We start from the raw sequence: 68,792 nt of genomic DNA, 5'->3' as shown, positions 1-68,792 counted from the left end.
ATTTCAGGGGGTTTCTTGACGCCCTGCCCCTCCAGGGCTCTGTGCTTTCTGCCTCGCTGCTCTGAACGAACTCCCCGAAAACATCCATTGAGCTGCCTCATCATCCCTTCCCTCCGTAGCACTCCCCGTCTCCATGACGCCTGCAAAGCCAGGAGAACCCTGGGGCTGATGGTGTGATGAGACCACTGCCTCTCCTGGAGACGATGACTCCTTGTGCTGCCCTCCCAGGCAGTCTGGGCGCTGAACTTCTCTTCACTGATCAGGTGCCCAGCACAGGGCGTTTCTCCTCAAGGCGCAGCAAACGGCTTGGCTGGGGCTGTGACAGACCGGACTGTGTCTTGGCACAGCTGAGGGCTTCCGCTCAGGGCGAATTGCTCAACTTCAGGGCTCCTTACAGTCCCCAGACTGGTTACCTCTCCAAACAGGCCACAAACCAGTCTCACAGAGTGCTTCAGCTGCCTGCCTGAAGCCTCACGAGCAAAACCCCTCCGAAACCCCAGCAATATCCATGCCCCAGATGGCCCCGGGCCTCATACACCGGTGGGGGGGTCTTAGCACCCAATCCCACCTACCCCGAACAAGTTCTGTCCGGTTCCAAGAAACCAGCCACAGATCCTTGGTCAATTTACCCTCTGGACCTTACCCACAAATCATGCTGAGCCAATCCTTTAGCATCTAACATCTAAAGGTTTATTATTACAATAAAGAAAAGCATGAGAGTAAGGTTGTTAAAGGAATAGTATGTTACATGCATCAAATTTCCCGGTTCTCGATGCAGCCTCTAGCAGAGATGTTACAGCTGCTGGCTTACAAGTCCTTGTTGCGCATCCTAGGGTCAGGATGGGCACACAGTTCTTCCTGGCTCTTCGATCCCTGCACTGCTGCCTCTGGGATGAAGTGCTGAGCTGAGTACCAAGATGGAGTCGACCACATGGCCTATTTATCCCTCCTTCCTGGTCTCTTCTTGGCTACAGCAGGTCACCTGGCCTATGGCTTATCCCTGTGTTCCTTGCTGGTAGCCACTAGGTATGAGTCACCACTCTTGAGGTGTGTCCTTGGCCTAAAGAGGGCTATTGTTCCAGAGCTTTACTCGTTAGCATATCCATAGGCTGAGCTGCTTTGCCCATAGTTCAACCACATACAGAGAAACATTTGGTATCCACACAAAATACATGCTTATAACTTCACATACCAACATTATACAATCACATGAATAGCATATATGGAATCAGAAGAAAGTAGGCTTCTACTGGACACCTCACGTGGCCCCCCTTTGTGCCACTTTTGGGGCCAACACCCCCACATGGAACTGATTGTTCCTTCCTAAGTGGAGCACTTTGCATTTCTCTTTATTAAACCTCATCCTGTTTACCTCTGACCATTTCTCTAACTTGCTAAGGTCATTTTGAATTATGTCCCTCTCCTCCAAAGAAGTTGCAACCCCACCCAGTTTGGTATCATCTGCAAACTTAATAAGCGTACTCTCTATCCCAATATCTACATCATTGATGAAGATATTGAACAGTACGGGTCCCAAAACAGACCCTTGAAGAACTCCACTTGTTATCCCTTTCCAGCAGGATTTAGGACCGTTAACAACAACTCTCTGACTACGGTTATCCAACCAATTATGCACCCACCTTATCGTGGCCCTATCTAAGTTATAGTTGCCTAGTTTATCAATAAGAATATCATGCGAGACCGTATCAAATGCCTTACTAAAGTCTAGGTATATGACATCCACCGCTTCTCCCTTATCCACAAGGCTCGTTATCCTATCAAAGAAAGCTATCAGATTAGTTTGGCATGACTTGTTCTTCACAAACCCATGCTGGCTATTCCCTATCACTTTATTACCTTCCAAGTGTTTGCATATGATTTCCTTAATTACCTGCTCCATTATCTTCCCTGGGACAGACGTTAAACTGACCGGTCTGTAGTTTCCTGGGTTGTTCTTATTCCCCTTTTTATAGATGGGCACAATATTTGCCCTTTTCCAGTCTTCTGGAATCTCCCCTGTCTGCCATGATTTTTCAAAAATCATAGCTAAAGGCTCAGATAGCTCCTCTATCAGCTCCTTGAGTATCCTGGGATGCATTTCATCAGGAGCTGGTGACTTGCTGACATCTAACTTTCCTAAGTGATTTTTAACTTGTTCTTTGTGTATCCTATCTTCTAAACTTACCCTCTCTCTGCTTGTATTCACTACGTTAGGCACACCTCCAGACTTCTCGGTGAAGACCGAAACAAAGAAGTCATTGAGCATCTCCGCCATTTCCAAGTTTCCTGTTACTGCTTCTCCCTCCTCACTAAGCAGTGGGCCTACCCTGTCCTTGGTCTTCCTCTTGCTTTTAATGTATTTATAAAAGGTCTTCTTGTTTCCCTTTATGCCTGTAGCTAGTTTGATCTCATTTTGTGCCTTTGCCTTTCTAATCTTGCCCCTGCATTCCCGTGTTGCTTGCCTATATTCATCCTTTGTTAGTTGTCCTAGTTTCCATTTTTTATACGACTCCTTTTTTATTTTGAGATCATGCAAGATCTCCTTGTTAAGCCAAGCTGGTCTTTTGCCATATTTTCTATCTTTCCTACACAGCGGAATTGTTTGCTTTTGGGCCCTTAACAACGTCCCTTTGAAATACTTCCAACTCTCCTCAGTTGTTTTTCCCTTCAGTCTTGCTTCCCATGGGACCTTACCTACAAGTTCTCTGAACTTATCAAAATCTGCCTTCCTGAAATCCATTAGCTCAATTGTGCTGGTCTCCCTTCTACCTTTCCTTAAGATCATGAACTCTATTATTTCATGATCACTGTCCCCTATACTGTCTTCCACTTTCAAGTTCTCCACTAGTTCCTCCCTATTTCTTAAAACCAAATCCAGAACAGCTTCTCCTCTGGTAGCTTTTTCAACCTTCTGAAACAGAAAGTTGTCTCCAATGCAGTCCAGAAACTTCTTGGATAGCCTGCGCCCCGCTGTGTTAGTTTCCCAACATATGTCTGGATAGTTGAAGTCCCCCATCACCACCAAATCTTGGGCTTTGGCTAGTTTTGTTAATTGTTTAAAAAAGGCCTCATCCACCTCTTCCACCTGGCTAGGTGGCCTGTAGTAGACTCCTAGCATGATATCACCCTCGTTTTTTACCCCTTTTAGCTTAACCCAGAGACTGTCTACACCGCTATCTCCTACGTTCATCTCCACTTCAGTCCAAGTGTGTACATTTTTAATATACAAGGCAACCCCTCCTCCCTTTTTTCCCTGTCTGTCCTTCCTGAGCAAGCCGTACCCTTCCATACCAACATTCCAATCGTGCGTCCCATCCCACCAGGTTTCTGTAATACCAATGATATCAAAGTTGTATTTATTGGTTAGCAATTCCAGTTCTTCCTGCTTATTACCCATACTTCTTGGATTTGTATATAGGCATCTAAGATAGTGATTTGATCTTGCCTCCCTGTTGTGCCCTGACCCTCCTTGCTCCTTCCCATTATAGGCCGTAATCCCCCCCATTTCCAACCCATCTCTCAGTCCCGCACATTCAGCACTTACCTGTGGGCTTTGCTCACCTGTCCCCGTCGAACCTAGTTTAAAGCCCTCCTCACAAGGTTAGCCGGCCTGTGTCCAAACTGAATGACAGGAAATTACCTGTGAGAAATTTGAATGTGTGGAATCCAGGGAGCTCAGGGCTGGGGTGTGTGGGTGTGGGGAGCTCAGGTTAGGGGGATGGAGTGTGAGGATGTGGGGGAGCTCAGGGCAGGGGGGTGGGAAGTTTGTAGATGTGGGGGAGCTCAGAGCAGTGGGATGGGGAATGTGGGAGTATGGGGAGCTCAGGGCGGGGGATGAGGAGTGTGAGGATGTGGGGGAGCTCAGGGCAGGGGGTGGGGAGTGTGGGAGGATGGGGAGCTCAGGGCAGGGGTATGGTGGAGCTCAGGACAGGGGGCTGGGGAGTGTATGGGTGTGGGGAGCTCAGGGCAGGGAGTCCAGGAGTGAGGGGGGGCGCAGTGCAGGGATTGTGGTGCAGGAGTCAGGGGTAGGTGGGGGGGGGGGTGTTTGGAGGCTCAGGGCAGGGGACTGGGAGTGCAGCCACTACACTACTTGGCCACCAGATCCCTGGAGTACACTGTGGCTGTGCAGCCCAGCGTGCTGACAGCACCCAAAGCCCCGCCCCCAGCCCGCCAGGCTTAGTGGGGCACCCCAGAGCGGCTTCCTATCGCCCTTGTCTAGCACAACATGGACAGTTGGTTCCCACTACCGTGATCTCCTGGGAGACTGAGACACCATTCTGCCAGGACGGCCCAAGCTGCTGAGGGAAATTGCCCCTCACCATCCCGTCTATCCAGGTCCCTCTGCCTCTGGGTTTGTTCTTCAAGGGCCAGACGCGTGGGGCTGGGACTGTCCTTGTTCTGTGTTTGCAGAGTGCCCAGCAGAATGGCTCCTGCTTCACCCCTGGCCTAGAAATAACCAGAACAGGCAGTTTGGGGAGGGAAGAACCAGGGAAGGGAAGGTTTGGGGCCGGGGGCTAAGAGGCGGGGCTGGGAGGCAGGGCTGGGGTGGAGATGCAGATGTAGGGAGTTGGGGTGGAGGCTGGAAGAAATGGAAGTCAAGGAGCTGGAAGGGTTGGTGAAGGATGGAGTAAAGGGAGGGGGGCCAGGCTACAGGACATGGAGGTGCCAGCCACAGGAGGGAGGAAGAGGAGGGAGGCGTTGTCCCGGGATGACTGCAGTGCTTTGTCCACACCAGAGTAGTGAGAGGCAGCCGCAGCCAGGGTTGCCAGATGGTCAATAAAAATACCAGTCATACTTGCCATTGCATCACAACCTAGAGTACATCTTATTTAGAAAACTGAGATATTTTCTCAATTTATCTCCTGGACAGAAAGCTCAAATACTGGACTGTCCGGTTCAAACGGGACACCTGGCAACCCTAGCCGCAGCCCCTGCCCGGAAAAGCTCCCAAGCTAAGCACCTGGGGGATTTAGGAGCACCAAGGAGTGGGCACAAAGCACAGTCACACACTTGTGCTCCCAACTCCCTTAGGGCTTTGAAAATTCTCCCCTTAGACGAGTTAGAATCAGTGTCCCCGTTTCACAGACGGGAGCTGCGGCCCACTCAGGGGAGTGGCAGGGCCAAGGGCTCTGCAGCAGACCTGGGACTTGAACCTCAGTCTCCCAGAAGTTCCACAACCAGCCCGCTCTGCTTTGCTAAAGGAGCAGGCGGGACTGTTTGTGCAGGAGGAGGAGCTGGGCTGGCTGGCTGGCTGGGGCAGGCCACAGCAGGGCTCAGCCCTTGGCCTGGCTGAGAGCGAAGAGAGGCCTGCAGGCTGAGGGGCAGTGTGACGGACCGGGCCGTGTCTGGGCACAGCTGAGGGCGTCTGCTCAGGGCGAATTGCTCAAATCCGGGGCTCCTTACAGCCCCCAGACTGGTGACCTCTCCACACAGGCCACAAACCAGTCCCACAGAGCGCTTCAGCTGCCTGCCTGAAGCCTCACGAGCAAAACCCCTCCGGCACCCCAGCAATATCCATGCCCCCGATGGCCCCGGGCCTCATACACCGGTGGGGGTCCTAGCACCCAATCCCACCTACCCCGAACAAGTTCTGTCTGGTCCCAAGAAACCAGCCACAGATCCCTGGTCAATTTACCCTCTGGATCTTACCCACAAATCATGCTGAGCCAATCCTTTAGCATCTAACACCTAAAGGTTTATTATTACAATAAAGAAAAGCATGAGAGTAAGGTTGTTAAAGGAATAGTATGTTACATGCACCGAATCTCCCAGTTCTCGATGCAGCCTCTAGCAGAGATGTTACAGCTGCTGGTTTAAGAGTTCTTGTTGCACATCCTAGGGTCAGGATGGGTTCACAGGTCTCTCGGGCTCTTCGATCCCTGCAATGCTGCCTCTGGGATGAAGTGCTGAGCTGAGAACCAAGATGGCATCGACCACATGGCCTATTTATCCCTCCTTCCTGGCCTCTTCTTGGCTGCAGGAGATCACCTGGTCCTCAGCCTCTCTCTGCTGGCCGCTCTTAGGTGTCCGCCCTCATGCTTTAGGTGTGTCCTTGGCCCATTCAGTGCCATTGTCCCACAGGGCCTCGCTAATTAGCATGTCCACAGGCCGGGCTCTGCCCAATGCTCAACCACATGCAGAGAAATATTCAGGATCCACACAGACTACAGATTCCTAACTACACACACAGACGTTATACAACCACATAAATAGCTTACATAGGACTATCAGATAATAAGCTTCTATTCAGCACCCCACATGGCCCCCTTTTCTACCATTTTCTGGGGCCAACACCCCCACCTATGGGTGCAGCAGTGATCTGGCTGCTCCCCTCAAGATCCAGTAATGTGACAGGCAGTGACTGGAGGAGCTGCCTGGGCATAGACTGTAACCCAGGGGCCCACAGTGCAGCAATCATCAGCAGTGTCTGTGTCTCCCCAGCCCCCATTCAGAGCTGAGTACAGGTACCTCCCCAGCCCCCTCCCCACCCCCGTCTCCTGCTCACAGCAGGTCAATAGGGTTCTCCCATTCTTGGGCCTCTGCTTCCCATGCAGCTGCTCCCAACAGGAGTCCCTTGCAGCCCGGCAGGCTGGGGCAGGCCCCATCTCTCCAGCACCAAGGTGATGACGGATACAGACACCAGGAGGAGCGAGACGAGGGTGCAGCCAATGGCCTAGCGGGCAGGAGATGTGGCCGGCCCTGCAAATGGAAAGGACCTGGTGACAGTCGGGTGCAAAGTGGCAAATGGCTCTGCAGTGCCAGCACTAGGCACAGAGCAGCTGCCGTGTAGAGACCTTGGGTGAGTGCCCAGAGGGCTAGATCTACAGGGGATCATGCTGCAGGGGGCATGTTCCCCCGACAGGAGGCCGAAGTGACAGAGGCTGTTGGGGACTCTCCTCCCTTTGCCCAGGTGGTGTTGGAGGAGCAGGGAAGGACCCAGGTTTGCTCAGGCTGCACCAGGACTTGGTGCAAAGGCCTGACAGGAGCCAGCAACGGACACAGCAGCCCAGACCCTCTCGCCTCTCCCCAGTATGGCTGGCAGCTCACAGGGGCGACCCCGCCCTGGGCACGAGGCCTTGGCACCGGCTGTGGGCTCAGGAGGGGGCGGACATGGGACATAAGCGATGCCGAAGGGAGGGGTGTGGGCATTAGAGGCCACTACCATTGCTCCGCCCCCTTCCCCGCACCTACCCCTGCCCCTGTTCTGAGGCCACGCCCCCACTCATTCCACTCCCCCCTCCCTCTGCTGCTTGGGCTCCCCCACCCTCACTCAGGTTCGCTGGCCTGAGGCTGGGGTTACGGTGCAGGATGGCTGGGGAGTGGGGCGCGGGAGAGGCTGCGGGTTGCAGGCTCTGGGACAGGTTCAGGGCAGCGATGGGAGTTTGGGTGCAGACTCAGAGGCAGTTAACTGTGGGAGGAGGATCCAACAGGAGGCTGGGGTTTGGGGTGGGGGGTGTCTACCCCAGCTGCCTGAGAGATACTAGACTGACTCTGGTTTCCTTGTGTCTCCCCGGCTGGGCTCTCACTCCCACTTCTCCTCTCAGGGTCCCTGCCGGCTCCCCTGCTCTATCTGAATGCGTCCCTGGCGCCTCCAACCCCCCCCAAGCCTCACGAATGTGGCCCCGACTGAGACATCTCACTCCCCTGGCACTCCAACCCCAGCACAGATTAACTCTCCTGGGTTCCAGGGAGAGTGGCATTTGCGGGTCCCTCTCAATCTGAGGGGGGGCCAAAAATGAGGGATCCCCGAACCTCAGTCCTCCCTGTCCCTTCCCCTCACCTCAGTGAGGCTTGTGGGCTTTGGAAGAAGGGTTTTTGTATTTTGCTTTTCTCGTGTGTGGTCCCCAACTGGTTTTTCTGGGGGTCAGTGGCCCTGGAGACAAAAAAGGTTCCTCATCCCTGCCTTTAAGAAAGAAAACTTTGAAACCCTTTGTGGTAGACAGAAATTAACATTTTACCTTATTGAAAATGAAGTTTCCTAAAGTTAAAACACCTAATCTGTGTAAACATTCAAATTAAACCAGTCACCCAAGCTCCAGCACTAGCACAATGGCGCCGCGTGATGATGCAATGGACGGTGCGCACCCAGGCTCCTCCCCTCAGCTCTCTTCTGCACCCAACCGCCCCGTCCCAGACCCCAAACTCCTCGGTAGAAATGTGGCCCTTGACCACTTGCCAAAATGCCCCCCCCCCATTAAAAATTATTGACAAAGCCTGATCCAAATGGTTTTTGAAACGTTATTTAATCCGAATTTAAATACATTCTAAACAATTGGGAGGGTTGGGGGGAGGGGGACGCAGCTGCTGGCTCCTCAGCTCCTTGTGCTCTCACTGGCTGTCTTCCTGCTGCAAGGGAAGCAGAATCCGTCACATTCATCCCTGGGGACTCAGGGGTACTGGGCCCCCCCAGCATTTCCCCCCTCCTCCCCCCTGCGCTGAGACTTGTTCTGCTCTCTGGTCACCCCCCGTCAGGCCCGCAGGGTGAGCTTCTGACCCACCCAGCAGGGACGTGGGGTGGGGGCAGCATGAGGAAAGGGGCGGGGGACTCCCTGAGGGGATGGGAAGGAGACCCTGGCCCTGCCCCGCTCTCCTGCATCTGCTCCGGCTGCTCACCATGTATCCCAGGAGCTGATGGGCCTGCCCATGCAGGGCGTGGGCCAGGACCAGCCCGGCCTGGCTGGGGCGCCTCAGGGGGGAGCGGGCAGCGAGCAGAGCCTTGTCTAAAAAGCAGTTCTCCTGCTCTGGCGTGAAGAGCTGCCCAAAGACCTGAAATCAAGAGCACGGGAGGTTTCAGCTGACGGCCCAGAGCCCGGCCCCAACTCCTGGGGCTAAAACAGCTTCCTCCTTCTGCAAACTCCCTTCCAGACCCTGCACCCAGACGCTCTCCTCACCCTGCACCCCAACCCCTGCCCCAGGTCACACCTTCCTCCTGCCCCCAAGACCCTCCCAGACCTCACCCCCCTCCGCACAACAGAGCAGCCCTAGGCCACTGGCCAACATCTTGGAGCGACCTCCATCAAAAAGTGTTGCCCCCCCCCCGCCCTGCTTCCCCTCCTACGGGAGATCCGGGGCAAGGTGCGGCGCTGCCCCTAGGAAGCGCCGCCCCTTTGAAACGCCGGGACAGCGTCACAAAGGGGCAGCGCCGCCCTGTCCACGGCTCGAATAGTCGAGGGAAAATGCATCGACCATTCGATCAGCGACTCCCCGCTCCCACCCCGCGTCCTACCCGCACGAGGGCCCCAGCCAGCCCCACCCCCGAGCCCTGCCCTGCCCTGGCAGCGCGTCCTTACCTCTCCCACCCGCACGGTGTTGCTGTGCGCCAGGACCCATCTCTCCTTATAGTAGTGCCTGCACCACAGGTCCTCTGCCTGGTGGATGTTGAGGCCTGCAAGAGACAAACCAGGGTGATTCTGCTGGCAGGTCTGAGCCCTTCCCCTCCCACGGGTCCCTGCAGGCATCCCTGGGCAAATGGAGGGGCACAGGGGGCAGAAGGGGAACACAGAGGGACGCATCCCCTCTTGGGCCAGTCTGGGGGAAAAGGGCTGGGTCCCCTCCCCCCGCCGCCGGCACCCTCAGGGTGTCCCTGGGGCCCAGGTCCCGGCTGGGTTCCTTACCCCTGTGGTGCAGGAGGAGTCGGTACAGGCTGTGCACCCCCTTCCGGGCCAGCCGGCTGACGTCTTTGGATGGGTCCGAAATAAAAAGGCCCAGCTGGGCCACGTGGTGACCCATCCTCGGCCAGTCGGCGGAGTTCTGAGGGGAGAGAAGAGGGGGGGTCCCTCAGCATCCTGGGGCTGCACGTCCCATGCTAACGGCCGCCGAGGCGGTTCTGAGCTCGGGGACGGACAGAGACACCTCCCGGGGCGGGGCGGGGCGGGGCGGGGCCGGCCTTGCGAGGAGACAACCCTGAGCAATGGCCCCGACTGAAGGGTCACTCCGGGGGTGGAACAAGGGGATCCACTGACGGCCACTCCCCAGTCTGGGGCCCAGGTGCCCCCCGGAAAGGCCCAGGGTCGCCCCTCCCCGGGGAAAGGAGAACGCGGCCCATTCCCGGCCCATTCCCAGCTCTGCCTCCCGGGGACGCTCCCAGCCCCGCGCCCTGCAGCCCCAGACCCCCCGGCTCCGAGGTCACTTACCTCAAACCCCGGGAGGGTGGTGGCGACTCCCAGCAGGGCCGTGGTGCTGCCAAGGGCCCTGGCTCGCTCCTGGGGCAGGCGGGACTCCAGCCACGGGCTCAGGTGCTGGGGGGGAAAGAGGCAGGTCAGGACCCGTAGGGAGGCGCCGGTTCTGGGCAGAGCCTGGGGCTCCTCTCAGACTGTGCCCCCCCCCCCCAGCCACTGACACAGCTCCTCTCTCGGCCCCCCGAGGAAGCAGGGCCAATGGCCCCGTCCCCCCCACGGGGCTCACCTCCATGATCAGCTGCAGCCTGGCGGTGTCTGGGGACTCGGCGAGGAGGCTTGCCAGTAGGGCCTGGAGGTCGACGGGAAGGGCCCGGATGAACTGCTGCAAGACAAGGGGGAGCCCTGGGTCAGAGGGGGGTTGGGGAATCCAGGCCACCCGCTGGCCCCGGGGTGCAGCCTTGAGCAGGGTCTGAGCCGCCTCGCAGAGCAGGGAGGAGCCCAGGCTGGGCATGGAAGGGACGGGCCCCCAGGGAGAGCAACGGGAAACCTGGAGGGAAGGATCCAAACCTGCAGCTTCTTCTCTCCCTCTGCCCCCACCCCCACTCCTCTCTGGAGCTCCAGCCCAGCCCGGGAGCAGGGCCCGGAGGGACGTACCTGTGTGTGGATGGGCTCCTGCTGCCAGTCCCCAGACACAGTCTGTCCCACGGCCGCCCTCAGCAGGGGGCTCAGGAGCTGGGCCTGTAGGGGAGGCTGCAAGGTGCTGGCAGGAGAGAGGGGCAGAGACTGTTACTTCAGCAGCAGGGCTGTGTCCAGACTCAGGGGGTTTTTCGGGAAAAGTAGCCTTTTTCCGAAAAAACATCACCTGCGTCTAGACTGCAGTCGCGTTCTTTCGAAATTAAATCGAAAGAACGCGGCTTTTCTTTCCACGGCGGTAAACCTCATTTCACGAGGAAGAACGCCTTCTTTGGAAAGTGCTTCTTTCGAACGAAGGCGTTCTTGAATGGAACTAGGGCTTCTTCGAAAGAGAGCATCCAGACTCACTGGGTGCTCTCTTTCGAAAGAGGCTTGCAGTCTAGACATAGCCCAGGAGACAGAGACTTTCCCACTCCCTGGTCAGGGGATCTGCTCTGGGGGGGAGGCGGCGGGGGGGGTCGGTACCTGAGGCTGCAGGCGGCGTTGAGGCAGTCGGCCAAGACCAGTGGGGTGGGGGAGTCCTCCATGATCTCCTGTGAGACCCAAGGAGACAAAGGGGCGTGTGAGGCTGGGGCCCCCAAGAGACGCTCACACGGCCAGCGCCCCCACCCAGCAGGATCCAACCCCACTGCCTCCCGCTGGCCTGTAGCCCCCCTGCCCGGCACAGGGCCCCTCCCAGCACCCCCCTCCCAAACCGGGACCAGCTCAATCCTTGTCCCCAGGCCGTCTCCTGCCCCTCACTGCCCTGGTGACCAGCCTCTGAACCTCCTCATCCCTGCTCCCCAGGCGCATCCTCAGCAGCCCGCTCTGCTAACCTTCCAGCTCCCCCCCCCCCCCCATGGCCCGGGGAGACCCCTCCCTGTTCCGAATCCCCCTCCCTGTCCAGCACCCCAGACCTGCCCCATTTCTGTGTCCCTCCCTCCTCCAGCATCCCCACCCACCCTCCCCATGTCCACCTCCCCCTTCCCCCTCCAGCACTCCTGGCCCCACCCATCCCATTTCCAGCACCCCCACCCGCCGCCATGGCCCAGGCAGACCCCTGTCCACCCCACGTATCCCCTCCCCTCCTCCCGGCCGCCGCGACTCGCTCACCACGATCCTGGCCATCATGGTGTCCTTGCAGCAGCGCGGCGCCAGGGTGTCCTCGCCCCTTTGGAGGGCGGCGAGGCAGGCGGGGGGGACGGCCAGGAGGAACCGCTGCAGGGCGGCTGGGCTCTGCACCCCAGAGAGAGTCTGTGAGCCTGGGGCCTGCCTGCCCCCCACGGACAGCTGCAGGGCTCAGGCCTCCCAGGAGTGGAGGTGGGAGCTGCCGGTTGCCCAAGCACCCACACTCCCCCCCCAACTGCTTCCTCAGGCTTGTGGGGGCCCAGCTGGTGCATGACAAGAGACCTCAGCTTGGGGGGCCCAGGTCATGCAGGAGAAGGGGCCCCAGGGGGATCCCCAGGGACAAGCCCCTCCCGGAGGGGGGGACGTGCTGGGAAGGGGCCGGACAATCTCGGGTCCCCCCCGTGTGGAGAAGGTTCCTACCGTGTCCCGGGTGTGGAGCTGCTCTTCAATATCATAGATGGCCCCTTCCTCCACCCGGGAGTCCATCCGCTCCTGGCAGAGCTCCGCCGAGGCGCAGGGGGGCTCTGTGCGGGAGGGAAGGGACCAGGGTGACTCCAGCGGCCAGCAGGGGTCACGCGCCCCCATGTCAGGGACCCAGGGCAGCTTGGGCCCCACACGCCCCTCGCAGGGACCCATCCCCCTTCCACCCTCACATCTGCCAACGCCCTCAGCAGAGCCCCCGCCAGGAACAAGAGAGCCAAGCAGCAGCTCCCGCCCCCATCCATTGCCCTGGCTGCGGGGCAGACACTGGGGCTGCCCCCCCGTGTACTGGGTGAGCCCCTGGGCCCAGCATGTTCACGGCCCCTCACCTGGGTCTGAGCGGCTGCAGGAGGTGGCCCGGCTGCAGCTGGAGGCCCAGGCGCTGCTGCTCACTGAGCTGGACCCACAGCTGCAGGGGCTGGTGCGGAGAGGCTGGGGGCTCCCGGAGACTGGCAGGTCCCCGGGGGCCGGGCAGGGCGATGCCCCCTGGTGGTAATGGGGGCTGGGCTCCTGGGGCAGGTGTTTCTCTCCACAGAGGAGGCCCCAGAGCCACCCTACCCGGCTGCCCCGCTGGGCTGGGTCCCACCTTCCCAGCCGCCTCTGGAGCCAGGTCCGGAGGGGCCTGGCCGGTGGGCGAGTCGCCCCGAGCTGGTGGGATTCAGCTTCCCCGCCCGCGGGGACAGAGGAGCTGCTTCCCACCGGCCCTGGGGCCATCTTCAGGGCTTTCCGGAACCACAGCCTGATGTGTTTGGCCATGCTGCAAATGAGGGGAGCAAAGGGGAGCTTGGGGCGCAGCCTGCAGAGCGAAATCCAGGGGTTCCAGCTCCCCAGAGCGACTGCCCCCAGCCCCCAAATGGCCCCTTGCTTATCGGCTCGGTCTTGCACAGGCACTTCTGGCCCTTGACCGAGGGCTGGGCCTGCCTGGAACCCAGCCGGCCCCGGGCGGGATCCAAACCCCTGGGGGCTCTTACCTTCTGCAAAACGCTGTCCGGATGTGGAACTCACAGAGGACAAAGCAACTGTGAGCAGGAGACGCACCAGAGCTAAAGCAACCGGGGGTCTCCAAAGTCCCCTGGGCCCGCCCCCCCCTTTTCTCAGCCTGAGATGTGGGTTCCTCTGTGAGGTCACCACCTCCCCACCTGCCCTTTGCCTGATCTGCTGAGGGCTGCCCAAAGCCCCTGTGAGGTCACTGCCCCCCCCCCCACCTCACCCTGCCAGGCAAATGTCCTGCCTCTGGCCACCCCTCTGGGAAGTTGGAGCCATTCCTAGGGGTCCCCCCCACTCCCTGACTGGGCATCCTGCAGCCAGCAGCTCCAGTAGCCCCATAGGCTGCTCCCTGCCCTACACTGCAGGCTTCTTGCACAAGAACTGTTTCACACCGGAGTTCTTGCGCAAAAGGTCTCGTGCAAGAGCACCTCCACCCTGCCATGTGCTTTTGCACAAGAGTGTCCATGGCACTGTGAACGCTTTCTCGTGCAAGAAAGCTCTGATGACCATTTTAGCCATAAAAGTGTCTTGCTCAAGAAGCCTCTGGTGCCCGTCCACGCTGCCTTCTTGCACAACAGCTCTTGCACAAAAGGGGCTTATTCCTCGTGGGGAGAGGAATAACTCCTGTGCAAGAAGCCCTCTTTTCTGATGCTTTACTGCAAATTTACTTGCACAAGAATTCACGTGCAGTGTAGACGCGCCACAAGTTTTTGCACAAGAACAGTTGTTCTTGAGCAAAATGCCTGCAGTGCAGACGTGGCCTTGGTGTCACCCAGCACTGGACTTCCTGGCCAGGAGCAAGAGTTAGAGCCTCCCACTCGCCCCGCTGCCTCTCACGGGCTCCCGTCCGGCCCCAGCCCTGGGCTTTGCCCTAGCGCATCCCAGCAAGGCCTCTGGCCTGCACTAGACCCATTGACATGTGGAGACTCCACCACTGCCCTGGGGCGCTTTTGTCTATGGGACTCGGACTCACAGCTGAGCATGGAGCCTGATTTCTCCCAGGACTTGGGCTCTTTCCTGGCCAGGCCCTGGAACTGGTTCCACCTTTGTCTGCCAGGGACCGATACTGTCTCTCCAGGGAGGCCCTGCAGTGCAGGCACCTTCCTTTCCCCCCTCGGGAGCAGTCATTGTTCTGCACCCCACAAAGAAGTGGGGGGCTCCTGGCTGCCCCAGCTCCAATCTCTGAGCTTCTCTCTCAACGGGGGCCAGGCCTGGAGGCTCTAGTCCCCCTGGGTATGTATTTCTACACTACCCCGCTAGTTCGAACTAGGGGGGTAATGTATGCATACCGAACTTGCTAATGAAGCCCGGGATTTGAATTTCCCGGGCTTCATTAGCATAAAGCCGGCGCCGCCATTTTTAAAAGCCGGCTAGTGCGAACCCCGTGCCGCGCGGCTACACGCGGCATGGGCTAGATAGTTCGAACTACGTAGCCATTCCGAACTATCTGTACTCCTCGTTCCACGGCACGGGGTTCGCACTAGCCGGCTTTTAAAAATGGCGGCGCCGGCTTTATGCTAATGAAGCCCGGGAAATTCAAATCCCGGGCTTCATTAGCAAATTCGGTATGCATACATTACCCCCCTAGTTCGAACTAGCGGGGTAGTGTAGACATACCCCCTGAGACTCACTGGTGCTGGCTCACCCCCTGTCCTGCTCGTGGCTCCGTTGTCCTCCTCCCCGCAGCCCCCCCCCAGCTCTAAATGCTGCTCACATCAGTTCCCCTTCCCCGTGGCCAGGCCCTGCAGGGCTCTGGGGGCTGGTTTGCTGCCCTCAGCCCTGCAGTAGCCTGCTCCCCAGTTTGCAGCCCCTCCCATCATGCGTGGGGTCTCCTGGTACCGGAGGGAGGACGGGGGCAGACCAGGAAGGTTAATTTGATGTTGCAGCGGCAGGAAGAGGAGGGGTGGCGCAGAGGAGCTGTCAGTACATTATCCCAATACGCCATCCCAGTGCAGGCGTCGCACTCAGCTCTACCTGCAGAGGAGTCTCTATCTGCGCTGAGCAGAAAGGGGGTCTAGGACACACACACAAGTAGCCCCAGAACCACGCAGGAGCAGAGTCGTTCTGCGAAAGGGAGAGGTTTATTGGGTCTGCGAGGGCGGCCGTAGGGGGGTGTCGTGTGTGTGCCACTCATCTCCGTCTGGGCAGCGGCACCGGTCGGGCTCAGAACTGGGCACAGGACCCGACCACGGCACCATCGATCTCCAGTGTATCGATCTGCTGGAAGCCGCGGCAGAGCTGAATTGCAGAACGGCTGCCCATTGGCAAAGACCTTGAAATGCTGGTTCCTGCAGCCGATGGAGAGGAACCCACTCCTCCTGGGGGGAGGAGCAGCCAAGAGAGGGACCCACTCAGACCGGTCTGGCAGCGTGACGTAGTGGAACCAGCGCTGCCTAGGTAGGGTTTTACCTCCCCCCAGTCTGCTTCTGAGACCGAGTTTCCCCCTCTGCCCCATGGGCTAACAACAAGGCACTTTACAAACATTCTCTGTGTCATCGGCATTGTATGAAGGGGGAAACTGAGGCATGGAGCGGCATCTGATTTATATAGCTCAACCCAGTCCCCACCCCTCTCGGTCTGCAGGAAAAGAAGCCAAGTGCTCTTGTTCCCACTACTCCTCCATTCCCCTGCTTCCACCTGATGTCAAATACACAAAGCTCACTACTTCTTCTTTCCTGCACTTAAGCCAAGCAGATCAGGATGGGGAGGAGACATGAGGGAGCCCCCAGGCTCTTGCTCTTTCTCGCACATACACACACATATATTACTTTAGAAAATGCCAGGTGTGAGCTAGAGGAGAATCTCCATTAACTGTTAGCACTATAGGGCATATGATACATACATAAAGCATTTACAGTCCATCCAGCAGAGGGCAACAATACACCCCGCACACATGTAGCTCCCCTCCTTTTCCAAATGCCCCAAGATTTAAACTACTGGAGACTACCCATTAGCTGCTAGTTGTATAGGAACTATGGGTATGTCTACACTACAAAGTTAATTCGAACTAACAGCCGTTAGTTGGAAGTAACGTTCATAGGTGCTACACATACAAACCGCTAGTTTGGACTTAATTCGAACTAGGTAAACTTCATTCTACCAGGAGTAACGCCAAATTCGAATTCAGTAGTTGGAATTAAGGGCTGTGTAGCCACTTAATTCGAAGTAGCTGGAGCCCAGCCCTCCCCAGGTTCCCCTGGTGGCTGCTCTGGGCCAAACCAGGAAAACTCCTCTCCTCTCCCCAGCCCTGGGGCCCTCAAAGGGGTAGACTCTGGCCAGACGGCACTTGCCAGAGCCAGCCCTGCCAGCAGTCTCTGCCCCGAGCCAGGGGCTGCAGGATGAGCCAGGCAGCCAGTGCCAGCGAGCCGTCCCCCCGCCCAGTCCCCCAGCACCCAGGGGCCAGCCAGGGGCCGTAGATGGCGCGCACCCTCCTGGTCTAGTGTGGAGGTCATGGACCTCATTGAGGTTTGGGGGCAGGGCCCCAGCGTCCATGATCTCTGTACTAGGAGGAGGAACGTGGCCGTCTACGGGCGCATAGCGGCCGCCATGGCCCGAAAGGGACACAGGCCACCCAGGAGCAGGCGAATCCTGGTGTTCTGGCTGTGGAAGAAGACAGCCACAAGATGGCGTTTGGAGTCACACGGGCGAGTCGCCTGTCCAAGCGGGACCGAGTCCCTTCCAAAGAGAAACCATGGCAGCCATGCAAGTCCAAGGCTGCACAGGAAACCTCGGGAGCTGCGACTGGGGCTCAGTTCGCGCGGCCACGCTTCCCAGGGGAGGCATGAGACAGGCCCAGAGGTCTGCGCAGCAAACAGGCCCGCAGGAGGGAGGCGGCTAAGAACCCGCGCGGCTCGTGCGTTTCTCCCTCTCAGCTGGCGTAGAGGCGGGAGGGGAGCGACACCTGCCCGGCTGGAGCTTTCGCGCTTGGGCTCGGGGCTTAAGCCCTGAGGCCGAGGCCCCGGCGCGGTTGCTGGGAGACGGGCTCCCGTGGCACGGCACGGCCCCTGAACCTTGCCGGCCACAAGGTGACCTCACCGAGGCCGAGAGGGATGGCTTGGAGGTGGCAAAAGGGAGCCCGCTAGCAAGCGCCAGGAGGCCGAGCGTAGCCACGTCCCCGGGTGGGCTCGAATCACCATCCTTTCGGTTAACAGCCGAACGCGCTGACCCATTGCGCCACAGAGACCTCGAAGGGCTTTCCGAAACGCTGCCTAGCAGCCTGCTCCTCTGCCTGGCCGTGCCAGTGCAGCCCAGGTGCTAGAGTGGATTGCGGGCAGTCTAGCCCCAAGGGAGCAGAGTGGCGCAGCGGAAGCGTGCTGGGCCCATAACCCAGAGGTCGATGGATCGAAACCATCCTCTGCTACGTGTGGGCCGGCCTCTTTTGACTCCGCGCCTTCACTCCAGGCTGCAAGTAGCTAAAGGCCAGGCCAGGATGCCGCCTGCGGGGAAGCTCTCGGCAGCCCCCCGCTTCCTGTGTGGGAGGCACGGAGGCCTCCTCTTCTGTCCTCAGGCAACAGGGCTTCCTCCTGCCCTTTTCCCACCCACAAGGGCCGCCGGGACCCGCTCAGGGAGCGCGCCAGGGAGGCTCTCCAGACGCTCGTGGAACAAAGCACTTCTGGACCACGCTACCCAGAGCCTTCATTCAGGCCTAGACAAAACGCCTAGACAGAGAGCTGCCACAGCATCAACACTGGCCTTGCTCTACTACTCCCAGGCACGCCAAACCCCTCACAAAGAGAACTTCTGCCTTCGCCATACTGCTCAACAACAGGACACGCGAGCAATTCCCTCCGACGCGCCGCTTCTCCCGCATCGCCACCACCCACGCTCTTTAGGCACACGCCGGCTGACCAAAACCCATCTCATCCCATCAAAAGCTTCTGCCCAGCCCAAGAGGACCAGCTACGTTCCCGGCTCAATTCATCCCTTACAGTCAGAGCCAAAAATCACCAGCTGACGGTCCTTCAGAATCCTCAATGGAAAGGGGGAGAGGGAATTGTGGGAGCACTCGCCACGGTCTCGGTTGAGGCTTGCAGCAGTCATGGAAGAGAGAGCTGGCTTCGGTCAAGTCTCGGGAGTACGGCCACGGCTTGGACGGGTCCTTCAGTCCTTGGCTCAGAGCTTCGGTTGGTAGCCCACATCCTCCCGAGGTAAAAAAGCAGGAGGGCTTTCCTTCCAGGGCCTTTTGCATCTTCTGCCGTGGGAGGCGAATCCTGGTGTTCTGGCTGTGGGGGAAAAAGACAGCCACAAGATGGCGTTTGGAGTGACACGGGCGAGTCGCCTGTCCAAGCGGGACCGAGTCCCTTCCAAAGAGAAACCATGGCAGCCATGCAAGTCCAAGGCTGCACAGGAAACCTCAGGAGCTGCGACTGGGGCTCAGTTCGCGCGGCCACGCTTCCCAGGGGAGGCATGAGACAGGCCCAGAGGTCTGTGCAGCAAACAGGCCCGCAGGAGGGAGGCGGCTAAGAACCCGCGCGGCTCGTGCGTTTCTCCCTCTCAGCTGGCGTAGAGGCGGGAGGGGAGCGACACCTGCCCGTCCGGAGCTTTCGCGCTTGGGCTCGGGGCTTAAGCCCTGAGGCCGAGGCCGAGGCCCCGGCGCGGTTGCTGGGAGACGGGCTCCTGTGGCACGGCACGGCCCCTGAACCTTGCCGGCCACAAGGTGACCTCACGGAGGACGAGAGGGATGGCTTGGAGGTGGCAAAAGGGAGCCCGCTAGCAAGCGCCAGGAGGCCGTGCGTAGCCACGTCCCTGGGTGGGCTCGAATCACCATCCTTTCGGTTAACAGCCGAACGCGCTGACCCATTGCGCCACAGAGACCTCGAAGGGGTTTCCGAAACGCTGCCTAGCAGCCTGCTCCTCTGCCTGGCCGTGCCAGTGCAGCCCAGGTGCTAGAGTGGATTGCGGGCAGTCTAACCCAAAAGGAGCAGAGTGGCGCAGCGGAAGCGTGCTGGGCCCATAACCCAGAGGTCGATGGATTGAAACCATCCTCTGCTACGTGTGGGCCGGCCTCTTTTGACTCCGCGCCTTCACTCCAGGCTGCAAGTAGCTAAAGGCCAGGCCAGGATTCCGCCTGCGGGGAATCCCTCGGCAGCCCCCCGCTTCCTGTGTGGGAGGCACGGAGGCCTCCTCTTCTGTCCTCAGGCAACAGGGCTTCCTCCTGCCCTTTTCCCACCCACAAGGGCCGCCGGGACCCGCTCAGGGAGCGCGCCAGGGAGTCTCTCCAGACGCTCGTGGAACTAAGCACTTCTGGACCACGCTACCCAGAGCCTTCATTCAGGCCTAGACAAAACGCCTAGACAAAGAGCTGCCACAGCATCAACACTGGCCTTGCTCTACTACTCCGAGGCACTGCCAAACCCCTCACAAAGAGAACTTCTGCCTTCGCCATACTGCTCAACAACAGGACACGCGAGCAATTCCCTCCGACGCGCCGCTTCTCCCGCATCGCCACCACCCACGCTCTTTAGGCACACGCCGGCTGACCAAAACCCATCTCATCCCATCAAAAGCTTCTGCCCAGCCCAAGAGGACCAGCTACGTTCCCGGCTCAATTCATCCCTTACAGTCAGAGCCAAAAATCACCAGCTGACGGTCCTTCAGAATCCTCAGTGGAAAGGGGGAGAGGGAATTGTGGGAGCACGGGCAGCACTCGCCACGTTCTCGGTTGAGGCTTGCAGCAGTCATGGAAGAGAGAGCTGGCTTCGGTCAAGTCTCGGGAGTACGGCCACGGCTTGGACGGGTCCTTCAGTCCTTGGCTCAGAGCTTCGGTTGGTAGCCCACATCCTCCCGTGGTAAAAAAGCAGGAGGGCTTTCCTTCCAGGGCCTTTTGCATCTTCTGCCGTGGGAGCACCTGAAAGTAAAACAGCTGCGGCAGGCGTACGCCATGGCCACCAGGGGCGGCGCCGCAGCAGGGGCTGCCACCTGCCCCTACTTCCCTGCCCTCGACCGACTCTTGGGGGGCGGGGTGGTCCGTGCCAGCCCGGGAGGCAGCGAGCCGGGACTGGAGGGCCCTGACCTGGGCACACCGGAGGGGCCACCACAAGGAGTTCCAGCACTGGAGTCGGCAGGGTCATCCAGGGAGACCGTACCGGGGAAGTAGTTCCAATTAAGTAGTTCGGGGGAGGAGGCGGGAGGGAGACCAGGGACCGCGCACGTGGGCCATGCCTCCCACGGATCACACAGACACCTGTGCACGTGCAAGCACATGCCATGCCACGCTCCAGCTGCGTGACACCCAGGGGCCGTGGCCCAATAGGCACATGCATGTCTGAAGAGACCTGACATGCTCCTGACCCTGGGGCGGTACCACAACTTCACGAGTTTTGCTTACAACACACCTGTTGATACAACCTAGAATCATATTTGCTTTTTTTGCAACAGCATCACACTGTTGACTCATATTCAACTTGTGGTCCACTGTGACCCCTAGATCCCTTTCCACCATGCTCCTTCCTAGACAGTCGCTTCCCATCTTGTATGTATGGAACTGATTGTTCCTTCCTAAGTGGAGCACTTTGCATTTCTCTTTATTAAACCTCATCCTGTTTACCTCTAACCATTTCCCTAACTTGCTAAGGTCATTTTGAATTATGTCCCTCTCCTCCAAAGAAGTTGCAACCCCACCCAGTTTGGTATCATCTGCAAACTTAATAAGCGTACTCTCTATCCCAATATCTACATCATGGATGAAGATATTGAACAGTACGGGTCCCAAAACAGACCCTTGAGGAACTCCACTTGTTATCCCTTTCCAGCAGGATTTAGAACCGTTAACAACAACTCTCTGACTACGGTTATCCAGCCAATTATGCACCCACCTTATCGTGGCCCTATCTAAGTTATAGTTGCCTAGTTTATCAATAAGAATATCATGCGAGACCGTATCAAATGCCTTACTAAAGTCTAGGTATATGACATCCACCGCTTCTCCCTTATCCACAAGGCTCGTTATCCTATCAAAGAAAGCTATCAGATTAGTTTGGCATGACTTGTTCTTCACAAACCCATGCTGGCTATTCCCTATCACTTTATTACCTTCCAAGTGTTTGCATATGATTTCCTTAATTACCTGCTCCATTATCTTCCCTGGGACAGACGTTAAACAGACCGGTCTGTAGTTTCCTGGGTTGTTCTTATTCCCCTTTTTATAGATGGGCACAATATTTGCCCTTTTCCAGTCTTCTGGAATCTCCCCCGTCTGCCATGATTTTTCAAAAATCATAGCTAAATGCTCAGATAGCTCCTCTATCAGCTCCTTGAGTATCCTGGGATGCATTTCATCAGGACCTGGTGAACAGTGGGATGGGGAATGTGGGAGTATGGGGAGCTCAGGGCGGGGGATGAGGAGTGTGAGGATGTGGGGGAGCTCAGGGCAGGGGGTGGGGAGTGTGGGAGGATGGGGAGCTCAGGGCAGGGGTATGGTGGAGCTCAGGACAGGGGGCTGGGGAGTGTATGGGTGTGGGGAGCTCAGGGCAGGGAGTCCAGGAGTGAGGGGGGGCGCAGTGCAGGGATTGTGGTGCAGGAGTCAGGGGTAGGTGGGGGGGGGGGTTTGGAGGCTCAGGGCAGGGGACTGGGAGTGCAGCCACTACACTACTTGGCCACCAGATCCCTGGAGTACACTGTGGCTGTGCAGCCCAGCGTGCTGACAGCACCCAAAGCCCCGCCCCCAGCCCGCCAGGCTTAGTGGGGCACCCCAGAGCGGCTTCCTATCGCCCTTGTCTAGCACAACATGGACAGTTGGTTCCCACTACCGTGATCTCCTGGGAGACTGAGACACCATTCTGCCAGGACGGCCCAAGCTGCTGAGGGAAATTGCCCCTCACCATCCCGTCTGTCCAGGTCCCTCTGCCTCTGGGTTTGTTCTTCAAGGGCCAGACGCGTGGGGCTGGGACTGTCCTTGTTCTGTGTTTGCAGAGTGCCCAGCAGAATGGCTCCTGCTTCACCCCTGGCCTAGAAATAACCAGAACAGGCAGTTTGGGGAGGGAAGAACCAGGGAAGGGAAGGTTTGGGGCCGGGGGCTAAGAGGCGGGGCTGGGAGGCAGGGCTGGGCTGGAGATGCAGATGTAGGGAGTTGGGGTGGAGGCTGGAAGAAATGGAACTCAAGGAGCTGGAAGGGTTGGTGAAGAATGGAGTAAAGGGAGGGGGGCCAGGCTACAGGACATGGAGGTGCCAGCCACAGGAGGGAGGAAGAGACGTTTGTTTGACAGGACCCCAGGGATTTGGGAGCGAGGAACAGTGGGAGGGGAGTGGGAAACATTTGGGGAGAGGAACCTTTGGGAGACCTGGTGGTGAGGAGGGCGGCAGTCAATGGGAGAGGAGACAAAAAGGAGCAGGTGCTGCCTGGGTCCAAGGAGGTGGGGAGAGATGGGGTCTGGGTGTCACGAGTACCAGAGTTAGCTGCACCTCCGTCCTCCTCCCTACCTGGTATCTCTGCCCCCTCCCTCCCGAACTTTCCTTCTGCATGTCTCTGGGCCTCTCTGTCAGTGCCAGAGGGGATCCCCCCCCCCATGGCTGGATTCTTCCCTTCCCGAGACATGCAGTCACCATCTCAGTGGGGTGGGAGCCCTTTGATGCTTCGCCTGCGTGTTCCCAGCCGAGAAGGGGCGGCTAATCCCGCAGAAGCAGAGCCCTGCACTTTTGAGTACCTGGACCCAGGGTTTTGCTGCTTTATAGCGGGTGGGGTTAAAATAACGGAACGTCTCTTGTCCCACCAATCCCCCAGGACTCACCCCTCTTCTCTGCATTGCGCAGCGTCCGGGGGATACCGCCCCGCGGGGACACTCATGCCCGTGTCCAAGGGGCTGTCCCGTAGCCTATGTCAGTGTGAAAAGCATTAAAGGACCCTGCCCCAGAGGGAGAGCGTCTCTGGGGGCGTTGTCCCGGGATGACTGCAGTGCTTTGTCCACACCAGAGTAGTGAGAGGCAGCCGCAGCCAGGGTTGCCAGATGGTCAATAAAAATACCAGTCATACTTGCCATTGCATCACAACCTAGAGTACATCTTATTTAGAAAACTGAGATCTTTTCTCAATTTATCTCCTGGACAGAAAGCTCAAATACTGGACTGTCCGGTTCAAACGGGACACCTGGCAACCCTAGCCGCAGCCCCTGCCCGGAAAAGCTCCCAAGCTAAGCACCTGGGGGATTTAGGAGCACCAAGCAGTGGGCACAAAGCACAGTCACACACTTGTGCTCCCAACTCCCTTAGGGCTTTGAAAATTCTCCCCTTAGACGAGTTAGAATCAGTGTCCCCGTTTCACAGACGGGAGCTGAGGCCCACTCAGGGGAGTGGCAGGGCCAAGGGCTCTGCAGCAGACCTGGGACTTGAACCTCAGTCTCCCAGAAGTTCCACAACCAGCCCGCTCTGCTTTGCTAAAGGAGCAGGCGGGACTGTTTGTGCAGGAGGAGGAGCTGGGCTGGCTGGCTGGGTGGGGCAGGCCACAGCAGGGCTCAGCCCTTGGCCTGGCTGAGAGCGAGGAGAGGCCTGCAGGCTGAGGGGCAGTGTGACGGACCGGGCCGTGTCTGGGCACAGCTGAGGGCGTCTGCTCAGGGCGAATTGCTCAACTTCGGGGCTCCTTACAGCCCCCAGACTGGTGACCTCTCCACACAGGCCACAAACCAGTCCCACAGAGCGCTTCAGCTGCCTGCCTGAAGCCTCACGAGCAAAACCCCTCCGGCACCCCAGCAATATCCATGCCCCCGATGGCCCCGGGCCTCATACACCGGTGGGGGTCCTAGCACCCAATCCCACCTACCCCGAACAAGTTCTGTCTGGTCCCAAGAAACCAGCCACAGATCCCTGGTCAATTTACCCTCTGGATCTTACCCACAAATCATGCTGAGCCAATCCTTTAGCATCTAACACCTAAAGGTTTATTATTACAATAAAGAAAAGCATGAGAGTAAGGTTGTTAAAGGAATAGTATGTTACATGCACCGAATCTCCCAGTTCTCGATGCAGCCTCTAGCAGAGATGTTACAGCTGCTGGTTTAAGAGTTCTTGTTGCACATCCTAGGGTCAGGATGGGTTCACAGGTCTCTCGGGCTCTTCGATCCCTGCAATGCTGCCTCTGGGATGAAGTGCTGAGCTGAGAACCAAGATGGCATCGACCACATGGCCTATTTATCCCTCCTTCCTGGCCTCTTCTTGGCTGCAGGAGATCACCTGGTCCTCAGCCTCTCTCTGCTGGCCGCTCTTAGGTGTCCGCCCTCATGCTTTAGGTGTGTCCTTGGCCCATTCAGTGCCATTGTCCCACAGGGCCTCGCTCATTAGCATGTCCACAGGCCGGGCTCTGCCCAATGCTCAACCACATGCAGAGAAATATTCAGGATCCACACAGACTACAGATTCCTAACTACACACACAGACGTTATACAACCACATAAATAGCTTACATAGGACTATCAGATAATAAGCTTCTATTCAGCACCCCACATGGCCCCCTTTTCTACCATTTTCTGGGGCCAACACCCCCACCTATGGGTGCAGCAGTGATCTGGCTGCTCCCCTCAAGATCCAGTAATGTGACAGGCAGTGACTGGAGGAGCTGCCTGGGCATAGACTGTAACCCAGGGGCCCACAGTGCAGCAATCATCAGCAGTGTCTGTGTCTCCCCAGCCCCCATTCAGAGCTGAGTACAGGTACCTCCCCAGCCCCCTCCCCACCCCCGTCTCCTGCTCACAGCAGGTCAATAGGGTTCTCCCATTCTTGGGCCTCTGCTTCCCATGCAGCTGCTCCCAACAGGAGTCCCTTGCAGCCCGGCAGGCTGGGGCAGGCCCCATCTCTCCAGCACCAAGGTGATGATGGATACAGACACCAGGAGGAGCGAGACGAGGGTGCAGCCAATGGCCTAGCGGGCAGGAGATGTGGCCGGCCCTGCAAATGGAAAGGACCTGGTGACAGTCGGGTGCAAAGTGGCAAATGGCTCTGCAGTGCCAGCACTAGGCACAGAGCAGCTGCCGTGTAGAGACCTTGGGTGAGTGCCCAGAGGGCTAGATCTACAGGGGATCATGCTGCAGGGGGCATGTTCCCCCGACAGGAGGCCGAAGTGACAGAGGCTGTTGGGGACTCTCCTCCCTTTGCCCAGGTGGTGTTGGAGGAGCAGGGAAGGACCCAGGTTTGCTCAGGCTGCACCAGGACTTGGTGCAAAGGCCTGACAGGAGCCAGCAACGGACACAGCAGCCCAGACCCTCTCGCCTCTCCCCAGTATGGCTGGCAGCTCACAGGGGCGACCCCGCCCTGGGCACGAGGCCTTGGCACCGGCTGTGGGCTCAGGAGGGGGCGGACATGGGACATAAGCGATGCCGAAGGGAGGGGTGTGGGCATTAGAGGCCACTACCATTGCCCCGCCCCCTTCCCCGCACCTACCCCTGCCCCTGTTCTGAGGCCACGCCCCCACTCATTCCACTCCCCCCTCCCTCTGCTGCTTGGGCTCCCCCACCCTCACTCAGGTTCGCTGGCCTGAGGCTGGGGTTACGGTGCAGGATGGCTGGGGAGTGGGGCGCGGGAGAGGCTGCGGGTTGCAGGCTCTGGGACAGGTTCAGGGCAGCGATGGGAGTTTGGGTGCAGACTCAGAGGCAGTTAACTGTGGGAGGAGGATCCAACAGGAGGCTGGGGTTTGGGGTGGGGGGTGTCTACCCCAGCTGCCTGAGAGATACTAGACTGACTCTGGTTTCCTTGTGTCTCCCCGGCTGGGCTCTCACTCCCACTTCTCCTCTCAGGGTCCCTGCCGGCTCCCCTGCTCTATCTGAATGCGTCCCTGGCGCCTCCAACCCCCCCCAAGCCTCACGAATGTGGCCCCGACTGAGACATCTCACTCCCCTGGCACTCCAGCCCCAGCACAGATTAACTCTCCTGGGTTCCAGGGAGAGTGGCATTTGCGGGTCCCTCTCAATCTGAGGGGGGGCCAAAAATGAGGGATCCCCGAACCTCAGTCCTCCCTGTCCCTTCCCCTCACCTCAGTGAGGCTTGTGGGTTTTGGAAGAAGGGTTTTTGTATTTTGCTTTTCTCGTGTGTGGTCCCCAACTGGTTTTTCTGGGGGTCAGTGGCCCTGGAGACAAAAAAGGTTCCTCATCCCTGCCTTTAAGAAAGAAAACTTTGAAACCCTTTGTGGTAGACAGAAATTAACATTTGACCTTATTTAAAATGAAGTTTCCTAAAGTTAAAACACCTAATCTGTGTAAACATTCAAATTAAACCAGTCACCCAAGCTCCAGCACTAGCACAATGGCGCCGCGTGATGATGCAATGGACGGTGCGCACCCAGGCTCCTCCCCTCAGCTCTCTTCTGCACCCAACCGCCCCGTCCCAGACCCCAAACTCCTCGGTAGAAATGTGGCCCTTGACCACTTGCCAAAATGCCCCCCCCCATTAAAAATTATTGACAAAGCCTGATCCAAATGTTTTTTGAAACGTTATTTAATCCGAATTTAAATACATTCTATACAATTGGGAGGGTTGGGGGGAGGGGGACGCAGCTGCTGGCTCCTCAGCTCCTTGTGCTCTCACTGGCTGTCTTCCTGCTGCAAGGGAAGCAGAATCCGTCACATTCATCCCTGGGGACTCAGGGGTACTGGGCCCCCCCAGCATTTCCACCCTCCTCCCCCCTGCGCTGAGACTTGTTCTGCTCTCTGGTCACCCCCCGTCAGGCCCGCAGGGTGAGCTTCTGACCCACCCAGCAGGGACGTGGGGTGGGGGCAGCATGAGGAAAGGGGCGGGGGACTCCCTGAGGGGATGGGAAGGAGACCCTGGCCCTGCCCCGCTCTCCTGCATCTGCTCCGGCTGCTCACCATGTATCCCAGGAGCTGATGGGCCTGCCCATGCAGGGCGTGGGCCAGGACCAGCCCGGCCTGGCTGGGGCGCCTCAGGGGGGAGCGGGCAGCGAGCAGAGCCTTCTCTAAAAAGCAGTTCTCCTGCTCTGGCGTGAAGAGCTGCCCAAAGACCTGAAATCAAGAGCACGGGAGGTTTCAGCTGACGGCCCAGAGCCCGGCCCCAACTCCTGGGGCTAAAACAGCTTCCTCCTTCTGCAAACTCCCTTCCAGACCCTGCACCCAGACGCTCTCCTCACCCTGCACCCTAACCCCTGCCCCAGGTCACACCTTCCTCCTGCCCCCAAGACCCTCCCAGACCTCACCCCCCTCCGCACAACAGAGCAGCCCTAGGCCACTGGCCAACATCTTGGAGCGACCTCCATCAAAAAGTGTTGCCCCCCGTCCCGCCCTGCTTCCCCTCCTACGGGAGATCCGGGGCAAGGTGCGGCGCTGCCCCTAGGAAGCGCCGCCCCTTTGAAACGCCGGGACAGCGTCACAAAGGGGCAGCGCCGCCCTGTCCACGGCTCGAATAGTCGAGGGAAAATGCATCGACCATTCGATCAGCGACTCCCCGCTTCCCACCCCGCGTCCTACCCGCACGAGGGCCCCAGCCAGCCCCACCCCCGAGCCCTGCCCTGCCCTGGCAGCGCGTCCTTACCTCTCCCACCCGCACGGTGTTGCTGTGCGCCAGGACCCATCTCTCCTTATAGTAGTGCCTGCACCACAGGTCCTCTGCCTGGTGGATGTTGAGGCCTGCAAGAGACAAACCAGGGTGATTCTGCTGGCAGGTCTGAGCCCTTCCCCTCCCACGGGTCCCTGCAGGCATCCCTGGGCAAATGGAGGGGCACAGGGGGCAGAAGGGGAACACAGAGGGACGCATCCCCCCTTGGGCCAGTCTGGGGGAAAAGGGCTGGGTCCCCTCCCCCCGCCGCCGGCACCCTCAGGGTGTCCCTGGGGCCCAGGTCCCGGCTGGGTTCCTTACCCCTGTGGTGCAGGAGGAGTCGGTACAGGCTGTGCACCCCCTTCCGGGCCAGCCGGCTGACGTCTTCGGATGGGTCCGAAATAAAAAGGCCCAGCTGGGCCACGTGGTGACCCATCCTCGGCCAGTCGGCGGAGTTCTGAGGGGAGAGAAGAGGGGGGGTCCCTCAGCATCCTGGGGCTGCACGTCCCATGCTAACGGCCGCCGAGGCGGTTCTGAGCTCGGGGACGGACAGAGACACCTCCCGGGGCGGGGCGGGGCGGGGCGGGGCCGGCCTTGCGAGGAGACAACCCTGAGCAATGGCCCCGACTGAAGGGTCACTCCGGGGGTGGAACAAGGGGATCCACTGACGGCCACTCCCCAGTCTGGGGCCCAGGTGCCCCCCGGAAAGGCCCAGGGTCGCCCCTCCCCGGGGAAAGGAGAACGCGGCCCATTCCCGGCCCATTCCCAGCTCTGCCTCCCGGGGACGCTCCCAGCCCCGCGCCCTGCAGCCCCAGACCCCCCGGCTCCGAGGTCACTTACCTCAAACCCCGGGAGGGTGGTGGCGACTCCCAGCAGGGCCGTGGTGCTGCCAAGGGCCCTGGCTCGCTCCTGGGGCAGGCGGGACTCCAGCCACGGGCTCAGGTGCTGGGGGGGAAAGAGGCAGGTCAGGACCCGTAGGGAGGCGCCGGTTCTGGGCAGAGCCTGGGGCTCCTCTCAGACTGTGCCCCCCCCCCCCCCCAGCCACTGACACAGCTCCTCTCTCGGCCCCCCGAGGAAGCAGGGACAATGGCCCCGTCCCCCCCACGGGGCTCACCTCCATGATCAGCTGCAGCCTGGCGGTGTCTGGGGACTCGGCGAGGAGGCTTGCCAGTAGGGCCTGGAGGTCGACGGGAAGGGCCCGGATGAACTGCTGCAAGACAAGGGGGAGCCCTGGGTCAGAGGGGGGTTGGGGAATCCAGGCCACCCGCTGGCCCCGGGGTGCAGCCTTGAGCAGGGTCTGAGCCGCCTCGCAGAGCAGGGAGGAGCCCAGGCTGGGCATGGAAGGGACGGGCCCCCAGGGAGAGCAACGGGAAACCTGGAGGGAAGGATCCAAACCTGCAGCTTCTTCTCTCCCTCTGCCCCCACCCCCACTCCTCTCTGGAGCTCCAGCCCAGCCCGGGAGCAGGGCCCGGAGGGACGTACCTGTGTGTGGATGGGCTCCTGCTGCCAGTCCCCAGACACAGTCTGTCCCACGGCCGCCCTCAGCAGGGGGCTCAGGAGCTGGGCCTGTAGGGGAGGCTGCAAGGTGCTGGCAGGAGAGAGGGGCAGAGACTGTTCATTCAGCAGCAGGGCTGTGTCCAGACTCAGGGGGTTTTTCGGGAAAAGTAGCCTTTTTCCGAAAAAACATCACCTGCGTCTAGACTGCAGTCGCGTTCTTTCGAAATTAAATCGAAAGAACGCGGCTTTTCTTTCCACGGCGGTAAACCTCATTTCACGAGGAAGAACGCCTTCTTTGGAAAGTGCTTCTTTCGAACGAAGGCGTTCTTGAATGGAACTAGGGCTTCTTCGAAAGAGAGCATCCAGACTCACTGGGTGCTCCCTTTCGAAAGAGGCTTGCAGTCTAGACATAGCCCAGGAGACAGAGACTTTCCCACTCCCTGGTCAGGGGATCTGCTCTGGGGGGGAGTCGGCGGGGGGGGGGGGGGTCGGTACCTGAGGCTGCAGGCGGCGTTGAGGCAGTCGGCCAAGACCAGTGGGGTGGGGGAGTCCTCCATGATCTCCTGTGAGACCCAAGGAGACAAAGGGGCGTGTGAGGCTGGGGCCCCCAAGAGACGCTCACACGGCCAGCGCCCCCACCCAGCAGGATCCAACCCCACTGCCTCCCGCTGGCCTGTAGCCCCCCTGCCCGGCACAGGGCCCCTCCCAGCACCCCCCTCCCAAACCGGGACCAGCTCAATCCTTGTCCCCAGGCCGTCTCCTGCCCCTCACTGCCCTGGTGACCAGCCTCTGAAGCTCCTCATCCCTGCTCCCCAGGCGCATCCTCAGCAGCCCGCTCTGCTAACCTTCCAGCTCCCCCCCCCATGGCCCGGGGAGACCCCTCCCTGTTCCGAATCCCCCTACCTGTCCAGCACCCCAGACCTGCCCCATTTCTGTGTCCCTCCCTCCTCCAGCATCCCCACCCACCCTCCCCATGTCCACCTCCCCCTCCCCCTCCAGCACTCCTGGCCCCACCCATCCCATTTCCAGCACCTCCACCCGCCGCCATGGCCCAGGCAGACCCCTGTCCACCCCACGTATCCCCTCCCCTCCTCCCGGCCGCCGCGACTCGCTCACCACGATCCTGGCCATCATGGTGTCCTTGCAGCAGCGCGGCGCCAGGGTGTCCTCGCCCCTTTGGAGGGCGGCGAGGCAGGCGGGGGGGACGGCCAGGAGGAACCGCTGCAGGGCGGCTGGGCTCTGCACCCCAGAGAGAGTCTGTGAGCCTGGGGCCTGCCTGCCCCCCACGGACAGCTGCAGGGCTCAGGCCTCCCAGGAGTGGAGGTGGGAGCTGCCGGTTGTCCAAGCACCCACACTCCCCCCCCAACTGCTTCCTCAGGCTTGTGGGGGCCCAGCTGGTGCATGACAAGAGACCTCAGCTTGGGGGGCCCAGGTCATGCAGGAGAAGGGGCCCCAGGGGGATCCCCAGGGACAAGCCCCTCCCGGAGGGGGGGACGTGCTGGGAAGGGGCCGGACAATCTCGGGTCCCCCCCGTGTGGAGAAGGTTCCTACCGTGTCCCGGGTGTGGAGCTGCTCTTCAATATCATAGATGGCCCCTTCCTCCACCCGGGAGTCCATCCGCTCCTGGCAGAGCTCCGCCGAGGCGCAGGGGGGCTCTGTGCGGGAGGGAAGGGACCAGGGTGACTCCAGCGGCCAGCAGGGGTCACGCGCCCCCATGTCAGGGACCCAGGGCAGCTTGGGCCCCACACGCCCCTCGCAGGGACCCATCCCCCTTCCACCCTCACATCTGCCAACGCCCTCAGCAGAGCCCCCGCCAGGAACAAGAGAGCCAAGCAGCAGCTCCTGCCCCCATCCATTGCCCTGGCTGCGGGGCAGACACTGGGGCTGCCCCCCCGTGTACTGGGTGAGCCCCTGGGCCCAGCATGTTCACGGCCCCTCACCTGGGTCTGAGCGGCTGCAGGAGGTGGCCCGGCTGCAGCTGGAGGCCCAGGCGCTGCTGCTCACTGAGCTGGACCCACAGCTGCAGGGGCTGGTGCGGAGAGGCTGGGGGCTCCCGGAGACTGGCAGGTCCCCGGGGGCCGGGCAGGGCGATGCCCCCTGGTGGTAATGGGGGCTGGGCTCCTGGGGCAGGTGTTTCTCTCCACAGAGGAGGCCCCAGAGCCACCCTACCCGGCTGCCCCGCTGGGCTGGGTCCCGCCTTCCCAGCCGCCTCTGGAGCCAGGTCCGGAGGGGCCTGGCCGGTGGGCGAGTCGCCCCGAGCTGGTGGGATTCAGCTTCCCCGCCCGCGGGGACGGAGGAGCTGCTTCCCACCGGCCCTGGGGCCATCTTCAGGGCTTTCCGGAACCACAGCCTGATGTGTTTGGCCATGCTGCAAATGAGGGGAGCAAAGGGGAGCTTGGGGCGCAGCCTGCAGAGCGAAATCCAGGGGTTCCAGCTCCCCAGAGCGACTGCCCCCAGCCCCCAAATGGCCCCTTGCTTATCGGCTCGGTCTTGCACAGGCACTGCAGGGACCTGAGTCTCCTGCCCATCAACAGCCCCTGCTCGGCCAATCAGGGGAGAGTCTAAGGTGTGGGGGGGGTGGAGCGTTCTCCCCAAAGACACCGGCATAGACCTGGTCCAGCCCCACCTCCCCAGTCCCCACAATGGGGGCTGCATCCCCCGCCCCACGGCTCCTGCAAACCACCCCCCCTCCTTCAGCTAGTCTGTTGGGTCACAAGCTGGGGGGGCAGCAGGGGAAGGTCACAGAAGAGGCAAGAACAGAGCAGAAATGTGGGCGGGATGGAGGAAAAGGGAAACCAACCAGGAGAAAGCCCCAGTGGCGCTAAGGACACAGCCCAGGTGAGGAATCACCTTCTGGCCCTTGACCGAGGGCTGGGCCTGCCTGGAACCCAGCCGGCCCCGGGCGGGATCCAAACCCCTGGGGGCTCTTACCTTCTGCAAAACGCTGTCCGGATGTGGAACTCACAGAGGACAAAGCAACTGTGAGCAGGAGACGCACCAGAGCTAAAGCAACCGGGGGTCTCCAAAGTCCCCTGGGCCCGCCCCCCCCTTTTCTCAGCCTGAGATGTGGGCTCCTCTGTGAGGTCACCACCTCCCCACCTGCCCTTTGCCTGATCTGCTGAGGGCTGCCCAAAGCCCCTGTGAGGTCACTGCCCCCCCCCCACCTCACCCTGCCAGGCAAATGTCCTGCCTCTGGCCACCCCTCTGGGAAGTTGGAGCCATTCCTAGGGGTCCCCCCCACTCCCTGACTGGGCATCCTGCAGCCAGCAGCTCCAGTAGCCCCATAGGCTGCTCCCTGCCCTACGCTGCAGGCTTCTTGCACAAGAACTGTTTCACACCGGAGTTCTTGCGCAAAAGGTCTCGTGCAAGAGCACCTCCACCCTGCCATGTGCTTTTGCACAAGAGTGTCCATGGCATTGTGAACGCTTTCTCGTGCAAGAAAGCTCTGATGACCATTTTAGCCATAAAAGTGTCTTGCTCAAGAAGCCCCTGGTGCCCGTCCACGCTGCCTTCTTGCACAACAGCTCTTGCACAAAAGGGGCTTATTCCTCGTGGGGAGAGGAATAACTCCTGTGCAAGAAGCCCTCTTTTCTGATGCTTTACTGCAAATTTACTTGCACAAGAATTCACGTGCAGTGTAGACGCGCCACAAGTTTTTGCACAAGAACAGTTGTTCTTGAGCAAAATGCCTGCAGTGCAGACGTGGCCTTGGTGTCACCCAGCACTGGACTTCCTGGCCAGGAGCAAGAGTTAGAGCCTCCCACTCGCCCCGCTGCCTCTCACGGGCTCCCGTCCGGCCCCAGCCCTGGGCTTTGCCCTAGCGCATCCCAGCAAGGCCTCTGGCCTGCACTAGACCCATTGACATGTGGAGAATCCACCACTGCCCTGGGGCGCTTTTGTCTATGGGACTCGGACTCACAGCTGAGCATGGAGCCTGATTTCTCCCAGGACTTGGGCTCTTTCCTGGCCAGGCCCTGGAACTGGTTCCACCTTTGTCTGCCAGGGACCGATACTGTCTCTCCAGGGAGGCCCTGCAGTGCAGGCACCTTCCTTTCCCCCCTCGGGAGCAGTCATTGTTCTGCACCCCACAAAGCAGTGGGGGGCTCCTGGCTGCCCCAGCTCCAATCTCTGAGCTTCTCTCTCAACGGGGGCCAGGCCTGGAGGCTCTAGTCCCCCTGGGTATGTATTTCTACACTACCCCGCTAGTTTGAACTAGGGGGGTAATGTATGCATACCGAACTTGCTAATGAAGCCCGGGATTTGAATTTCCCGGGCTTCATTAGCATAAAGCCGGCGCCGCCATTTTTAAAAGCCGGCTAGTGCGAACCCCTCCCATCATGCGTGGGGTCTCCTGGTACCGGAGGGAGGACGGGGGCAGACCAGGAAGGTTAATTTGATGTTGCAGCGGCAGGAAGAGGAGGGGTGGCGCAGAGGAGCTGTCAGTACATTATCCCAATACGCCATCCCAGTGCAGGCGTCGCACTCAGCTCTACCTGCGCTGAGCAGAAAGGGGGTCTAGGACACACACACAAGTAGCCCCAGAACCACGCAGGAGCAGAGTCGTTCTGCGAAAGGGAGAGGTTTATTGGGTCTACGAGGGCGGCCGTAGGGGGGTGTCGTGTGTGTGCCACTCATCTCCGTCTGGGCAGCGGCACCGGTCGGGCTCAGAACTGGGCACAGGACCCGACCACGGCACCATCGATCTCCAGTGTATCGATCTGCTGGAAGCCGCGGCAGAGCTGAATTGCAGAACGGCTGCCCATTGGCAAAGACCTTGAAATGCTGGTTCCTGCAGCCGATGGAGAGGAACCCACTCCTCCTGGGGGGAGGAGCAGCCAAGAGAGGGACCCACTCAGACCGGTCTGGCAGCGTGACGTAGTGGAACCAGCGCTGCCTAGGTAGGGTTTTACCTCCCCCCAGTCTGCTTCTGAGACCGAGTTTCCCCCTCTGCCCCATGGGCTAACAACAAGGCACTTTACAAACATTCTCTGTGTCATCGGCATTGTATGAAGGGGGAAACTGAGGCATGGAGCGGCATCTGATTTATATAGCTCAACCCAGTCCCCACCCCTCTCGGTCTGCAGGAAAAGAAGCCAAGTGCTCTTGTTCCCACTACTCCTCCATTCCCCTGCTTCCACCTGATGTCAAATACACAAAGCTCACTACTTCTTCTTTCCTGCACTTAAGCCAAGCAGATCAGGATGGGGAGGAGACATGAGGGAGCCCCCAGGCTCTTGCTCTCTCTCGCACATACACACACATATATTACTTTAGAAAATGCCAGGTGTGAGCTAGAGGAGAATCTCCATTAACTGTTAGCACTATAGGGCATATGATACATACATAAAGCATTTACAGTCCATCCAGCAGCCCCAAGATTTAAACTACTGGAGACTACCCATTAGCTGCTAGTTGTATAGGAACTATGGGTATGTCTACACTACAAAGTTAATTCGAACTAACAGCCGTTAGTTGGAAGTAACTTTCATAGGTGCTACACATACAAACCGCTAGTTTGGACTTAATTCGAACTAGGTAAACTTCATTCTACCAGGAGTAACGCCAAATTCGAATTCAGTAGTTGGAATTAAGGGCTGTGTAGCCACTTAATTCGAAGTAGCTGGAGCCCAGCCCTCCCCAGGTTCCCCTGGTGGCTGCTCTGGGCCAAACCAGGAAAACTCCTCTCCTCTCCCCAGCCCTGGGGCCCTTAAAGGGGTAGACTCTGGCCAGACGGCACTTGCCAGAGCCAGCCCTGCCAGCAGTCTCTGCCCCGAACCAGGGGCTGCAGGATGAGCCAGGCAGCCAGTGCCAGCGAGCCGTCCCCCCGCCCAGTCCCCCAGCACCCAGGGGCCAGCCAGGGGCCGTAGATGGCGCGCACCCTCCTGGTCTAGTGTGGAGGTCATGGACCTCATTGAGGTTTGGGGGCAGGGCCCCAGCGTCCATGATCTCTGTACTAGGAGGAGGAACGTGGCCGTCTACGGGCGCATAGCGGCCGCCATGGCCCGAAAGGGACACAGGCCACCCAGGAGCAGGCGAATCCTGGTGTTCTGGCTGTGGGGGAAAAAGACAGCCACAAGATGGCGTTTGGAGTCACACGGGCGAGTCGCCTGTCCAAGCGGGACCGAGTCCCTTCCAAAGAGAAACCATGGCAGCCATGCAAGTCCAAGGCTGCACAGGAAACCTCAGGAGCTGCGACTGGGGCTCAGTTCGCGCGGCCACGCTTCCCAGGGGAGGCATGAGACAGGCCCAGAGGTCTGCGCAGCAAACAGGCCCGCAGGAGGGAGGCGGCTAAGAACCCGCGCGGCTCGTGCGTTTCTCCCTCTCAGCTGGCGTAGAGGCGGGAGGGGAACGACACCTGCCCGGCTGGAGCTTTCGCGCTTGGGCTCGGGGCTTAAGCCCCGAGGCCGAGGCCCCGGCGCGGTTGCTGGGAGACGGGCTCCCGTGGCACGGCACGGCCCCTGAACCTTGCCGGCCACAAGGTGACCTCACCGAGGCCGAGAGGGATGGCTTGGAGGTGGCAAAAGGGAGCCCGCTAGCAAGCGCCAGGAGGCCGAGCGTAGCCACGTCCCCGGGTGGGCTCGAACCACCATCCTTTCGGTTAACAGCCGAACGCGCTGACCCATTGCGCCACAGAGACCTCGAAGGGCTTTCCGAAACGCTGCCTAGCAGCCTGCTCCTCTGCCTGGCCGTGCCAGTGCAGCCCAGGTGCTAGAGTGGATTGCGGGCAGTCTAGCCCCAAGGGAGCAGAGTGGCGCAGCGGAAGCGTGCTGGGCCCATAACCCAGAGTTCGATGGATCGAAACCATCCTCTGCTACGTGTGGGCCGGCCTCTTTTGACTCCGCGCCTTCACTCCAGGCTGCAAGTAGCTAAAGGCCAGGCCAGGATGCCGCCTGCGGGGAAGCTCTCGGCAGCCCCCCGCTTCCTGTGTGGGAGGCACGGAGGCCTCCTCTTCTGTCCTCAGGCAACAGGGCTTCCTCCTGCCCTTTTCCCACCCACAAGGGCCGCCGGGACCCGCTCAGGGAGCGCGCCAGGGAGGCTCTCCAGACGCTCGTGGAACAAAGCACTTCTGGACCACGCTACCCAGAGCCTTCATTCAGGCCTAGACAAAACGCCTAGACAAAGAGCTGCCACAGCATCAACACTGGCCTTGCTCTACTACTCCCAGGCACGCCAAACCCCTCACAAAGAGAACTTCTGCCTTCGCCATACTGCTCAACAACAGGACACGCGAGCAATCCCCTCCGACGCGCCGCTTCTCCCGCATCGCCACCACCCACGCTCTTTAGGCACACGCCGGCTGACCAAAACCCATCTCATCCCATCAAAAGCTTCTGCCCAGCCCAAGAGGACCAGCTACGTTCCCGGCTCAATTCATCCCTTACAGTCAGAGCCAAAAATCACCAGCTGACGGTCCTTCAGAATCCTCAATGGAAAGGGGGAGAGGGAATTGTGGGAGCACGGGCAGCACTCGCCACGGTCTCGGTTGAGGCTTGCAGCAGTCATGGAAGAGAGAGCTGGCTTCGGTCAAGTCTCGGGAGTACGGCCACGGCTTGGACGGGTCCTTCAGTCCTTGGCTCAGAGCTTCGGTTGGTAGCCCACATCCTCCCGAGGTAAAAAAGCAGGAGGGCTTTCCTTCCAGGGCCTTTTGCATCTTCTGCCGTGGGAGGCGAATCCTGGTGTTCTGGCTGTGGGGGAAAAAGACAGCCACAAGATGGCGTTTGGAGTCACACGGGCGAGTCGCCTGTCCAAGCGGGACCGAGTCCCTTCCAAAGAGAAACCATGGCAGCCATGCAAGTCCAAGGCTGCACAGGAAACCTCAGGAGCTGCGACTGGGGCTCAGTTCGCGCGGCCACGCTTCCCAGGGGAGGCATGAGACAGGCCCAGAGGTCTGCGCAGCAAACAGGCCCGCAGGAGGGAGGCGGCTAAGAACCCGCGCGGCTCGTGCGTTTCTCCCTCTCAGCTGGCGTAGAGGCGGGAGGGGAACGACACCTGCCCGGCTGGAGCTTTCGCGCTTGGGCTCGGGGCTTAAGCACCGAGGCCGAGGCCCCGGCGCGGTTGCTGGGAGACGGGCTCCCGTGGCACGGCACGGCCCCTGAACCTTGCCGGCCACAAGGTGACCTCACCGAGGCCGAGAGGGATGGCTTGGAGGTGGCAAAAGGGAGCCCGCTAGCAAGCGCCAGGAGGCCGAGCGTAGCCACGTCCCCGGGTGGGCTCGAACCACCATCCTTTCGGTTAACAGCCGAACGCGCTGACCCATTGCGCCACAGAGACCTCGAAGGGCTTTCCGAAACGCTGCCTAGCAGCCTGCTCCTCTGCCTGGCCGTGCCAGTGCAGCCCAGGTGCTAGAGTGGATTGCGGGCAGTCTAGCCCCAAGGGAGCAGAGTGGCGCAGCGGAAGCGTGCTGGGCCCATAACCCAGAGTTCGATGGATTGAAACCATCCTCTGCTACGTGTGGGCCGGCCTCTTTTGACTCCGCGCCTTCACTCCAGGCTGCAAGTAGCTAAAGGCCAGGCCAGGATGCCGCCTGCGGGGAAGCTCTCGGCAGCCCCCCGCTTCCTGTGTGGGAGGCACGGAGGCCTCCTCTTCTGTCCTCAGGCAACAGGGCTTCCTCCTGCCCTTTTCCCACCCACAAGGGCCGCCGGGACCCGCTCAGGGAGCGCGCCAGGGAGGCTCTCCAGACGCTCGTGGAACAAAGCACTTCTGGACCACGCTACCCAGAGCCTTCATTCAGGCCTAGACAAAACGCCTAGACAAAGAGCTGCCACAGCATCAACACTGGCCTTGCTCTACTACTCCCAGGCACGCCAAACCCCTCACAAAGAGAACTTCTGCCTTCGCCATACTGCTCAACAACAGGACACGCGAGCAATTCCCTCCGACGCGCCGCTTCTCCCGCATCGCCACCACCCACGCTCTTTAGGCACACGCCGGCTGACCAAAACCCATCTCATCCCATCAAAAGCTTCTGCCCAGCCCAAGAGGACCAGCTACGTTCCCGGCTCAATTCATCCCTTACAGTCAGAGCCAAAAATCACCAGCTGACGGTCCTTCAGAATCCTCAATGGAAAGGGGGAGAGGGAATTGTGGGAGCACTCGCCACGTTCTCGGTTGAGGCTTGCAGCAGTCATGGAAGAGAGAGCTGGCTTCGGTCAAGTCTCGGGAGTACGGCCACGGCTTGGACGGGTCCTTCAGTCCTTGGCTCAGAGCTTCGGTTGGTAGCCCACATCCTCCCGAGGTAAAAAAGCAGGAGGGCTTTCCTTCCAGGGCCTTTTGCATCTTCTGCCGTGGGAGGCGAATCCTGGTGTTCTGGCTGTGGGGAAAAAAGACAGCCACAAGATGGCGTTTGGAGTCACACGGGCGAGTCGCCTGTCCAAGCGGGACCGAGTCCCTTCCAAAGAGAAACCATGGCAGCCATGCAAGTCCAAGGCTGCACAGGAAACCTCAGGAGCTGCGACTGGGGCTCAGTTCGCGCGGCCACGCTTCCCAGGGGAGGCATGAGACAGGCCCAGAGGTCTGCGCAGCAAACAGGCCCGCAGGAGGGAGGCGGCTAAGAACCCGCGCGGCTCGTGCGTTTCTCCCTCTCAGCTGGCGTAGAGGCGGGAGGGGAACGAAACCTGCCCGGCTGGAGCTTTCGCGCTTGGGCTCGGGGCTTAAGCCCCGAGGCCGAGGCCCCGGCGCGGTTGCTGGGAGACGGGCTCCCGTGGCACGGCACGGCCCCTGAACCTTGCCGGCCACAAGGTGACCTCACCGAGGCCGAGAGGGATGGCTTGGAGGTGGCAAAAGGGAGCCCTCTAGCAAGCGCCAGGAGGCCGAGCGTAGCCACGTCCCGGGGTGGGCTCAAACCACCATCCTTTCGGTTAACAGCCGAACACGCTGACCCATTGCGCCACAGAGACCTCGAAGGGCTTTCCGAAACGCTGCCTAGCAGCCTGCTCCTCTGCCTGGCCGTGCCAGTGCAGCCCAGGTGCTAGAGTGGATTGCGGGCAGTCTTGCACCAAGGGAGCAGAGTGGCGCAGCGGAAGCGTGCTGGGCCCATAACCCAGAGGTCAATGGATCGAAACCAACCTCTGCTACATGTGGGCCGGCCTCTTTTGACTCCGCGCCTTCACTCCAGGCTGCAAGTAGCTAAAGGCCAGGCCAGGATGCCGCCTGCGGGGAAGCTCTCGGCAGCCCCCCGCTTCCTGTGTGGGAGGCACGGAGGCCTCCTCTTCTGTCCTCAGGCAACAGGGCTTCCTCCTGCCCTTTTCCCACCCACAAGGGCCGCCGGGACCCGCTCAGGGAGCGCGCCAGGGAGGCTCTCCAGACGCTCGTGGAACAAAGCACTTCTGGACCACGCTACCCAGAGCCTTCATTCAGGCCTAGACAAAACGCCTAGACAAAGAGCTGCCACAGCATCAACACTGGCCTTGCTCTACTACTCCCAGGCACGCCAAACCCCTCACAAAGAGAACTTCTGCCTTCGCCATACTGCTCAACAACAGGACACGCGAGCAATTCCCTCCGACGCGCCGCTTCTCCCGCATCGCCACCACCCACGCTCTTTAGGCACACGCCGGCTGACCAAAACCCATCTCATCCCATCAAAAGCTTCTGCCCAGCCCAAGAGGACCAGCTACGTTCCCGGCTCAATTCATCCCTTACAGTCAGAGCCAAAAATCACCAGCTGACGGTCCTTCAGAATCCTCAATGGAAAGGGGGAGAGGGAATTGTGGGAGCACTCGCCACGGTCTCAGTTGAGGCTTGCAGCAGTCATGGAAGAGAGAGCTGGCTTCGGTCAAGTCTCGGGAGTACGGCCACGGCTTGGACGGGTCCTTCAGTCCTTGGCTCAGAGCTTCGGTTGGTAGCCCACATCCTCCCGAGGTAAAAAAGCAGGAGGGCTTTCCTTCCAGGGCCTTTTGCATCTTCTGCCGTGGGAGGCGAATCCTGGTGTTCTGGCTGTGGGGGAAAAAGACAGCCACAAGATGGCGTTTGGAGTCACACGGGCGAGTCGCCTGTCCAAGCGGGACCGAGTCCCTTCCAAAGAGAAACCATGGCAGCCATGCAAGTCCAAGGCTGCACAGGAAACCTCAGGAGCTGCGACTGGGGCTCAGTTCGCGCGGCCACGCTTCCCAGGGGAGGCATGAGACAGGCCCAGAGGTCTGCGCAGCAAACAGGCCCGCAGGAGGGAGGCGGCTAAGAACCCGCGCGGCTCGTGCGTTTCTCCCTCTCAGCTGGCGTAGAGGCGGGAGGGGAACGACACCTGCCCGGCTGGAGCTTTCGCGCTTGGGCTCGGGGCTTAAGCCCCGAGGCCGAGGCCCCGGCGCGGTTGCTGGGAGACGGGCTCCCGTGGCACGGCACGGCCCCTGAACCTTGCCGGCCACAAGGTGACCTCACCGAGGCCGAGAGGGATGGCTTGGAGGTGGCAAAAGGGAGCCCTCTAGCAAGCGCCAGGAGGCCGAGCATAGCCACGTCCCGGGGTGGGCTCAAACCACCATCCTTTCGGTTAACAGCCGAACACGCTGACCCATTGCGCCACAGAGACCTCGAAGGGCTTTCCAAAACGCTGCCTAGCAGCCTGCTCCTCTGCCTGGCCGTGCCAGTGCAGCCCAGGTGCTAGAGTGGATTGCGGGCAGTCTAGCCCCAAGGGAGCAGAGTGGCGGAGCGGAAGCGTGCTGGGCCCATAACCCAGAGGTCGATGGATCGAAACCATCCTCTGCTACGTGTGGGCCGGCCTCTTTTGACTCCGCGCCTTCACTCCAGGCTGCAAGTAGCTAAAGGCCAGGCCAGGATGCCGCCTGCGGGGAAGCTCTCGGCAGCCCCCCGCTTCCTGTGTGGGAGGCACGGAGGCCTCCTCTTCTGTCCTCAGGCAACAGGGCTTCCTCCTGCCCTTTTCCCACCCACAAGGGCCGCCGGGACCCGCTCAGGGAGCGCGCCAGGGAGGCTCTCCAGACGCTCGTGGAACAAAGCACTTCTGGACCACGCTACCCAGAGCCTTCATTCAGGCCTAGACAAAACGCCTAGACAAAGAGCTGCCACAGCATCAACACTGGCCTTGCTCTACTACTCCCAGGCACGCCAAACCCCTCACAAAGAGAACTTCTGCCTTCGCCATACTGCTCAACAACAGGACACGCGAGCAATTCCCTCCGACGCGCCGCTTCTCCCGCATCGCCACCACCCACGCTCTTTAGGCACACGCCGGCTGACCAAAACCCATCTCATCCCATCAAAAGCTTCTGCCCAGCCCAAGAGGACCAGCTACGTTCCCGGCTCAATTCATCCCTTACAGTCAGAGCCAAAAATCACCAGCTGACGGTCCTTCAGAATCCTCAATGGAAAGGGGGAGAGGGAATTGTGGGAGCACTCGCCACGGTCTCGGTTGAGGCTTGCAGCAGTCATGGAAGAGAGAGCTGGCTTCGGTCAAGTCTCGGGAGTACGGCCACGGCTTGGACGGGTCCTTCAGTCCTTGGCTCAGAGCTTCGGTTGGTAGCCCACATCCTCCCGAGGTAAAAAAGCAGGAGGGCTTTCCTTCCAGGGCCTTTTGCATCTTCTGCCGTGGGAGGCGAATCCTGGTGTTCTGGCTGTGGGGGAAAAAGACAGCCACAAGATGGCGTTTGGAGTCACACGGGCGAGTCGCCTGTCCAAGCGGGACCGAGTCCCTTCCAAAGAGAAACCATGGCAGCCATGCAAGTCCAAGGCTGCACAGGAAACCTCAGGAGCTGCGACTGGGGCTCAGTTCGCGCGGCCACGCTTCCCAGGGGAGGCATGAGACAGGCCCAGAGGTCTGCGCAGCAAACAGGCCCGCAGGAGGGAGGCGGCTAAGAACCCGCGCGGCTCGTGCGTTTCTCCCTCTCAGCTGGCGTAGAGGCGGGAGGGGAACGACACCTGCCCGGCTGGAGCTTTCGCGCTTGGGCTCGGGGCTTAAGCCCCGAGGCCGAGGCCCCGGCGCGGTTGCTGGGAGACGGGCTCCCGTGGCACGGCACGGCCCCTGAACCTTGCCGGCCACAAGGTGACCTCACCGAGGCCGAGAGGGATGGCTTGGAGGTGGCAAAAGTGAGCCCGCTAGCAAGCACCAGGAAGCCGAGCGTAGCCACGTCCCTGGGTGGGCTCGAACCACCATCCTTTCGGTTAACAGCCGAACACGCTGACCCATTGCGCCACAGAGACCTCGAAGGGCTTTCCGAAACGCTGCCTAGCAGCCTGCTCCTCTGCCTGGCCGTGCCAGTGCAGCCCAGGTGCTAGAGTGGATTGCGGGCAGTCTAGCCCCAAGGGAGCAGAGTGGCGCAGCGGAAGCGTGCTGGGCCCATAACCCAGAGGTCGATGGATCGAAGCCATCCTCTGCTACGTGTGGGCCGGCCTCTTTTGACTCCGCGCCTTCACTCCAGGCTGCAAGTAGCTAAAGGCCAGGCCAGGATGCCGCCTGCGGGGAAGCTCTCGGCAGCCCCCCGCTTCCTGTGTGGGAGGCACGGAGGCCTCCTCTTCTGTCCTCAGGCAACAGGGCTTCCTCCTGCCCTTTTCCCACCCACAAGGGCCGCCGGGACCCGCTCAGGGAACGCGCCAGGGAGGCTCTCCAGACGCTCGTGGAACAAAGCACTTCTGGACCACGCTACCCAGAGCCTTCATTCAGGCCTAGACAAAACGCCTAGACAAAGAGCTGCCACAGCATCAACACTGGCCTTGCTCTACTACTCCCAGGCACGCCAAACCCCTCACAAAGAGAACTTCTGCCTTCGCCATACTGCTCAACAACAGGACACGCGAGCAATTCCCTCCGACGCGCCGCTTCTCCCGCATCGCCACCACCCACGCTCTTTAGGCACACGCCGGCTGACCAAAACCCATCTCATCCCATCAAAAGCTTCTGCCCAGCCCAAGAGGACCAGCTACGTTCCCGGCTCAATTCATCCCTTACAGTCAGAGCCAAAAATCACCAGCTGACGGTCCTTCAGAATCCTCAATGGAAAGGGGGAGAGGGAATTGTGGGAGCACTCGCCACGGTCTCGGTTGAGGCTTGCAGCAGTCATGGAAGAGAGAGCTGGCTTCGGTCAAGTCTCGGGAGTACGGCCACGGCTTGGACGGGTCCTTCAGTCCTTGGCTCAGAGCTTCGGTTGGTAGCCCACATCCTCCCGAGGTAAAAAAGCAGGAGGGCTTTCCTTCCAGGGCCTTTTGCATCTTCTGCCGTGGGAGGCGAATCCTGGTGTTCTGGCTGTGGGGGAAAAAGACAGCCACAAGATGGCGTTTGGAGTCACACGGGCGAGTCGCCTGTCCAAGCGGGACCGAGTCCCTTCCAAAGAGAAACCATGGCAGCCATGCAAGTCCAAGGCTGCACAGGAAACCTCAGGAGCTGCGACTGGGGCTCAGTTCGCGCGGCCACGCTTCCCAGGGGAGGCATGAGACAGGCCCAGAGGTCTGCGCAGCAAACAGGCCCGCAGGAGGGAGGCGGCTAAGAACCCGCGCGGCTCGTGCGTTTCTCCCTCTCAGCTGGCGTAGAGGCGGGAGGGGAACGACACCTGCCCGGCTGGAGCTTTCGCGCTTGGGCTCGGGGCTTAAGCCCCGAGGCCGAGGCCCCGGCGCGGTTGCTGGGAGACGGGCTCCCGTGGCACGGCACGGCCCCTGAACCTTGCCGGCCACAAGGTGACCTCACCGAGGCCGAGAGGGATGGCTTGGAGGTGGCAAAAGGGAGCCCGCTAGCAAGCGCCAGGAAGCCAAGCGTAGCCACGTCCCCGGGTGGGCTCGAACCACCATCCTTTCGGTTAACAGCCGAACGCGCTGACCCATTGCGCCACAGAGACCTCGAAGGGGTTTCCGAAACGCTGCCTAGCAGCCTGCTCCTCTCCCTGGCGGTGCCAGTGCATCCCAGGTGCTAGAGTGGATTGCGGGCAATTTAGCCCCAAGGGAGCAGAGTGGCGCAGCGGAAGCGTGCTGGGCCCATAACCCAGAGGTCAATGGATCGAAACCATCCTCTGCTACGTGTGGGCCGGCCTCTTTTGACTCCGCGCCTTCACTCCAGGCTGCAAGTAGCTAAAGGCCAGGCCAGGATGCCGCCTGCGGGGAAGCTCTCGGCAGCCCCCCGCTTCCTGTGTGGGAGGCACGGAGGCCTCCTCTTCTGTCCTCAGGCAACAGGGCTTCCTCCTGCCCTTTTCCCACCCACAAGGGCCGCCGGGACCCGCTCAGGGAGCGCGCCAGGGAGGCTCTCCAGACGCTCGTGGAACAAAGCACTTCTGGACCACGCTACCCAGAGCCTTCATTCAGGCCTAGACAAAACGCCTAGACAGAGAGCTGCCACAGCATCAACACTGGCCTTGCTCTACTACTCCGAGGCACGCCAAACCCCTCACAAAGAGAACTTCTGCCTTCGCCATACTGCTCAACAACAGGACACGCGAGCAATTCCCTCCGACGCGCCGCTTCTCCCGCATCGCCACCACCCACGCTCTTTAGGCACACGCCGGCTGACCAAAACCCATCTCATCCCATCAAAAGCTTCTGCCCAGCCCAAGAGGACCAGCTACGTTCCCGGCTCAATTCATCCCTTACAGTCAGAGCCAAAAATCACCAGCTGACGGTCCTTCAGAATCCTCAATGGAAAGGGGGAGAGGGAATTGTGGGAGCACTCGCCACGTTCTCGGTTGAGGCTTGCAGCAGTCATGGAAGAGAGAGCTGGCTTCGGTCAAGTCTCGGGAGTACGGCCACGGCTTGGACGGGTCCTTCAGTCCTTGGCTCAGAGCTTCGGTTGGTAGCCCACATCCTCCCGAGGTAAAAAAGCAGGAGGGCTTTCCTTCCAGGGCCTTTTGCATCTTCTGCCGTGGGAGGCGAATCCTGGTGTTCTGGCTGTGGGGGAAAAAGACAGCCACAAGATGGCGTTTGGAGTCACACGGGCGAGTCGCCTGTCCAAGCGGGACCGAGTCCCTTCCAAAGAGAAACCATGGCAGCCATGCAAGTCCAAGGCTGCACAGGAAACCTCAGGAGCTGCGACTGGGGCTCAGTTCGCGCGGCCACGCTTCCCAGGGGAGGCATGAGACAGGCCCAGAGGTCTGCGCAGCAAACAGGCCCGCAGGAGGGAGGCGGCTAAGAACCCGCGCGGCTCGTGCGTTTCTCCCTCTCAGCTGGCGTAGAGGCGGGAGGGGAACGACACCTGCCCGGCTGGAGCTTTTGCGCTTGGGCTCGGGGCTTAAGCCCCGAGGCCGAGGCCCCGGCGCGGTTGCTGGGAGACGGGCTCCTGTGGCACGGCACGGCCCCTGAACCTTGCCGGCCACAAGGTGACCTCACCGAGGCCGAGAGGGATGGCTTGGAGGTGGCAAAAGGGAGCCCGCTAGCAAGCGCCAGGAGGCCAAGCGTAGCCACGTCTTCGGGTGGGCTCGAATCACCATCCTTTCGGTTAACAGCCGAACGCGCTGACCCATTGCGCCACAGAGACCTCGAAGGGCTTTCCGAAACGCTGCCTAGCAGCCTGCTCCTCTGCCTGGCCGTGCCAGTGCAGCCCAGGTGCTAGAGTGGATTGCGGGCAGTCTAGCCCCAAGGGAGCAGAGTGGCGCAGCGGAAGCGTGCTGGGCCCATAACCCAGAGGTCGATGGATCGAAACCGTCCTCTGCTACGTGTGGGCCGGCCTCTTTTGACTCCGCGCCTTCACTCCAGGCTGCAAGTAGCTAAAGGCCAGGCCAGGATGCCGCCTGCGGGGAAGCTCTCGGCAGCCCCCCGCTTCCTGTGTGGGAGGCACGGAGGCCTCCTCTTCTGTCCTCAGGCAACAGGGCTTCCTCCTGCCCTTTTCCCACCCACAAGGGCCGCCGGGACCCGCTCAGGGAGCGCGCCAGGGAGGCTCTCCAGACGCTCGTGGAACAAAGCACTTCTGGACCACGCTACCCAGAGCCTTCATTCAGGCCTAGACAAAACGCCTAGACAGAGAGCTGCCACAGCATCAACACTGGCCTTGCTCTACTACTCCCAGGCACGCCAAACCCCTCACAAAGAGAACTTCTGCCTTCGCCATACTGCTCAACAACAGGACACGCGAGCAATTCCCTCCGACGCGCCGCTTCTCCCGCATCGCCACCACCCACGCTCTTTAGGCACACGCCGGCTGACCAAAACCCATCTCATCCCATCAAAAGCTTCTGCCCAGCCCAAGAGGACCAGCTACGTTCCCGGCTCAATTCATCCCTTACAGTCAGAGCCAAAAATCACCAGCTGACGGTCCTTCAGAATCCTCAATGGAAAGGGGGAGAGGGAATTGTGGGAGCACTCGCCACGTTCTCGGTTGAGGCTTGCAGCAGTCATGGAAGAGAGAGCTGGCTTCGGTCAAGTCTCGGGAGTACGGCCACGGCTTGGACGGGTCCTTCAGTCCTTGGCTCAGAGCTTCGGTTGGTAGCCCACATCCTCCCGAGGTAAAAAAGCAGGAGGGCTTTCCTTCCAGGGCCTTTTGCATCTTCTGCCGTGGGAGGCGAATCCTGGTGTTCTGGCTGTGGGGGAAAAAGACAGCCACAAGATGGCGTTTGGAGTCACACGGGCGAGTCGCCTGTCCAAGCGGGACCGAGTCCTTTCCAAAGAGAAACCCATGGCAGCCATGCAAGTCCAAGGCTGCACAGGAAACCTCAGGAGCTGCGACTGGGGCTCAGTTCGCGCGGCCACGCTTCCCAGGGGAGGCATGAGACAGGCCCAGAGGTCTGCGCAGCAAACAGGCCCGCAGGAGGGAGGCGGCTAAGAACCCGCGCGGCTCGTGCGTTTCTCCCTCTCAGCTGGCGTAGAGGCGGGAGGGGAACGACACCTGCCCGGCTGGAGCTTTTGCGCTTGGGCTCGGGGCTTAAGCCCCGAGGCCGAGGCCCCGGCGCGGTTGCTGGGAGACGGGCTCCTGTGGCACGGCACGGCCCCTGAACCTTGCCGGCCACAAGGTGACCTCACCGAGGCCGAGAGGGATGGCTTGGAGGTGGCAAAAGGGAGCCCGCTAGCAAGCGCCAGGAGGCCGAGCGTAGCCACGTCCCCGGGTGGGCTCGAATCACCATCCTTTCGGTTAACAGCCGAACGCGCTGACCCATTGCGCCACAGAGACCTCGAAGGGCTTTCCGAAACGCTGCCTAGCAGCCTGCTCCTCTGCCTGGCCGTGCCAGTGCAGCCCAGGTGCTAGAGTGGATTGCGGGCAGTCTAGCCCCAAGGGAGCAGAGTGGCGCAGCGGAAGCGTGCTGGGCCCATAACCCAGAGGTCGATGGATCGAAACCATCCTCTGCTACGTGTGGGCCGGCCTCTTTTGACTCCGCGCCTTCACTCCAGGCTGCAAGTAGCTAAAGGCCAGGCCAGGCCAGGATGCCGCCTGCGGGGAAGCTCTCGGCAGCCCCCCGCTTCCTGTGTGGGAGGCACGGAGGCCTCCTCTTCTGTCCTCAGGCAACAGGGCTTCCTCCTGCCCTTTTCCCACCCACAAGGGCCGCCGGGACCCGCTCAGGGAGCGCGCCAGGGAGGCTCTCCAGACGCTCGTGGAACAAAGCACTTCTGGACCACGCTACCCAGAGCCTTCATTCAGGCCTAGACAAAACGCCTAGACAGAGAGCTGCCACAGCATCAACACTGGCCTTGCTCTACTACTCCGAGGCACGCCAAACCCCTCACAAAGAGAACTTCTGCCTTCGCCATACTGCTCAACAACAGGACACGCGAGCAATTCCCTCCGACGCGCCGCTTCTCCCGCATCGCCACCACCCACGCTCTTTAGGCACACGCCGGCTGACCAAAACCCATCTCATCCCATCAAAAGCTTCTGCCCAGCCCAAGAGGACCAGCTACGTTCCCGGCTCAATTCATCCCTTACAGTCAGAGCCAAAAATCACCAGCTGACGGTCCTTCAGAATCCTCAATGGAAAGGGGGAGAGGGAATTGTGGGAGCACTCGCCACGTTCTCGGTTGAGGCTTGCAGCAGTCATGGAAGAGAGAGCTGGCTTCGGTCAAGTCTCGGGAGTACGGCCACGGCTTGGACGGGTCCTTCAGTCCTTGGCTCAGAGCTTCGGTTGGTAGCCCACATCCTCCCGAGGTAAAAAAGCAGGAGGGCTTTCCTTCCAGGGCCTTTTGCATCTTCTGCCGTGGGAGGCGAATCCTGGTGTTCTGGCTGTGGGGGAAAAAGACAGCCACAAGATGGCGTTTGGAGTCACACGGGCGAGTCGCCTGTCCAAGCGGGACCGAGTCCCTTCCAAAGAGAAACCATGGCAGCCATGCAAGTCCAAGGCTGCACAGGAAACCTCAGGAGCTGCGACTGGGGCTCAGTTCGCGCGGCCACGCTTCCCAGGGGAGGCATGAGACAGGCCCAGAGGTCTGCGCAGCAAACAGGCCCGCAGGAGGGAGGCGGCTAAGAACCCGCGCGGCTCGTGCGTTTCTCCCTCTCAGCTGGCGTAGAGGCGGGAGGGGAACGACACCTGCCCGGCTGGAGCTTTCGCGCTTGGGCTCGGGGCTTAAGCCCTGAGGCCGAGGCCCCGGCGCGGTTGCTGGGAGACGGGCTCCCGTGGCACGGCACGGCCCCTGAACCTTGCCGGCCACAAGGTGACCTCACCGAGGCCGAGAGGGATGGCTTGGAGGTGGCAAAAGTGAGCCCGCTAGCAAGCACCAGGAAGCCGAGCGTAGCCACGTCCCTGGGTGGGCTCGAACCACCATCCTTTCGGTTAACAGCCGAACACGCTGACCCATTGCGCCACAGAGACCTCGAAGGGCTTTCCGAAACGCTGCCTAGCAGCCTGCTCCTCTGCCTGGCCGTGCCAGTGCAGCCCAGGTGCTAGAGTGGATTGCGGGCAGTCTAGCCCCAAGGGAGCAGAGTGGCGCAGCGGAAGCGTGCTGGGCCCATAACCCAGAGGTCGATGGATCGAAGCCATCCTCTGCTACGTGTGGGCCGGCCTCTTTTGACTCCGCGCCTTCACTCCAGGCTGCAAGTAGCTAAAGGCCAGGCCAGGATGCCGCCTGCGGGGAAGCTCTCGGCAGCCCCCCGCTTCCTGTGTGGGAGGCACGGAGGCCTCCTCTTCTGTCCTCAGGCAACAGGGCTTCCTCCTGCCCTTTTCCCACCCACAAGGGCCGCCGGGACCCGCTCAGGGAACGCGCCAGGGAGGCTCTCCAGACGCTCGTGGAACAAAGCACTTCTGGACCACGCTACCCAGAGCCTTCATTCAGGCCTAGACAAAACGCCTAGACAAAGAGCTGCCACAGCATCAACACTGGCCTTGCTCTACTACTCCCAGGCACGCCAAACCCCTCACAAAGAGAACTTCTGCCTTCGCCATACTGCTCAACAACAGGACACGCGAGCAATTCCCTCCGACGCGCCGCTTCTCCCGCATCGCCACCACCCACGCTCTTTAGGCACACGCCGGCTGACCAAAACCCATCTCATCCCATCAAAAGCTTCTGCCCAGCCCAAGAGGACCAGCTACGTTCCCGGCTCAATTCATCCCTTACAGTCAGAGCCAAAAATCACCAGCTGACGGTCCTTCAGAATCCTCAATGGAAAGGGGGAGAGGGAATTGTGGGAGCACTCGCCACGGTCTCGGTTGAGGCTTGCAGCAGTCATGGAAGAGAGAGCTGGCTTCGGTCAAGTCTCGGGAGTACGGCCACGGCTTGGACGGGTCCTTCAGTCCTTGGCTCAGACCTTCGGTTGGTAGCCCACATCCTCCCGAGGTAAAAAAGCAGGAGGGCTTTCCTTCCAGGGCCTTTTGCATCTTCTGCCGTGGGAGGCGAATCCTGGTGTTCTGGCTGTGGGGGAAAAAGACAGCCACAAGATGGCGTTTGGAGTCACACGGGCGAGTCGCCTGTCCAAGCGGGACCGAGTCCCTTCCAAAGAGAAACCATGGCAGCCATGCAAGTCCAAGGCTGCACAGGAAACCTCAGGAGCTGCGACTGGGGCTCAGTTCGCGCGGCCACGCTTCCCAGGGGAGGCATGAGACAGGCCCAGAGGTCTGCGCAGCAAACAGGCCCGCAGGAGGGAGGCGGCTAAGAACCCGCGCGGCTCGTGCGTTTCTCCCTCTCAGCTGGCGTAGAGGCGGGAGGGGAACGACACCTGCCCGGCTGGAGCTTTCGCGCTTGGGCTCGGGGCTTAAGCCCCGAGGCCGAGGCCCCGGCGCGGTTGCTGGGAGACGGGCTCCCGTGGCACGGCACGGCCCCTGAACCTTGCCGGCCACAAGGTGACCTCACCGAGGCCGAGAGGGATGGCTTGGAGGTGGCAAAAGGGAGCCCGCTAGCAAGCGCCAGGAAGCCAAGCGTAGCCACGTCCCCGGGTGGGCTCGAACCACCATCCTTTCGGTTAACAGCCGAACGCGCTGACCCATTGCGCCACAGAGACCTCGAAGGGGTTTCCGAAACGCTGCCTAGCAGCCTGCTCCTCTCCCTGGCGGTGCCAGTGCATCCCAGGTGCTAGAGTGGATTGCGGGCAATTTAGCCCCAAGGGAGCAGAATGGCGCAGCGGAAGCGTGCTGGGCCCATAACCCAGAGGTCAATGGATCGAAACCATCCTCTGCTACGTGTGGGCCGGCCTCTTTTGACTCCGCGCCTTCACTCCAGGCTGCAAGTAGCTAAAGGCCAGGCCAGGATGCCGCCTGCGGGGAAGCTCTCGGCAGCCCCCCGCTTCCTGTGTGGGAGGCACGGAGGCCTCCTCTTCTGTCCTCAGGCAACAGGGCTTCCTCCTGCCCTTTTCCCACCCACAAGGGCCGCCGGGACCCGCTCAGGGAGCGCGCCAGGGAGGCTCTCCAGACGCTCGTGGAACAAAGCACTTCTGGACCACGCTACCCAGAGCCTTCATTCAGGCCTAGACAAAACGCCTAGACAGAGAGCTGCCACAGCATCAACACTGGCCTTGCTCTACTACTCCGAGGCACGCCAAACCCCTCACAAAGAGAACTTCTGCCTTCGCCATACTGCTCAACAACAGGACACGCGAGCAATTCCCTCCGACGCGCCGCTTCTCCCGCATCGCCACCACCCACGCTCTTTAGGCACACGCCGGCTGACCAAAACCCATCTCATCCCATCAAAAGCTTCTGCCCAGCCCAAGAGGACCAGCTACGTTCCCGGCTCAATTCATCCCTTACAGTCAGAGCCAAAAATCACCAGCTGACGGTCCTTCAGAATCCTCAATGGAAAGGGGGAGAGGGAATTGTGGGAGCACGGGCAGCACTCGCCACGTTCTCGGTTGAGGCTTGCAGCAGTCATGGAAGAGAGAGCTGGCTTCGGTCAAGTCTCGGGAGTACGGCCACGGCTTGGACGGGTCCTTCAGTCCTTGGCTCAGAGCTTCGGTTGGTAGCCCACATCCTCCCGAGGTAAAAAAGCAGGAGGGCTTTCCTTCCAGGGCGTTTTGCATCTTCTGCCGTGGGAGGCGAATCCTGGTGTTCTGGCTGTGGGGGAAAAAGACAGCCACAAGATGGCGTTTGGAGTCACACGGGCGAGTCGCCTGTCCAAGCGGGACCGAGTCCCTCCCAAAGAGAAACCATGGCAGCCATGCAAGTCCAAGGCTGCACAGGAAACCTCAGGAGCTGCGACTGGGGCTCAGTTCGCGCGGCCACGCTTCCCAGGGGAGGCATGAGACAGGCCCAGAGGTCTGCGCAGCAAACAGGCCCGCAGGAGGGAGGCGGCTAAGAACCCGCGCGGCTCGTGCGTTTCTCCCTCTCAGCTGGCGTAGAGGCGGGAGGGGAACGACACCTGCCCGGCTGGAGCTTTTGCGCTTGGGCTCGGGGCTTAAGCCCCGAGGCCGAGGCCCCGGCGCGGTTGCTGGGAGACGGGCTCCTGTGGCACGGCACGGCCCCTGAACCTTGCCGGCCGCAAGGTGACCTCACCGAGGCCGAGAGGGATGGCTTGGAGGTGGCAAAAGGGAGCCCGCTAGCAAGCGCCAGGAGGCCGAGCGTAGCCACGTCCCCGGGTGGGCTCGAACCACCATCCTTTCGGTTAACAGCCGAACGCGCTGACCCATTGCGCCACAGAGACCTCGAAGGGCTTTCCGAAACGCTGCCTAGCAGCCTGCTCCTCTGCCTGGCCGTGCCAGTGCAGCCCAGGTGCTAGAGTGGATTGCGGGCAGTCTAGCCCAAAGGGAGCAGAGTGGCGCAGCAGAAGCGTGCTGGGCCCATAACCCAGAGGTCGATGGATCGAAACCATCCTCTGCTACGTGTGGGCCGGCCTCTTTTGACTCCGCGCCTTCACTCCAGGCTGCAAGTAGCTAAAGGCCAGGCCAGGCCAGGATGCCGCCTGCGGGGAAGCTCTCGGCAGCCCCCCGCTTCCTGTGTGGGAGGCACGGAGGCCTCCTCTTCTGTCCTCAGGCAACAGGGCTTCCTCCTGCCCTTTTCCCACCCACAAGGGCCGCCGGGACCCGCTCAGGGAGCGCGCCAGGGAGGCTCTCCAGACGCTCGTGGAACAAAGCACTTCTGGACCACGCTACCCAGAGCCTTCATTCAGGCCTAGACAAAACGCCTAGACAGAGAGCTGCCACAGCATCAACACTGGCCTTGCTCTACTACTCCGAGGCACGCCAAACCCCTCACAAAGAGAACTTCTGCCTTCGCCATACTGCTCAACAACAGGACACGCGAGCAATTCCCTCCGACGCGCCGCTTCTCCCGCATCGCCACCACCCACGCTCTTTAGGCACACGCCGGCTGACCAAAACCCATCTCATCCCATCAAAAGCTTCTGCCCAGCCCAAGAGGACCAGCTACGTTCCCGGCTCAATTCATCCCTTACAGTCAGAGCCAAAAATCACCAGCTGACGGTCCTTCAGAATCCTCAATGGAAAGGGGGAGAGGGAATTGTGGGAGCACTCGCCACGTTCTCGGTTGAGGCTTGCAGCAGTCATGGAAGAGAGAGCTGGCTTCGGTCAAGTCTCGGGAGTTCGGCCACGGCTTGGACGGGTCCTTCAGTCCTTGGCTCAGAGCTTCGGTTGGTAGCCCACATCCTCCCGAGGTAAAAAAGCAGGAGGGCTTTCCTTCCAGGGCCTTTTGCATCTTCTGCCGTGGGAGGCGAATCCTGGTGTTCTGGCTGTGGGGGAAAAAGACAGCCACAAGATGGCGTTTGGAGTCACACGGGCGAGTCGCCTGTCCAAGCGGGACCGAGTCCCTTCCAAAGAGAAACCATGGCAGCCATGCAAGTCCAAGGCTGCACAGGAAACCTCAGGAGCTGCGACTGGGGCTCAGTTCGCGCGGCCACGCTTCCCAGGGGAGGCATGAGACAGGCCCAGAGGTCTGCGCAGCAAACAGGCCCGCAGGAGGGAGGCGGCTAAGAACCCGCGCGGCTCGTGCGTTTCTCCCTCTCAGCTGGCGTAGAGGCGGGAGGGGAACGACACCTGCCTGGCTGGAGCTTTCGCGCTTCGGCTCGGGGCTTAAGCCCCGAGGCCGAGGCCCCAGCGCGGTTGCTGGGAGACGGGCTCCTGTGGCACGGCACGGCCCCTGAACCTTGCCGGCCACAAGGTGACCTCACCGAGGCCGAGAGGGATGGCTTGGAGGTGGCAAAAGGGAGCCCGCTAGCAAGCGCCAGGAGGCCGAGCGTAGCCACGTCCACGGGTGGGCTCGAACCACCATCCTTTCGGTTAACAGCCGAACGCGCTGACCCATTGCGCCACAGAGACCTCGAAGGGCTTTCCGAAACGCTGCCTAGCAGCCTGCTCCTCTGCCTGGCCGTGCCAGTGCAGCCCAGGTGCTAGAGTGGATTGCGGGCAGTCTAGCCCCAAGGGAGCAGAGTGGCGCAGCGGAAGCGTGCTGGGCCCATAACCCAGAGGTCGATGGATCGAAACCATCCTCTGCTACGTGTGGGCCGGCCTCTTTTGACTCCGCGCCTTCACTCCAGGCTGCAAGTAGCTAAAGGCCAGGCCAGGATGCCGCCTGCGGGGAAGCTCTCGGCAGCCCCCCGCTTCCTGTGTGGGAGGCACGGAGGCCTCCTCTTCTGTCCTCAGGCAACAGGGCTTCCTCCTGCCCTTTTCCCACCCACAAGGGCCGCCGGGACCCGCTCAGGGAGCGCGCCAGGGAGGCTCTCCAGACGCTCGTGGAACAAAGCACTTCTGGACCACGCTACCCAGAGCCTTCATTCAGGCCTAGACAAAACGCCTAGACAGAGAGCTGCCACAGCATCAACACTGGCCTTGCTCTACTACTCCGAGGCACGCCAAACCCCTCACAAAGAGAACTTCTGCCTTCGCCATACTGCTCAACAACAGGACACGCGAGCAATTCCCTCCGACGCGCCGCTTCTCCCGCATCGCCACCACCCACGCTCTTTAGGCACACGCCGGCTGACCAAAACCCATCTCATCCCATCAAAAGCTTCTGCCCAGCCCAAGAGGACCAGCTACGTTCCCGGCTCAATTCATCCCTTACAGTCAGAGCCAAAAATCACCAGCTGACGGTCCTTCAGAATCCTCAATGGAAAGGGGGAGAGGGAATTGTGGGAGCACTCGCCACGTTCTCGGTTGAGGCTTGCAGCAGTCATGGAAGAGAGAGCTGGCTTCGGTCAAGTCTCGGGAGTTCGGCCACGGCTTGGACGGGTCCTTCAGTCCTTGGCTCAGAGCTTCGGTTGGTAGCCCACATCCTCCCGAGGTAAAAAAGCAGGAGGGCTTTCCTTCCAGGGCCTTTTGCATCTTCTGCCGTGGGAGGCGAATCCTGGTGTTCTGGCTGTGGGGGAAAAAGACAGCCACAAGATGGCGTTTGGAGTCACACGGGCGAGTCGCCTGTCCAAGCGGGACCGAGTCCCTTCCAAAGAGAAACCATGGCAGCCATGCAAGTCCAAGGCTGCACAGGAAACCTCAGGAGCTGCGACTGGGGCTCAGTTCGCGCGGCCACGCTTCCCAGGGGAGGCATGAGACAGGCCCAGAGGTCTGCGCAGCAAACAGGCCCGCAGGAGGCAGGCGGCTAAGAACCCGCGCGGCTCGTGCGTTTCTCCCTCTCAGCTGGCGTAGAGGCGGGAGGGGAACGACACCTGCCCGGCAGGAGCTTTTGCGCTTGGGTTCGGGGATTAAGCCCCGAGGCCGAGGCCCCGGCGCGGTTGCTGGGAGACGGGCTCCTGTGGCACGGCACGGCCCCTGAACCTTGCCGGCCACAAGGTGACCTCACCGAGGCCGAGAGGGATGGCTTGGAGGTGGCAAAAGGGAGCCCGCTAGCAAGCGCCAGGAGGCCGAGCGTAGCCACGTCCACGGGTGGGCTCGAACCACCATCCTTTCGGTTAACAGCCGAACGCGCTGACCCATTGCGCCACAGGGACCTCGAAGGGCTTTCCGAAACGCTGCCTAGCAGCCTGCTCCTCTGCCTGGCCGTGCCAGTGCAGCCCAGGTGCTAGAGTGGATTGCGGGCAGTCTAGCCCCAAGGGAGCAGAGTGGCGCAGCGGAAGCCTGTTGGGCCCATAACCCAAAGGTCGATGGATCGAAACCATCCTCTGCTACGTGTGGGCCGGCCTCTTTTGACTCCGCGCCTTCACTCCAGGCTGCAAGTAGCTAAAGGCCAGGCCAGGATGCCGCCTGCGGGGAAGCTCTCGGCAGCCCCCCGCTTCCTGTGTGGGAGGCACGGAGGCCTCCTCTTCTGTCCTCAGGCAACAGGGCTTCCTGCGGCGCCGCCCCTAGTGGCCATGGCGTACGCCTGCCGCAGCTGTTTTACTTTCAGGTGCTCCCACGGCAGAAGATGCAAAAGGCCCTGGAAGGAAAGCCCTCCTGCTTTTTTACCACGGGAGGATGTGGGCTACCAACCGAAGCTCTGAGCCAAGGACTGAAGGACCCGTCCAAGCCGTGGCCGTACTCCCGAGACTTGACCGAAGCCAGCTCTCTCTTCCATGACTGCTGCAAGCCTCAACCGAGAACGTGGCGAGTGCTGCCCGTGCTCCCACAATTCCCTCTCCCCCTTTCCATTGAGGATTCTGAAGGACCGTCAGCTGGTGAGTTTTGGCTCTGACTGTAAGGGATGAATTGAGCCGGGAACGTAGCTGGTCCTCTTGGGCTGGGCAGAAGCTTTTGATGGGATGAGATGGGTTTTGGTCAGCCGGGGAAGTAGTTCGAATTAAGTAGTTCGGGGGAGGAGGCGGGAGGGAGACCAGGGACCGCGCACGTGGGCCATGCCTCCCACGGATCACACAGACACCTGTGCACGTGCAAGCACATGCCATGCCACGCTCCAGCTGCGTGACACCCAGGGGCCGTGGCCCAATAGGCACATGCATGTCTGAAGAGACCTGACATGCTCCTGACCCTGGGGCGGTACCACAACTTCACGAGTTTTGCTTACAACACACCTGTTGATACAACCTAGAATCATATTTGCTTTTTTTGCAACATCATCACACTGTTGACTCATATTCAACTTGTGGTCCACTGTGACCCCTAGATCTCTTTCCACCATGCTCCTTCCTAGACAGTCGCATCCCATCTTGTATGTATGGAACTGATTGTTCCTTCCTAAGTGGAGCACTTTCCATTTCTCTTTATTAAACCGCATCCTGTTTACCTCTGACCATTTCCCTAACTTGCTAAGGTCATTTTGAATTATGTCCCTCTCCTCCAAAGAAGTTGCAACCCCACCCAGTTTGGTATCATCTGCACTTTCACTTTATTACCTTCCAAGTGTTTGCATATGATTTCCTTAATTACCTGCTCCATTATCTTCCCTGGGACAGACGTTAAACTGACCGGTCTGTAGTTTCCTGGGTTGTTCTTATTCCCCTTTTTATAGATGGGCACATTATTTGCCCTTTTCCAGTCTTCTGGAATCTCCCCTGTCTGCCATGATTTTTCAAAAATCATAGCTAAAGGCTCAGATAGCTCCTCTATCAGCTCCTTGAGTATCCTGGGATGCATTTCATCAGGAGCTGGTGACTTGCTGACATCTAACTTTCCTAAGTGATTTTTAACTTGTTCTTTGTGTATCCTATCTTCTAAACTTACCCTCTCTCTGCTTGTATTCACTACGTTAGGCACACCTCCAGACTTCTCGGTGAAGACCGAAACAAAGAAGTCATTGAGCATCTCTGACATTTCCAAGTTTCCTGTTACTGCTTCTCCCTCCTCACTAAGCAGTGGGCCTACCCTGTCCTTGGTCTTCCTCTTGCTTTTAATGTATTTATAAAAGGTCTTCTTGTTTCCCTTTATGCCTGTAGCTAGTTTGATCTCATTTTGTGCCTTTGCCTTTCTAATCTTGCCCCTGCATTCCCGTGTTGCTTGCCTATATTCATCCTTTGTTAGTTGTCCTAGTTTCCATTTTTTATACGACTCCTTTTTTATTTTGAGATCATGCAAGATCTCCTTGTTAAGCCAAGCTGGTCTTTTGCCATATTTTCTATCTTTCCTACACAGCGGAATTGTTTGCTTTTGGGCCCTTAACAACGTCCCTTTGAAATACTTCCAACTCTCCTCAGTTGTTTTTCCCTTCAGTCTTGCTTCCCATGGGACCTTACCTACAAGTTCTCTGAACTTATCAAAATCTGCCTTCCTGAAATCCATTAGCTCAATTGTGCTGGTCTCCCTTCTACCTTTCCTTAAGATCATGAACTCTATTATTTCATGATCACTGTCCCCTATACTGTCTTCCACTTTCAAGTTCTCAACTAGTTGCTCCCTATTTCTTAAAACCAAATCCAGAACAGCTTCTCCTCTGGTAGCTTTTTCAACCTTCTGAAACAGAAAGTTGTCTCCAATGCAGTCCAGAAACTTCTTGGATAGCCTGCGCCCCGCTGTGTTAGTTTCCCAACATATGTCTGGATAGTTGAAGTCCCCCATCACCACCAAATCTTGGGCTTTGTCTAGTTTTGTTAATTGTTTAAAAAAGGCCTCATCCACCTCTTCCACCTGGCTAGGTGGCCTGTAGTAGACTCCTAGCATGATATCACCCTCGTTTTTTACCCCTTTTAGCTTCACCCAGAGACTGTCTACACAGCTATCTCCTACGTTCATCTCCACTTCAGTCCAAGTGTGTACATTTTTAATATACAAGGCAACCCCTCCTCCCTTTTTTCCCTGTCTGTCCTTCCTGAGCAAGCCGTACCCTTCCATACCAACATTCCAATCGTGCGTCCCATCCCACCAGGTTTCTGTAATACCAATGATATCAAAGTTATATTTATTGGTTAGCAATTCCAGTTCTTCCTGCTTATTACCCATACTTCTTGGATTTGTATATAGGCATCTAAGATACTGATTTGATCTTGCCTCCCTGTTGTGCCCTGACCCTCCTTGCTCCTTCCCATTATAGGCCGTAATCCCCCCCATTTCCAACCCATCTCTCAGTCCCGCACATTCAGCACTTACCTGTGGGCTTTGCTCACCTGTCCCCGTCGAACCTAGTTTAAAGCCCTCCTCACAAGGTTAGCCGGCCTGTGTCCAAACTGAATGACAGGAAATTACCTGTGAGAAATTTGAATGTGTGGAATCCAGGGAGCTCAGGGCTGGGGTGTGTGGGTGTGGGGAGCTCAGGTTAGGGGGATGCAGTGTGAGGATGTGGGGGAGCTCAGGGCAGGGGGGTGGGAAGTCTGTAGATGTGGGGGAGCTCAGAGCAGTGGGATGGGGAATGTGGGAGTATGGGGAGGTCAGGGCGGGGGATGAGGAGTGTGAGGATGTGGGGGAGCTCAGGGCAGGGGGTGGGGAGTGTGGGAGGATGGGGAGCTCAGGGCAGGGGTATGGTGGAGCTCAGGACAGGGGGCTGGAGAGTGTATGGGTGTGGAGAGCTCAGGGCAGGGAGTCCAGGAGTGAGGGGGGGCGCAGTGCAGGGATTGTGGTGCAGGAGTCAGGGGTAGGTGGTGGGGGGTGTTTGGAGGCTCAGGGCAGGGGACTGGGAGTGCAGCCACTACACTACTTGGCCACCAGATCCCTGGAGTACACTGTGGCTGTGCAGCCCAGCGTGCTGACAGCACCCAAAGCCCCGCCCCCAGCCCGCCAGGCTTAGTGGGGCACCCCAGAGCGGCTTCCTATCGCCCTTGTCTAGCACAACATGGACAGTTGGTTCCCACTACCGTGATCTCCTGGGAGACTGAGACACCATTCTGCCAGGACGGCCCAAGCTGCTGAGGGAAATTGCCCCTCACCATCCCGTCTGTCCAGGTCCCTCTGCCTCTGGGTTTGTTCTTCAAGGGCCAGACGCGTGGGGCTGGGACTGTCCTTGTTCTGTGTTTGCAGAGTGCCCAGCAGAATGGCTCCTGCTTCACCCCTGGCCTAGAAATAAGCAGAACAGGCAGTTTGGGGAGGGAAGAACCAGGGAAGGGAAGGTTTGGGGCCGGGGGCTAAGAGGCGGGGCTGGGAGGCAGGGCTGGGGTGGAGATGCAGATGGAGGGAGTTGGGGTGGAGGCTGGAAGAAATGGAACTCAAGGAGCTGGAAGGGTTGGTGAAGGATGGAGTAAAGGGAGGGGGGCCAGGCTACAGGACATGGAGGTGCCAGCCACAGGAGGGAGGAAGAGACGTTTGTTTGACAGGACTCCAGGGATTTGGGAGCGAGGAACAGTGGGAGGGGAGTGGGAAACATTTGGGGAGAGGAACCTTTGGGAGACCTGGTGGTGAGGAGGGCGGCAGTCAATGGGAGAGGAGACAAAAAGGAGCAGGTGCTGCCTGGGTCCAAGGAGGTGGGGAGAGATGGGGTCTGGGTGTCACGAGTACCAGAGTTAGCTGCACCTCCGTCCTCCTCCCTACCTGGTATCTCTGCCCCCTCCCTCCCGAACTTTCCTTCTGCATGTCTCTGGGCCTCTCCGTCAGTGCCAGAGGGGATCCCTCCCCCCCCCCCCATGGCTGGATTCTTCCCTTCCCGAGACATGCAGTCACCATCTCAGTGGGGTGGGAGCCCTTTGATGCTTCGCCTGCGTGTTCCCAGCCGAGAAGGGGCGGCTAATCCCGCAGAAGCAGAGCCCTGCACTTTTGAGTACCTGGACCCAGGGTTTTGCTGCTTTATAGCGGGTGGGGTTAAAATAACGGAACGTCTCTTGTCCCACCAATCCCCCAGGACTCACCCCTCTTCTCTGCATTGCGCAGCGTCCGGGGGATACCGCCCCGCGGGGACACTCATGCCCGTGTCCAAGGGGCTGTCCCGTAGCCTATGTCAGTGTGAAAAGCATTAAAGGACCCTGCCCCAGAGGGAGAGCGTCTCTGGGGGCGTTGTCCCGGGATGACTGCAGTGCTTTGTCCACACCAGAGTAGTGAGAGGCAGCCGCAGCCAGGGTTGCCAGATGGTCAATAAAAATACCAGTCATACTTGCCATTGCATCACAACCTAGAGTACATCTTATTTAGAAAACTGAGATCTTTTCTCAATTTATCTCCTGGACAGAAAGCTCAAATACTGGACTGTCCGGTTCAAACGGGACACCTGGCAACCCTAGCCGCAGCCCCTGCCCGGAAAAGCTCCCAAGCTAAGCACCTGGGGGATTTAGGAGCACCAAGCAGTGGGCACAAAGCACAGTCACACACTTGTGCTCCCAACTCCCTTAGGGCTTTGAAAATGCTCCCCTTAGACGAGTTAGAATCAGTGTCCCCGTTTCACAGACGGGAGCTGCGGCCCACTCAGGGGAGTGGCAGGGCCAAGGGCTCTGCAGCAGACCTGGGACTTGAACCTCAGTCTCCCAGAAGTTCCACAACCAGCCCGCTCTGCTTTGCTAAAGGAGCAGGCGGGACTGTTTGTGCAGGAGGAGCTGGGCTGGCTGGCTGGGTGGGGCAGGCCACAGCAGGGCTCAGCCCTTGGCCTGGCTGAGAGCGAGGAGAGGCCTGCAGGCTGAGGGGCAGTGTGACGGACCGGGCCGTGTCTGGGCACAGCTGAGGGCGTCTGCTCAGGGCGAATTGCTCAACTTCGGGGCTCCTTACAGCCCCCAGACTGGTGACCTCTCCACACAGGCCACAAACCAGTCCCACAGAGCGCTTCAGCTGCCTGCCTGAAGCCTCACGAGCAAAACCCCTCCGGCACCCCAGCAATATCCATGCCCCCGATGGCCCCGGGCCTCATACACCGGTGGGGGTCCTAGCACCCAATCCCACCTACCCCGAACAAGTTCTGTCTGGTCCCAAGAAACCAGCCACAGATCCCTGGTCAATTTACCCTCTGGATCTTACCCACAAATCATGCTGAGCCAATCCTTTAGCATCTAACACCTAAAGGTTTATTATTACAATAAAGAAAAGCATGAGAGTAAGGTTGTTAAAGGAATAGTATGTTACATGCACCGAATCTCCCAGTTCTCGATGCAGCCTCTAGCAGAGATGTTACAGCTGCTGGTTTAAGAGTTCTTGTTGCACATCCTAGGGTCAGGATGGGTTCACAGGTCTCTCGGGCTCTTCGATCCCTGCAATGCTGCCTCTGGGATGAAGTGCTGAGCTGAGAACCAAGATGGCATCGACCACATGGCCTATTTATCCCTCCTTCCTGGCCTCTTCTTGGCTGCAGGAGATCACCTGGTCCTCAGCCTCTCTCTGCTGGCCGCTCTTAGGTGTCCGCCCTCATGCTTTAGGTGTGTCCTTGGCCCATTCAGTGCCATTGTCCCACAGGGCCTCGCTAATTAGCATGTCCACAGGCCGGGCTCTACCCAATGCTCAACCACATGCAGAGAAATATTCAGGATCCACACAGACTACAGATTCCTAACTACACACACAGACGTTATACAACCACATAAATAGCTTACATAGGACTATCAGATAATAAGCTTCTATTCAGCACCCCACATGGCCCCCTTTTCTACCATTTTCTGGGGCCAACACCCCCACCTATGGGTGCAGCAGTGATCTGGCTGCTCCCCTCAAGATCCAGTAATGTGACAGGCAGTGACTGGAGGAGCTGCCTGGGCATAGACTGTAACCCAGGGGCCCACAGTGCAGCAATCATCAGCAGTGTCTGTGTCTCCCCAGCCCCCATTCAGAGCTGAGTACAGGTACCTCCCCAGCCCCCTCCCCACCCCCGTCTCCTGCTCACAGCAGGTCAATAGGGTTCTCCCATTCTTGGGCCTCTGCTTCCCATGCAGCTGCTCCCAACAGGAGTCCCTTGCAGCCCGGCAGGCTGGGGCATCACCAAGGTGATGACGGATACAGACACCAGGAGGAGCGAGACGAGGGTGCAGCCAATGGCCTAGCGGGCAGGAGATGTGGCCGGCCCTGCAAATGGAAAGGACCTGGTGACAGTCGGGTGCAAAGTGGCAAATGGCTCTGCAGTGCCAGCACTAGGCACAGAGCAGCTGCCGTGTAGAGACCTTGGGTGAGTGCCCAGAGGGCTAGATCTACAGGGGATCATGCTGCAGGGGGCATGTTCCCCCGACAGGAGGCCGAAGTGACAGAGGCTGTTGGGGACTCTCCTCCCTTTGCCCAGGTGGTGTTGGAGGAGCAGGGAAGGACCCAGGTTTGCTCAGGCTGCACCAGGACTTGGTGCAAAGGCCTGACAGGAGCCAGCAACGGACACAGCAGCCCAGACCCTCTCGCCTCTCCCCAGTATGGCTGGCAGCTCACAGGGGCGACCCCGCCCTGGGCACGAGGCCTTGGCACCGGCTGTGGGCTCAGGAGGGGGCGGACATGGGACATAAGCGATGCCGAAGGGAGGGGTGTGGGCATTAGAGGCCACTACCATTGCCCCGCCCCCTTCCCCGCACCTACCCCTGCCCCTGTTCTGAGGCCACGCCCCCACTCATTCCACTCCCCCCTCCCTCTGCTGCTTGGGCTCCCCCACCCTCACTCAGGTTCGCTGGCCTGAGGCTGGGGTTACGGTGCAGGATGGCTGGGGAGTGGGGCGCGGGAGAGGCTGCGGGTTGCAGGCTCTGGGACAGGTTCAGGGCAGCGATGGGAGTTTGGGTGCAGACTCAGAGGCAGTTAACTGTGGGAGGAGGATCCAACAGGAGGCTGGGGTTTGGGGTGGGGGGTGTCTACCCCAGCTGCCTGAGAGATACTAGACTGACTCTGGTTTCCTTGTGTCTCCCCGGCTGGGCTCTCACTCCCACTTCTCCTCTCAGGGTCCCTGCCGGCTCCCCTGCTCTATCTGAATGCGTCCCTGGCGCCTCCAACCCCCCCAAGCCTCACGAATGTGGCCCCGACTGAGACATCTCACTCCCCTGGCACTCCAGCCCCAGCACAGATTAACTCTCCTGGGTTCCAGGGAGAGTGGCATTTGCGGGTCCCTCTCAATCTGAGGGGGGGCCAAAAATGAGGGATCCCCGAACCTCAGTCCTCCCTGTCCCTTCCCCTCACCTCAGTGAGGCTTGTGGGTTTTGGAAGAAGGGTTTTTGTATTTTGCTTTTCTCGTGTGTGGTCCCCAACTGGTTTTTCTGGGGGTCAGTGGCCCTGGAGACAAAAAAGGTTCCTCATCCCTGCCTTTAATGAAGAAAACTTTGAAACCCTTTGTGGTAGACAGAAATTAACATTTGACCTTATTGAAAATGAAGTTTCCTAAAGTTAAAACACCTAATCTGTGTAAACATTCAAATTAAACCAGTCACCCAAGCTCCAGCAGTAGCACAATGGCGCCGCGTGATGATGCAATGGACGGTGCGCACCCAGGCTCCTCCCCTCAGCTCTCTTCTGCACCCAACCGCCCCGTCCCAGACCCCAAACTCCTCGGTAGAAATGTGGCCCTTGACCACTTGCCAAAATGCCCCCCCCCATTAAAAATTATTGACAAAGCCTGATCCAAATGTTTTTTGAAAAGTTATTTAATCCGAATTTAAATACATTCTATACAATTGGGAGGGTTGGGGGGAGGGGGACGCAGCTGCTGGCTCCTCAGCTCCTTGTGCTCTCACTGGCTGTCTTCCTGCTGCAAGGGAAGCAGAATCCGTCACATTCATCCCTGGGGACTCAGGGGTACTGGGCCCCCCCAGCATTTCCACCCTCCTCCCCCCTGCGCTGAGACTTGTTCTGCTCTCTGGTCACCCCCCGTCAGGCCCGCAGGGTGAGCTTCTGACCCACCCAGCAGGGATGTGGGGTGGGGGCAGCATGAGGAAAGGGGCGGGGGACTCCCTGAGGGGATGGGAAGGAGACCCTGGCCCTGCCCCGCTCTCCTGCATCTGCTCCGGCTGCTCACCATGTATCCCAGGAGCTGATGGGCCTGCCCATGCAGGGCGTGGGCCAGGACCAGCCCGGCCTGGCTGGGGCGCCTCAGGGGGGAGCGGGCAGCGAGCAGAGCCTTGTCTAAAAAGCAGTTCTCCTGCTCTGGCGTGAAGAGCTGCCCAAAGACCTGAAATCAAGAGCACGGGAGGTTTCAGCTGACGGCCCAGAGCCCGGCCCCAACTCCTGGGGCTAAAACAGCTTCCTCCTTCTGCAAACTCCCTTCCAGACCCTGCACCCAGACGCTCTCCTCACCCTGCACCCCAACCCCTGCCCCAGGTCACACCTTCCTCCTGCCCCCAAGACCCTCCCAGACCTCACCCCCCTCCGCACAACAGAGCAGCCCTAGGCCACTGGCCAACATCTTGGAGCGACCTCCATCAAAAAGTGTTGCCCCCCCCCCGCCCTGCTTCCCCTCCTACGGGAGATCCGGGGCAAGGTGCGGCGCTGCCCCTAGGAAGCGCCGCCCCTTTGAAACGCCGGGACAGCGTCACAAAGGGGCAGCGCCGCCCTGTCCACGGCTCGAATAGTCGAGGGAAAATGCATCGACCATTCGATCAGCGACTCCCCGCTCCCACCCCGCGTCCTACCCGCACGAGGGCCCCAGCCAGCCCCACCCCCGAGCCCTGCCCTGCCCTGGCAGCGCGTCCTTACCTCTCCCACCCGCACGGTGTTGCTGTGCGCCAGGACCCATCTCTCCTTATAGTAGTGCCTGCACCACAGGTCCTCTGCCTGGTGGATGTTGAGGCCTGCAAGAGACAAACCAGGGTGATTCTGCTGGCAGGTCTGAGCCCTTCCCCTCCCACGGGTCCCTGCAGGCATCCCTGGGCAAATGGAGGGGCACAGGGGGCAGAAGGGGAACACAGAGGGACGCATCCCCCCTTGGGCCAGTCTGGGGGAAAAGGGCTGGGTCCCCTCCCCCCGCCGCCGGCACCCTCAGGGTGTCCCTGGGGCCCAGGTCCCGGCTGGGTTCCTTACCCCTGTGGTGCAGGAGGAGTCGGTACAGGCTGTGCACCCCCTTCCGGGCCAGCCGGCTGACGTCTTCGGATGGGTCCGAAATAAAAAGGCCCAGCTGGGCCACGTGGTGACCCATCCTCGGCCAGTCGGCGGAGTTCTGAGGGGAGAGAAGAGGGGGGGTCCCTCAGCATCCTGGGGCTGCACGTCCCATGCTAACGGCCGCCGAGGCGGTTCTGAGCTCGGGGACGGACAGAGACACCTCCCGGGGCGGGGCGGGGCGGGGCGGGGCCGGCCTTGCGAGGAGACAACCCTGAGCAATGGCCCCGACTGAAGGGTCACTCCGGGGGTGGAACAAGGGGATCCACTGACGGCCACTCCCCAGTCTGGGGCCCAGGTGCCCCCCGGAAAGGCCCAGGGTCGCCCCTCCCCGGGGAAAGGAGAACGCGGCCCATTCCCGGCCCATTCCCAGCTCTGCCTCCCGGGGACGCTCCCAGCCCCGCGCCCTGCAGCCCCAGAACCCCCGGCTCCGAGGTCACTTACCTCAAACCCCGGGAGGGTGGTGGCGACTCCCAGCAGGGCCGTGGTGCTGCCAAGGGCCCTGGCTCGCTCCTGGGGCAGGCGGGACTCCAGCCACGGGCTCAGGTGCTGGGGGGGAAAGAGGCAGGTCAGGACCCGTAGGGAGGCGCCGGTTCTGGGCAGAGCCTGGGGCTCCTCTCAGACTGTGCCCCCCCCCCCAGCCACTGACACAGCTCCTCTCTCGGCCCCCCGAGGAAGCAGGGACAATGGCCCCGTCCCCCCCACGGGGCTCACCTCCATGATCAGCTGCAGCCTGGCGGTGTCTGGGGACTCGGCGAGGAGGCTTGCCAGTAGGGCCTGGAGGTCGACGGGAAGGGCCCGGATGAACTGCTGCAAGACAAGGGGGAGCCCTGGGTCAGAGGGGGGTTGGGGAATCCAGGCCACCCGCTGGCTCCGGGGTGCAGCCTTGAGCAGGGTCTGAGCCGCCTCGCAGAGCAGGGAGGAGCCCAGGCTGGGCATGGAAGGGACGGGCCCCCAGGGAGAGCAACGGGAAACCTGGAGGGAAGGATCCAAACCTGCAGCTTCTTCTCTCCCTCTGCCCCCACCCCCACTCCTCTCTGGAGCTCCAGCCCAGCCCGGGAGCAGGGCCCGGAGGGACGTACCTGTGTGTGGATGGGCTCCTGCTGCCAGTCCCCAGACACAGTCTGTCCCACGGCCGCCCTCAGCAGGGGGCTCAGGAGCTGGGCCTGTAGGGGAGGCTGCAAGGTGCTGGCAGGAGAGAGGGGCAGAGACTGTTCATTCAGCAGCAGGGCTGTGTCCAGACTCAGGGGGTTTTTCGGGAAAAGTAGCCTTTTTCCGAAAAAACATCACCTGCGTCTAGACTGCAGTCGCGTTCTTTCGAAATTAAATCGAAAGAACGCGGCTTTTCTTTCCACGGCGGTAAACCTCATTTCACGAGGAAGAACGCCTTCTTTGGAAAGTGCTTCTTTCGAACGAAGGCGTTCTTGAATGGAACTAGGGCTTCTTCGAAAGAGAGCATCCAGACTCACTGGGTGCTCTCTTTCGAAAGAGGCTTGCAGTCTAGACATAGCCCAGGAGACAGAGACTTTCCCACTCCCTGGTCAGGGGATCTGCTCTGGGGGGGAGTCGGCGGGGGGGGGTCGGTACCTGAGGCTGCAGGCGGCGTTGAGGCAGTCGGCCAAGACCAGTGGGGTGGGGGAGTCCTCCATGATCTCCTGTGAGACCCAAGGAGACAAAGGGGCGTGTGAGGCTGGGGCCCCCAAGAGACGCTCACACGGCCAGCGCCCCCACCCAGCAGGATCCAACCCCACTGCCTCCCGCTGGCCTGTAGCCCCCCTGCCCGGCACAGGGCCCCTCCCAGCACCCCCCTCCCAAACCGGGACCAGCTCAATCCTTGTCCCCAGGCCGTCTCCTGCCCCTCACTGCCCTGGTGACCAGCCTCTGAACCTCCTCATCCCTGCTCCCCAGGCGCATCCTCAGCAGCCCGCTCTGCTAACCTTCCAGCTCCCCCCCCATGGCCCGGGGAGACCCCTCCCTGTTCCGAATCCCCCTCCCTGTCCAGCACCCCAGACCTGCCCCATTTCTGTGTCCCTCCCTCCTCCAGCATCCCCACCCACCCTCCCCATGTCCACCTCCCCCTCCCCTCCAGCACTCCTGGCCCCACCCATCCCATTTCCAGCACCCCCACCCACCGCCATGGCCCAGGCAGACCCCTGTCCACCCCACGTATCCCCTCCCCTCCTCCCGGCCGCCGCGACTCGCTCACCACGATCCTGGCCATCATGGTGTCCTTGCAGCAGCGCGGCGCCAGGGTGTCCTCGCCCCTTTGGAGGGCGGCGAGGCAGGCGGGGGGGACGGCCAGGAGGAACCGCTGCAGGGCGGCTGGGCTCTGCACCCCAGAGAGAGTCTGTGAGCCTGGGGCCTGCCTGCCCCCCACGGACAGCTGCAGGGCTCAGGCCTCCCAGGAGTGGAGGTGGGAGCTGCCGGTTGTCCAAGCACCCACACTCCCCCCCCAACTGCTTCCTCAGGCTTGTGGGGGCCCAGCTGGTGCATGACAAGAGACCTCAGCTTGGGGGGCCCAGGTCATGCAGGAGAAGGGGCCCCAGGGGGATCCCCAGGGACAAGCCCCTCCCGGAGGGGGGGACGTGCTGGGAAGGGGCCGGACAATCTCGGGTCCCCCCCGTGTGGAGAAGGTTCCTACCGTGTCCCGGGTGTGGAGCTGCTCTTCAATATCATAGATGGCCCCTTTCTCCACCCGGGAGTCCATCCGCTCCTGGCAGAGCTCCGCCGAGGCGCAGGGGGGCTCTGTGCGGGAGGGAAGGGACCAGGGTGACTCCAGCGGCCAGCAGGGGTCACGCGCCCCCATGTCAGGGACCCAGGGCAGGTTGGGCCCCACACGCCCCTTGCAGGGACCCATCCCCCTTCCACCCTCACATCTGCCAACGCCCTCAGCAGAGCCCCCACCAGGAACAAGAGAGCCAAGCAGCAGCTCCCGCCCCCATCCATTGCCCTGGCTGCGGGGCAGACACTGGGGCTGCCCCCCCGTGTACTGGGTGAGCCCCTGGGCCCAGCATGTTCACGGCCCCTCACCTGGGTCTGAGCGGCTGCAGGAGGTGGCCCGGCTGCAGCTGGAGGCCCAGGCGCTGCTGCTCACTGAGCTGGACCCACAGCTGCAGGGGCTGGTGCGGAGAGGCTGGGGGCTCCCGGAGACTGGCAGGTCCCCGGGGGCCGGGCAGGGCGATGCCCCCTGGTGGTAATGGGGGCTGGGCTCCTGGGGCAGGTGTTTCTCTCCACAGAGGAGGCCCCAGAGCCACCCTACCCGGCTGCCCCGCTGGGCTGGGTCCCGCCTTCCCAGCCGCCTCTGGAGCCAGGTCCGGAGGGGCCTGGCCGGTGGGCGAGTCGCCCCGAGCTGGTGGGATTCAGCTTCCCCGCCCGCGGGGACGGAGGAGCTGCTTCCCACCGGCCCTGGGGCCATCTTCAGGGCTTTCCGGAACCACAGCCTGATGTGTTTG

General features: G+C 60.3%; 7 non-coding genes across 7 annotated transcripts; all 7 read right to left on the bottom strand.

The window, feature by feature from the left end:
* Positions 1-35,911: 35,911 nt before the first annotated feature.
* On the bottom strand, positions 35,912-35,985 carry TRNAN-GUU (transfer RNA asparagine (anticodon GUU)). The gene has a single exon. It is a non-coding gene; the product is annotated as a tRNA-Asn (tRNA).
* A 1,560-nt stretch (positions 35,986-37,545) lies between these two features.
* On the bottom strand, positions 37,546-37,619 carry TRNAN-GUU (transfer RNA asparagine (anticodon GUU)). Its single transcript has one exon. It is a non-coding gene; the product is annotated as a tRNA-Asn (tRNA).
* Positions 37,620-42,420: 4,801 nt separating this feature from the next.
* TRNAN-GUU (transfer RNA asparagine (anticodon GUU)) lies at positions 42,421-42,494 on the bottom strand. The gene has a single exon. It is a non-coding gene; the product is annotated as a tRNA-Asn (tRNA).
* Positions 42,495-44,045: 1,551 nt separating this feature from the next.
* On the bottom strand, positions 44,046-44,119 carry TRNAN-GUU (transfer RNA asparagine (anticodon GUU)). The gene has a single exon. It is a non-coding gene; the product is annotated as a tRNA-Asn (tRNA).
* Positions 44,120-48,926: 4,807 nt separating this feature from the next.
* Positions 48,927-49,000, bottom strand: TRNAN-GUU (transfer RNA asparagine (anticodon GUU)). The gene has a single exon. It is a non-coding gene; the product is annotated as a tRNA-Asn (tRNA).
* Positions 49,001-50,551: 1,551 nt separating this feature from the next.
* TRNAN-GUU (transfer RNA asparagine (anticodon GUU)) lies at positions 50,552-50,625 on the bottom strand. The gene has a single exon. It is a non-coding gene; the product is annotated as a tRNA-Asn (tRNA).
* Positions 50,626-52,185: 1,560 nt separating this feature from the next.
* On the bottom strand, positions 52,186-52,259 carry TRNAN-GUU (transfer RNA asparagine (anticodon GUU)). Its single transcript has one exon. It is a non-coding gene; the product is annotated as a tRNA-Asn (tRNA).
* Between the last annotated feature and the right edge of the window lie 16,533 nt (positions 52,260-68,792).

This window comes from Pelodiscus sinensis, chromosome 25, assembly GCF_049634645.1.
Source record: "Pelodiscus sinensis isolate JC-2024 chromosome 25, ASM4963464v1, whole genome shotgun sequence".
Lineage (NCBI taxonomy): Eukaryota > Metazoa > Chordata > Testudines > Trionychidae > Pelodiscus > Pelodiscus sinensis.
Note: the sequence above shows the minus strand (reverse complement) of the source record. Positions and strands in the feature narration are given on the sequence as shown.